General features: G+C 35.5%; 1 protein-coding gene across 3 annotated transcripts; it reads right to left on the bottom strand.

Annotated features, from left to right (window-relative positions):
- Positions 1-3825: 3825 nt before the first annotated feature.
- Positions 3826-49928, bottom strand: LOC126970964 (multidrug resistance protein homolog 49-like). Of its 3 annotated transcripts, none has more exons than XM_050817114.1 (24): positions 49746-49928; positions 35331-35495; positions 34126-34171; positions 32976-33169; positions 32104-32248; positions 31196-31296; positions 30156-30327; positions 29143-29267; positions 28138-28327; positions 26962-27183; positions 25721-25962; positions 24693-24780; positions 23989-24197; positions 18327-18487; positions 17091-17371; positions 16172-16323; positions 15036-15150; positions 12186-12435; positions 11503-11698; positions 10765-10927; positions 8752-8946; positions 8111-8320; positions 7539-7685; positions 3826-5564 (listed from the first exon to the last, which is right to left on the bottom strand). In XM_050817114.1, exons 2-24 carry the CDS (start codon positions 35477-35479, stop codon positions 5337-5339), a joined length of 3981 nt encoding a protein of 1326 aa, XP_050673071.1. In that variant the 5' UTR covers positions 35480-35495; positions 49746-49928; the 3' UTR covers positions 3826-5336. The 3 variants fall into 3 exon arrangements, with proteins under 3 accessions (XP_050673071.1, XP_050673072.1, XP_050673073.1); XM_050817115.1 differs by lacking the exon at positions 49746-49928 and adding an exon at positions 36574-36728; XM_050817116.1 differs by lacking the exons at positions 3826-5564; positions 7539-7685; positions 8111-8320; ... (4 more) ...; positions 15036-15150; positions 16172-16323 and having other exon boundaries at positions 17228-17371; positions 24000-24197.
- Between the last annotated feature and the right edge of the window lie 669 nt (positions 49929-50597).

The following is a 50597-nucleotide window of genomic DNA, read 5'->3' as shown; positions in this document are numbered from 1 at the left end:
TCGAATAAAACTTACGAAAGTGCACATTGGAAAAAATATTCACTTTGTTATGAAATAAGTTTTATAATGATGACCAACCAATCAAGTTGTATTAACTAACAAGTATTGTGTAATCACGCCACAACAACCGAATAATATTTCAACATACGCGTCGCTGCCAGGTGAATTCAATCCTTGCTTTTGGAACAAACGAGCATTTGCCCCAGCATATGGAACACCAGAGCTATCGCAGGAGCAATGTTCGCCTTTGAATTTGTTGTGCGCACGTCATATCAACGTGTGGTATCGCACCAGAATAGCACCATCCCATCTCCTTCCGTGGGTTTCGTAAGAGGCGACTAAGGGATACAAGGAACGGATATAGCGAAGGCCTTTGATCGTGTATGGAACAAGGCGCTCCTCTCAAAACTTAACTACTAATTAATTAAACCATCGTTTGGGCTTTCCGAGAATTCATGCAAGTAGACCACCTACAATGTATCATCTGCCTAATTATCAATGATATGTTGGTCGCCTCCAAACTATATTGCTATGCAGACGACAGCACGGGTGATTCCGTGCCCGTATAGACGGGCTATGCAGGTCTCTCTCCGAAAATCGTCGACTTGCGCCGAGAGAAACTAGTATCTTCCATCGAGTCCTTTCTTGAGAAGATCGCGGAGTGGGGTGAATTGGGGGTTAAATTGGGCAAACCCAATTTAACCCCCAGAAGACTCAAGTTTGTGCGTTTAGCACTAAAAAAACGTTTTTACCAATTCTGCGGTCATCTGGAAGCCTAATTGGCTTCGAAGAAGATGGGCGTCATAAACAGATTACGGCCATACTTCAAGCCCACCCACAGGTTAGGTAGGTACAGACCCGACATGGCTCTGTGAACGGCTAGATAACTTGGAGCTTCGTATAGACGTTCATTGTGTGCCTTCTACCGCATTTATCACGGGGAGTGTTGTGAAGAGCTGTTTTACCTGATTCCTGCCGACAAGCCACATTTAAAGATATCACCCCCACCATCTGGATGTGTGGCGTTCCTCCATAGTGCTGTTTTTAAGAAATTTTCTTCCACGTACTACAAAGCTGTGGAATGAGTTTCCTTGTGCGGTGTTTCCGGGACGATACAATATGGGTGGGTACCTTTAAAAAAAAGGGCGTACACCTTCCCTAAAGGCCGGCAATGCTCCTGTGATTCCTCTTGAGTTGCAAGAGAATATGGGCGGCGGTGATCACTTAACACCAGGTACGCTGATTAGTGTACAAAAAACCAACATTGGATAACTTAAATAATATGAAGATCGGTCGATCCGTTACTGATTCATAGAATAAGGACATATTATTACAGACCTAAAGTATAAATATGACTGACTGTGAATAAATATCACAATAAAATTAATACTTATAACAAAATAGACCGTAAAATTAAAATTATCACATATCAAATACGAAGCAAGATTTTGTAGATATAAAGACCTATTTACAAACTCGTCTCAAGGCTGCATTGCCATAAACAGAACTCGAAAGCAGAAAAACCGCAAGTGCTTAAGAAAATCAGCAGAACAGGTTTGGAAAAATATTACAAAGTCTGTCATAGCAGTATTACGTTGGTAAAGTTTAAATCAAACCATTTTATAATCGATTGTGTAAAATTCTATTACTACGAATATAATATATATATATACGAGTATAATATGATTTGACATATTTATTAATTAATCAAATCCCGCCGTGAATGTTATATTTAAGCCAAACTACAAAATAATTACTCATTTTTTTTTTATTGAGTAATAATTTTCATAGAACATATATTTATAGCCTAATCGCATTTTTGTTATTAATTCTAAGATATTGAAATAATATTTACTAACTAGATATCAAATGCTATGTGGGCTATACGCAGTGACTTGTTATAAACAAATGTACGTGGCCAATGTAGATAAACAATAGTGGCTATACCAAACCAATTTCATACAGGAACTTTGTCTACTAACTGAACAATATTTATGTTCATTAATTATTAATAATCACACCGAGGGTTCCGTACATATTATTAGTTACCTGTACTTATAAAAAAGGGAAAAGGTATTTTTATTCTTCGTCATATATCGAAAACTTTAGATCATAAAAATACTTAATAATTCGTTTTAAGCTTGTGCTTTCCGACGATATCTCACATGATACAGTTAATTGCAATTTGGATCGCAGTTCCTTGCATAAATATCTATTTTTATAATTTAAGTACTAATGTTCAATTTTCCCTATACTTATAGTATAAGACGGTATTACATGCTAAGCTTCATAGTTCTAGATCAACAACAAACATCCTATAAATTTTGATTCTCTTGAGAGGGTCGATATACGTTTTTGCGACATCTCGGTAGTAACGTATTTTAACTTAGAAGTTTGATTATTCACATCTAAACGATACTGTAGACTTGAGTATATCGTTTTTCGTAATTTCATCTAGATACCTCCATGCGTACCCGAGATAATGAGACGTGACAGACAGACAGACAGACGAACAAAAAAGTGATCCTATAATGGTGCCGTTTTCTCCTTTTGAAGTAGGGAACTCTAAAATAGTATTTATTGTTCCTATTATATTATCAGAGCCGAAGATTCGGAAGAAGATACAGCCTAAAATATAGGTCGGTACTAGTTCACTTTATAAATTAATTTGTTAATCATTACCCCCGTGATATAATTAAAACATGATACAAACACAATTGTGAATGTAACTTTCTATGAAGTGAGCAACACTTGTATCATAAGGCCACTTTCTACTAAATACAACTATTTTAACTGGGAAAACCTAGTAAACTATATGCACATGATCGTATTAGGTTCGGCCGAACCAACGGACGATGCCTGTCTACTCGCAAAATCGACAACGATATATTCGGAACTATACGATAATATTTCGAATATATCGCACCTACCCTACTGTAACAAATGTTCGTATTCCATATCGTTTATCGTAACAATATCATAACCACGGACTAATATTTTGATTTTTCTACGATGTTAGTTGTTACGTAGTTAATAAATTATGCGCAAACCTTGAAAAACTATTTTCACATATAATTATTTTAATAATATTTATTAAGTATGTATATTGTATGGCAAATATATCTTTACAACTTGAATACGATAATACGATAATAGCAGCGACAGCCTAGAAGGTGTCGTTGAGATTATCGTAAAAGTGACGTTTGATTTTTTGTCAAATTCGAATATATTCGTCTCTGAAATTTTCAACTAAGAGTAGGGTTAGGACCGATAATATCGAATAATGTTTCGTTCGTTCATCGTTTCGACATTGAATACAATGTAACTAAGAGTGGGATTCGACACGACTAATGCTACGATATATCGAATATTGATTTTAGGGGTACGCCCCCTGGTAGCAGACCCTGTTCGATGGTATGTCGCATTGTCCATCGCACAAAACTATTAATATTACCACTACCAATTCGTATGAGGCACCCACCGCACCGACCGATGGTCCAGCCGTACCCACTCCGACCATGTTCTCAGGGTATAACCGTCTGTAACTCGTCCCGCTACAACTTCAATACAGTCGCCACCACAAGCGCTATTGTATATCTCTCATAACTTTTTTTTTGTTATAAATGATGAATATTTTTTGCCACACGCAAAACTATTTTTATTAATTTGTACGCTTTTCTTAAACAGTTAAAAATGGTAGCATGCCGATAAAACCTTTGTAGGTAATTTATACATTAATTTATAAATTATATTGGTGACTATTCTAAATATATGAATAAAAAAGACGAATTATTCAGATAACGTGTGGATAAAACATAAACCACAAAAGTAACAAGCAACTTTATTTTCCAAAAAATACTAACAAAATACTATTAACATTCATATCATACACATATACAGAAAACTTTACTTAAATAAACAATTTTGGCCACAATTTCGAAAAGCATAAATACATAAATAAGAATGCTAATGTAAAGCGAAACGCTAGAGATAATATTTATCTAATACATTCTATCAAACACATTTAAATAATTTAAATAACATTAGAAAGGCACTGTATCAAATTATTTAGGCACTAGAAAGCATATATTTATAAGACTAGGTATGATTTAAATCATTTAGTGTTCGAGTGGGTGAGAGAAAATCACACACACTTAACGATTACACCTGTATATTATGTTTCATTTAAAGAAGACTCTGGGTCTCAAAAAAAAGATATGAGAATATACAATCATTATATTTAAAGCAAACAATCAAAAGATACAGGAACATTCATTTGTTAATTTGTCACTAAAGGACTTATTCTAATGGGTCTTTTTATAGGAATGTAGGATAGGTCGTCAGTGCTGGTAATACAGGGATTTAGCGTTGTTACAGTTTTTTCTGGAGGAGAACTACAACTATATTAAGTCTCAACTATATTAAGAACTGAGGTTCACCTGATGGTAGGCAATAGGCTGTCACGTTGTCCTTTACACTCATTAGCAACTACAGGGTGGGCTGCAGCCATTCTGTACACTATCACGCGGTCCTGGTCATATTTACCAATTTACATAATTCTACTTTGTAACTTAGTTATCAAATTTTTCTTTAGCCACGTTGGGCCCATTTTGGTACAGAAAAATCTAATGTGTTCGCGTCACCGACATGCTCATGAATGGCGCTAAATTAAAGAACCCGATAAATAATTAATAAATAAAAATATATATAAACACACATTTTGGATGGGTAAGATCTCGTGAGTTCGCGTCACCGAAATGCTTATAGCAGTATATCTGTATCTATACAGCTGACGTATGGTGCAACATTAGTGCTGTGTATATCATATAAGTGAAATTGAATGGATTTACATGTGTTTGTCATTTGGATGTGCATTATTGAAATAGTGGTTTTTGTTTGATTAATAATTATATTCTTGAAAATAAGTTTAAAATATAAAATATTATTAATAATTTCATTGTTTACAAGCATAATGAAATTTCAAATTTTAATACTAAAAGTTCTGAGTTTTCACTTCTGTCGGCAGTCTCACAATTTGTTTTAATCATTAACTACTTAACTTGTCGTCACTATAAATGTACTCCATCAAAATTGAGATAATCTTTGCATGTGTAGCATGGTGTGGATTATTCATACAACACTAAAATTGTATTTTTTACAAAGGTAGTGTGCAAGCGAGAAGTAAACAGAGACGACTGTCTCTGACGACAATATACAATCCCATTCTGTACGCGCACGGCTACTACCCATCTCTCTCTAACTCGTGTAAATTTATGTATCGGTCTGGCTCACACTTAAGGCACTAACATCCACAATTCTGTCTTTTCCGCGCCACTTCACTCTTCTTCAGCGTTTTCATCTTCCTCGACGAAGCCACACTGGAGCTCGTATAGTTTAGCGTAGATTCGTTTCATCGCTATAAGTTCTTGGTGTGTACCAATTTCGGCGACCACGCCTTTGTCTATGACACATATCATGTCTGCGTTTTGTATAGTGGCCAGACGATGTGCAATTATGAGACATGTTCTGCCTTCGCTCGCCCGGTCGAGTGCCTCTTGAACAATCTGAAATTAAGATAAAACCGGTTAAGAGCAATGACTTTTCGAAACGAGAATTCCGTTACAGATAACAGATAGAGGGGCAACGCTGTTGATATCAATAATCAATCATTGTTATAAAATCTTGTATGATTTGTTCAACTCTGTAAAGTAGATCCTTAGATGAAACTTCAACCTGAGAGTTGGACAAAGCATACAAGATTTTATGACGATACGTCATTCGAACCTTTAGCTCAGTTGGAAGAGCACTCGCACGGAACGCGAGCGGTCGTGGGTTCATAAAATTTTGTTTTAAAATTTTATTTTTGTATTAATCTCAAAAGTGAGGGTTATCACTTTAAAAACATAACAAATTGTTGGAACGAAGTTCCTTATCGCGCGTTGTGAAAGGGGGCTAGACGGAAAAAATTCTTACGAAAAGTTGTCACGACACTTTCCTATAGTAAGCTATATATAGCTGTAAGCTGTGCGGCGTGCGCATGTTTCTCTGTCTGTCTGTTATAAATGGTTATTAAATAATAATAATATTTTTTTATTATTATATTAATAATAATATTATTAATTTATTTAATATTAAATTATTAATTTAATTATTAATATATATATAAATATATATATATATATATATATTAATTTTTATAAGAAATGTTATAAAATAATATTATATAATATAATATTAATAATATCAATAATTTTCTTATAATAATTAATTTAATAAAATATATATAATATTTTAAATATATATATATATATATATTTTAAATTATAATTATTTATATTATATATTATAATTTAAAATATAAATTATATATATATATATATATATAAATAAAATAAATATATATAAAATTTTATTACAATTCCTTCACTAATTAATCGAAAGGAACTTCGTTCCATTCGGGTGTCCCTTGACACCTCTCAACTTTTTTAATAATGCTTTAGTGTCTGCAAATTTGTTTTTATACAATAACGTAAATTATCTTACTATATAAAAATTATTTTAAATTTAAAAATCCAGCTTCAGTGTTTAATTCATAATAACGTACTATACAACTAGTTTTAAAAAAGAAAATTTTTTTTTCATATTATGTGCCTACTTCATAGAACTAAATTTTTATTTGAAGTTTTAAGAAAATATAACATTTTTCGTTTGTGTCCTATAGTGATTATGTGTGAGTATTCTTATATAGCGAGTAGTTTTAGACATTAAATAATGCTCGCACAGATTACGCGCGTTATTAGATAAACTAGTGAAGACCCGCCCGTTTTCGCGTGTTGCCCGGGTATTCACGCGGTGCTTGTTAAAACTTAGAAAAATTGCTGACTTTCAATGTAAACAAACCAATTTGACCAAAATAGCTATTGTTGCAATGTTCTAGTGAACAAACCTCATTTTAAATGTAACTATGGGAAATGTTTAAAACTAAATATTATCTTTTGATCTCGAACACCTTAAAACCAACAAAGACAAAATCAACGATTTATATTTTTTTACTCTATACCTACTGTGGTTGATAAAGAATAAAATGTCCAACGTCGCCTTTGTGCTTCATACTAGAAAAACAAGGGTGTTTAGTGAAGACAGAATGTATCTGGCCCTCATATTACAGTGTCCTCCTGAACAGTTCAAGTGTATTTTTAAGACAGGTCACTCATATCTTTGTAATTGCACCATGCAAAATAGTGTAAGACACAACACACGCCATAGCTTGGTTGTGCGTGGAACAAAGTTCGTTGAAAACCGCACTGTGGAAGAACGCCACAAACCCTATCTGGTTTTGTGGCGTGGGGATGATATAGTAATTTGTGGCGTGTCGTGCGGAGGTGGAATTCAGCGGCAGTAATCAGGTGAAATAGCTCTTCGGAACACTCCCAACGCCAAGACATGAAAATACGAGCAGCTCATATTATATAAATAAATAAATAGCTGTTTTGATTTTCCTGGAAGTAAATAATAAATAAAAAATAAACCAAAGTTACTTTTTCACTGTGCGTGTCGAGTGCAGATGTCGCTTCATCGAGGAGTAAAACACGCGGGTTTCGTACAAGCGCACGAGCGATCGCAATACGCTGTTTCTGACCGCCCGACAACTGCGACGCGCGGGCGCCGATACGGGTTTCATAGCCCTGTAATGTTTGTAAAGAAAATAATTTTTAAAAGGGTTCTATTAACTTTATGATAAATTACATTTTGAACCGACTTCAAAAGGGAGGAGGTTCTCAATTCGATTGGTAGGTATTTTTTTATGTCTATACACCGATTACGATTATTAGTCCAACCAACAACTTTGATACTTTACATAATAAAATAGTATTAAATTATTGTAAAATAAAATGAAGTATCTGTTTGTTATTTCAAAAAATATTATCTATGTTAAAAATCCAATAAATATAATTGTTCTTCCTGTTAACCATCTAGAGAGCGTGATACCATTTTCCGTAACGGCAAATTTGCTGCATATAGATTATTTAGGACGGTTCTATTACAATAACAGCAAAAAAACTGTTTTGTGTGGTCGTTAGCCAGTAAATGAGGCTTAAAACAGACTTACAGTAGGCAGAGCGGCAATAAACGTGTGTACGTTCGCGGCCTTAGCAGCAGAGACGATCTCCTCGATGGGGACGGCGCGAGTGTTGTCACCGTACGCGATGTTCTCCGCGATGGTGCGGTCGAACAACACGGGCTCCTGCGACACGATCCCGAGGTTGCGACGCAGCGTCTCGAGTCGCATGTCGCCTGTCACGCTGTAGTCGTCCAAGTACTGCGACATAAAAGCGCAACATGTGTATTAGACCTATATTAATATTATTACAAATCTCTAAAATATATCTTAAGAATTATTGATTGTATTGAATATTTTAAAAGAGGTATAAAAAATCTGCGATACTATATAAACTATATATCTTATTTAAAAAGCCAAAATCAGCTATTTTGGCTTTATAACAAAAATTTAATGTACGGTATTGAAACCACGAATCAAACATAGTTAATTATACTTTGATTAGTCAAAAGCCTGTGAAAGTCAAAAAAATTTCGCATTCCTCCACTTAAGCTTCCATTGCTTTGGAAGTAATCAGCCACACCAACAAGCCATTATAATACATATTGTTCTCCACCATTCTCTGTATTTCTAAAATTAATTTGGTACCTAAAGTGAATATGAACCTCCGCCAAGACAAACGTAGTCCTTACCACATATCCATCATCAGGATCGTACAGGCGCTGCAGAAGTTGGATGAGTGTTGACTTCCCACAGCCACTTGGCCCCACGAGTGCCACGCGTTTCCCACTTGGTATCACTAGCGACAGCCCTCGCAGAACCTCAACTTCACGCCGCGTTGGGTATCTGAACTTGATATTCTTGTACTGAATCTTGCCTTTTGCTACCTACATTAAAAATAAAAATGATAAGTTATACCAAATATCGAATGAATCCCGTAGTTTACCAAACTCTTCCGGTTACTATTAAAGTATTTCAAGCCGCCATGGTAGAGAATTAGATAAATATGCCTGCCTGAGTCAAACAATAGGGATGGATAAAGGAAATCAGATTAATGGGAAAGATTGACGTCTCATGTAGTGTGCCTACTTAAAACTGGACTTTGCTGAACATAACAGCTAAAAAGAAAGCTAAGCTGTTTGACCAGGGCAGACCATTACACCGGTACGTATCTATGGAGCAGAAAACTGGGCCCTGACAAAGGAGAGTAATAACAAAATACAGGTTGTCCACGGTAAACTAGAAAAGAAAATCATAGATATTCCGCTGAGGAACCGCAAGACAAATACAAAAAACAAAACGCAAAATAAACAAGAAGGTCACCGATGCACTCAAAAAAGGGGCAAGTCTTAATTGGCAGTGGCAGTTAGGACAGGACACGCTTAGGGACAATCGAGAATAGCATTGAAGCGTTCTGTTCCAAATGTGAAAAAGTTACGTTCCAATTTAGGGAAATCGTATGATGCGTATCGAACGTCAATTATTGGGAGGGGTGTATTCTGCAAAAGTTTGACGTTTGGTTTAGTTAATATCTTTAAACATCATTTAATAGAGCATAGATAGCCCTTTTAAAAGTAGTAGAAATATTTTAGATTAAGTAAAAAAATTGTGTTTTTTTTTTTGAGTTTGTCGTTCAAATGTCACGATAAACAGATTCAGTTAATGTTCTAGCGAAATAATAGAAGAATTCGAGTCAAAGATTTTGATAGAACGTGAATATCACCGCAGGAATAGAGGCCTTGGGGCGAAAAGAGACCCAGAGGCAGACCACAGATTCGATGGAAGAATGACCTCAAGAAAACTGCAGGGACGACTAGATGAAAGTAGCGCAGGACCAGGTTAAATGGCGGAATCTGAAGGAGACTTACACCGAACTGGTTCAGAATTATATAGAGAGAGAGAGGGAGAGAAAGCGAGTTTTAGTCAATATCATGTATTTACCTTAAAACACGGTATTGAGATAATTCCAATATTTCCATATCTGAAAGACGATGCCATCCTCTTTCATCAACAGTAAAAGCATAGTTGCAAAAGTTACTCTATCTTGTTTTGTCTAACCAACTGATTTTATCCATGTTTGTTGGAGTTCTCAGGATAAAAATTGACAATTCTAGCAAGACGTTAACCTAATGATTGCAATCGTCACCATGAGACATAAGATGCTACGTCTCATTGGCCCAGTAATTTCACTAGCTACGGCGTCAACCGAACGATTCGAACCAAAACACGATAATGCTTGCGCCTTATTGCTTGAGGGAAGAAGATTGGGCCGCAGTGGTTGGTACTAGTGGCCCAGCCAGCATCCCGGATTAAAGAAGCTGAAATATCGGGACAATTTTTTTAAGGTTATGTTTCCCGTAGTTCCTCAAAGAGCGCGGTATAATATCACTTCAAAATTTTGCTAGTTTCTCTCGTTATTTTCCACAAATATCGTTACGCAGTTTTTTTATTTTTCCTGCAAAAACAAGTAATAGTAAATAGCTGCATCCTCTCAGCCTATTACTAAATATATTATGGGTTGGAGATGTAAGTTTTAATTGAGTTCTAATTGTGATAAATTATCGTTTGTCACAATTATTTTTGGCCACTTGGTGTTTCCATCCTTGATTCTTCTTTATAGCCTGTATGCATTGGCGGCCTATCTCTTTGTCAACAAGGAGAGATTTTAATAATTGTTATCATTATTTATACAAACTCAGACGCACAAAGTTCTCAGGAACGGAGGGTGCGTGTGAGCTTTCCACGAGAGGTTTTCTTGCCAATAATATCATGACTCGTCCGGCGGCCAACACAGCTGCACCGAAGTTCGGAGCGAACGCCAGAGCCTGACCCATCATCCAAGCACCGAAAATCAACGCCTCCGAAACCCTGAAAACATTTTCACAAATCACTTGAGACATTCCGTAATACCATGACCTGATCATATCATACTCAGAGCAAGGTTACAGTTTCAGCCATCACCGGCCTAACGAAACTGCCACACACGCGGCAATTTTAAGTTTTATACGTGCAGGGAAAGTGTGAATTCAGTGAAGAGCACGGTCAGACCAAGAGTAGTAATAAAAGTGATGAGGTATGTGTTATAATAGTGTACACACTTTAGAAGAGAAATAAGTACATACAGTAAATGTATAAATCCATTGAAATTAGCAAGTTTTAATAATTATTAATAATATAAGTAAAGATCATAATAATAACAATCAACAACGTCGAACGTTGCAGAAAAGTGTGACGATTTCTTTCTAGTTTCTGCCATAAGTATAGACAACGTATTTAATAAACTTTTAATGACCGAGTTGTCAGTTGTCAGTCAGTTCTGTGGCACCCAAAACAAAAACAACATGGCGCGTAACCAAAAACCGTGACGACATTGCTATAACATTTCTCTCATACGTCAAGAAGTTTCACTTCAAAGATAAATCCATCTAGAATGTTCTACTCACTTGATGACATTCTTGTAGGGCACTTCCTTGTTGGCAACGAGCACGCCTCCGTACCATAAGGAGAGCGCGTATCCAGCGACGGGTGCAGTTTGACCAAATGAGAACACGGCGCCGCGCCACCGTAAACTCTTACGGGCAGCAACGGCAGCGTTCCTACCAGCTTCGTGGTACCTATTCAAAATACCTTCTTCACCACCTGTAGAACAATTTAAAACAATATTGAATAAAACAAAACATTATAAAAAAAGCCGGCAACGCTTCTGTTATTCCTCTGGTGTTGCAAGAGAATGTTATTTAACACCAGGTTTACGCTCGTTTGTCGTCATCAAACTGAATTATTTCAAAAAAATTTAAATAATTCATTTTATCTTGTATCTATCTTCTTAATTTACACTGCAAGCAAATTTTCATATCTATTTATAATATGTATAGTATTTAGGTAAATATACAACTTATTGAGTGAGTAAGTAAGTAATTATACAGAGACTTTTTAAATGTTTGTCTGTCTGTATAGCTCAAGAACGGGTTGCGTGTATTTAGATCATGTGACATTAGACATGCTTACATTAACAAATCTTAACATATTCTTATGAAACCCTCTCTTGTTTCATTTAGCAGACCACTTACTGGGAAACAGAATAACAGCATTTTTAAGTACTCAATAAAAAAGTTCTAATACTTACAAAAGGCAGAAACTGTGCGTATATTAGTGATGGCCTCAGTCGCGATGGTGACGGCCCTGTTCGAAGCCTCTCGCACCGTGGCGATCCCCTCGGCGAGGACCCGGCTCTCCAGCACCACGCCAGCTATCACCAGCGGCACCGACACCAGCGACACCAGAGTCATCTGCCATGTGTAGTACAGAGACAGCAGGATGCCGATGGTGATTGTGGCAGTTGCCTGCATGAGAGCGCCGATTCGAGTCCCTGTTGCCTGTAAGATACAAGAGCATATTGAGTGAGGTGGAGAGATTTCTGCAACATACGGTGCAGTGGAAGTGTATGAGGGCGTCCCACGGGAATGCCACATGCAGGGGACCTAGTACTCTGTGAACGGCTGGATCACTTCACCATTACCTTCAAAAAAAGCGCGTACACATTCCTTAAAGGCCGGCAATGCTTCTGTGATTCCTCTGGTGTTGTAAGAGAATGTGATCATTTAACACCAAGTGACCCGTACGCTCATTTGGCCTCCATTTCCATAAAAAAAAGGGGAAACACTTTAATTATTATAGATTTAACATTTTACTGACTTTTTTAATTACAAAAAAAAAAAAAAAAACAATTTAAACTACAATCATACTTTTAAATAATTACCTGATTGAACCGGGAATCGAACATGATAATATCAGTTGTATATCCTTACGGCAACTTTTCATTGAATTTGAAAACAAATTTAACATCAAATGTTAAAAATCACGGTCTTCCTACGATTTATGTTAAAGCTGCAGGGTATTTTTTTTCTCGTGTCGCGGGTTCGATTCCCCATACAAATCTATGAACGCAGTTAAAACTGTTTTTTAAACTAAAAAAAGTCTTCTTGCAGTAAAATGTCACATCTACAATATTTAAGATACATAGCCGTGGGACACCTGTATAATAATACTGTGGTTAAAATCCGTCACTTCCTCTATAAATGTTTTTAAATGAAATTGTTTTACATTCGCGCGTAGCGTTGGTGTGACCAGCAATTCACTGCAGCGCGTTGCCCGTAAGAACCCTCTCTCCAGATTCATTGGGCTCCAAGATTAATGAAACAATAATCCACCTTTATTTATCAATCGCAATATGAACAAAGCCTGTATACTAACAGATTAGCAATTAAATTAACATACTCAATAGCTTTTGCCTGCTGAGTGCCCATGTTAGAAATAAAAGAAATAAGAAAATAAATAATTAGATATTTAACATAGTGTTGCGTAGCAACCCTTCGAAGTATATGACGAGAGTTGTCAAACTTCAAGACATTGTTAATTTCAACAGCTCCGTCAGCAATACTCGTAGCTCAGCGGAAAAGTGTTTACTTTAGACGCTGTAGACCCGGGTTCGATACACCTACCAGTGTATGGATTTTTTTGGGTTTTGTAAAGTTGAAGGAAATTTCTAGTAAGTTCAGGATCAAATCGAACAGAAAAAAAGGGATGGAAAATGTGTAAGCAGGATAAAAATAGTTAAAAGAATTTTCTAGTACAATTTAAATTTAAAGATGGAATGGGAGAATCATTTTGAAAATAGAACGGATCCGGGGGTATATAAGCCGTACTAAGCGTGGCCTACAGCAGTTCTAGTTCTGACTCGAAAGTGTAAAGAAGAAGAAGCAGAAGAAAAGAAGCAGTGAAAAGTGGAAGTGTTCCAAGAAGAAGAAGATAGAAGATACTTAGTGTTCGGTGCGGTGTGACGTGTTGAAGGTACCGCCGCCCACAAGAGGAACAGCGGCAGACCGGCGAAGCGCAAGTTCAGAAAAAGTGAACGCAAATAAGGACTCGTTCCTATAAGCGGAGTATTATTTCCAATCCCTGACCCACTCCCGTGCCAATAGTAACAATATTTTTAAAAAATACGGACTAGCCGATTAGATGTGATGTTGAATTGAAAGTAATTTAAATAATATGTCTGACTCACAATTATTTGAAACACTTCTCGTATTCGATTTATAAAACATTAACAGTATTTGGGATTGCCTTCTAAATATTAATACCAAGAGAACGAAATATTAGGTCATACGTACAAGAAAGAAAGAGGAGTAAGGAGGGTTAGTAACCTAGTTATTTAGTAATTATTATGGCAGGTACTCACGATATATATTTTATTAATTTGTAGCCGATATTTCGATACCATTGCATCAATAGTGATCGCGGATTGATTTGCGGGGGCCCCGAGGAACTCTTGACACATCGACACTAATATTACATCAATCTGTCCACCTGACGTCTAATTCGATTTGAATCACTAATTCACGACACACACTACTAACAACGTCCATACTTTCGGGTCTTTTCTTGCATTTGTACTGCAGTGAGACCACGGGATTCCATGTTTGCGCTAGTCTAAGACCATCCTCATAATAATATTATAGTTTACGACTTTTTTTATGAAAGTAAGAGACGAGACGAGCAGGACTTTCAGCTGATGGTAATTGATACGGCCTGCACATTACAATGTAGTGCCGCTCAGGATTCTTGAAAATCCCAAAAAATTCTGAGCGGCACTACAACTGCGCTCGTTGAGACATAAGATGTTAAGTTTCATTTGCCCTGCAATTACACTAGATACGGCGCCCTTCAGACCGAAACACAGTAATGCTTACACATTATTGCTTCACGGCAGAAATAGGCGCCGTTGTGGTACCCATAATCTAGCCGGCATCCTGTGCAAAGGAGCCTCCCACTTGTAAAACTATATATTCTATATTCTATTCCACCTCTATATTCTACTCCAGTTTTCAGTAATGACTTTTCTCGTTTTCGTCTCTCTTTCTAATAATTAATCATTCTGTTCTTTCTTATAATAAAAACATAATATGAAATACATTACCCCCTGGACAGCGGCTGCGTCTGCTGCGAGGCGCGAACACAACGCACCAATACCGTTCACAGGCCTGTCGAACCATCCTATCTCCTGCCGCAACATTGACTTGAACGCAGCAACCCTTTATAAGATTTTTTTTATATTTAATTCTACTTATATTACTGCATTTAAGGAATGATATGAGTGTTTTATACAATTCGTGCGTACAGCAATGATTGATGAGCAAAAATGAGAAGATGAAATATGAAGTGAAAATGTTGAGCAAGGTCGTCTTGAACTGGCATGATATTATAATACAAAATATTTTTCCTTGGTATTACATATAATTCTGTTTGAAAATTACAATGGAAGTGCCTACGCAGTTCGTTCTATAATTGCTTAAACTGAGTGAATGACTAAACGGTATTGAATGGCGGGATGCGGCCATGACGCACTCACATCAACTGTCATAGCGACGTTTGCATGGGTTCTGGAACGCATGCTACGGCTCGCGTACACGAAATCCGTCATCAACTGAAGTTTGGCCTACGACGGCCGAACTCGAAATAACGAATCTATCACTTGTAAAAGAAATAGAGTGCGTACACCAACACGATTGGCATCGTCCAATAACGACCACAAATGGCCGATCAACCGTTGAGTCAGAACTTGTTGGGATTTCTGGCCAGTCCATTATATTATAATGCACTTTGTGCGCTAGTCTGCCAGTGTCTACAGTGCAAATTAACTATATTTATTAAAATACATTCTAAAATATTCGAAGAACTAAATGGGTTGTAATTTTAATTCTGCAAAAAGCTGGTGGTATTTACTCAGTTGTTTTCTTTATATAAATATTTCAATATCCAATATGTCGCGAAGGTTTACGTCGACGAATTAAATTGCGATATGAGTTTATACATTAACAGCCAGTGATGATCGTAACCTCGAGGCATAAGAAGTTAAGTCTTAGTAGGACAGTAAAAATGAAAAGATCAATTTGAAAGGCACAGTAGTTTAATTATTAGTGTCACTAAAAATCATGCATCAATGAGACCAACACAATCACGGTATCTTTTACAATTTCATGTTTTCAATAATTCACAAAATGAACAATGAAATTTGTCACTAATCTGCAATAAAAAAAACTTCCATCAACTTACCGCAGTCTCGCAGTCAGTCTAACGCCCGTCAAATTGAACACAAATATTTGACAGAATATCCCAATTGCAGTGTAAACTCCCACAAGGAGAAACAAAATTGCTATTAAATTAGATTCTCCCCGCACGTAGTCGTCGTTGGGGCTTTCCAGCAACTGAAAGATTTATTGTAGCTTTATCTTATTAGTGAAGGTATTAAGCACATTTACTTTAGTAACTACTTTGATTAACACGAGTGTTACACATTTAAATAAAATACCATTTAAAGGATTAAAACGCGTGTAATTGTAACTGTATTTTTACATGATACGTAAAAGTTAAAAGTTACACTTTTATTATTATTTTGTTTAACCTGACGTTTAGTGTCCTTTGCAGAGCATGTTTTCAGGTGCGGTGTGTATAAACTGGACTGTGACTGTAGCCTGTCTTACATTGAGCAAACCAAATGAAACATCGCACGTTAATTTCATTGAACTATCTGAACGGTTTAAATCTCGTGCGATTTTTGATTGATTACCTAAACTGACCATGTTAGCCCGTATGCTGTAACACGTCACCGTTCCACCGACAGACGCTGGCATGACAGTTGTACTCGGCAACCTTCTGCGTCTAGTTGAAAGTTCTTCATCAAATGGAATTGTTCGGATTTGACTAAAATATACTTACTGCATAAAATTATTATTTTATAGCCTTTTCAGGTACTCTAACTAGTTTGACTTGACTTTGGTCAATTCAAAATATTTATTTCAACCTTTTGTGCCGTTAAACATTCTATTCTTTCTAGACCAGTCGATATTTTTCGGGAAAGGAGACTTAATTTTCGAGAAACATTTCCGAAAAATATTTGAAAGTTTACAAGAGTGCAATGGCCGAATTATTTCTGCAGTAATTTTCGAATTGCCGAATCCATAAAACAACTTACACCATAAGTTTCTCCAAAAAGTACAGCAAAACAGGGGAAGGATGATCCAACAGCAATGGCTGCTATTATACCAACTATCATCCACCACTTCTCTGGTGCACACAACTTCAATATCTGCCAAGTTGTCGGCTCAAAATCCTTCTCCGGCTCTGGCTCCATTTGAACGCTGTATTCAGATATCATATCCTTCTCATCATCAGAGTCGCTCTTAACGGAGTCTTCCGAAGCAAGTTTCTGAAGCCTCACCTTACGCAATTTTGTTTCTGTATTTGGGTTCTCAGCTGAAATTATGAAAGAATATATCAGTTTCAATCATACAGTCAACAAAATACAAGATAACATCTATTTTTGCAGCAAAATTAGATTTTGTGGCAGTCTCTCTCTCTGGGGTCAGTCCCTCATGTGTAAGTACCGTGGTCATGAGGGTTGCATCTGGAGCAAAAGAATTACCTCCACCGGATTTTGTCCAGCGCGTCTTTTACAATCGTGAACAATTTGGATGACGAATCTTTAATTAAGTCAGTCCATCTTGTTGGAGAACGACCGCGCGAGCATCTGCCTTCGGTATTTCCAACCATTATTATTTTATTCAAACATTCATCACCTCTGTGTATTTTGTGGCCAGATATGAATACGTTATCTGTATATCACATTTTAGTGGCAGTCCTATCTCATATAAACACTGCATGCACATCTGCCTAGTTCGACTGATCCAAATTATTATAGGTAGACCAATATGTTCTCATATTGTGTTCAGTTAAAATATTAGAATAAAATTTACATCTCGACCTCAGCTTACGCGAAAGACTGCTTCAATTAAATCTGCAGCTCATTTTTGATACGAATTACGCCACTTTCGTAAGTGAATAGCTAAAGTCAAGTTCTTTATTTGCAAGAAACATTCTTTAGGTAATGTGAATTAATAATTACGCAATTCAATTAAATTAGTAGATGTAAGAAACAAAAAACATAAGCCCCTTAGTATTTTAAAAATAAACCAATACTTAATGCACACATTGACATGTTTGTCACGCAAGCATGTCACAAAGCACGCATTTTCGAGCTATCGGGTCGTCTATAACGCCTCATTTGATAATATTCATGAATTGAGAACAAGCATTACTTTGTAGAAGCGTTAATAATTTAAATTTAAATCTATTTAATGATGGCATGAGACCACCGTTTAGTAGTCTGTTATAAAGTTATCACACAAGACATTATCTATCTGACACTTACGATCATCGCTAGCAGGGGTGGGAGCAATACTCGGTTCATTTTGTAGAACAAGCTGGTAGTAATGTCCCTTCAGTCGCAGTAGTTCTTCATGTGTACCTTCCTCTGCCACTTCTCCTTTATCGATGAATACAATCCGAGTCGCGTTTAGAACTGTTGCTAATCTACAATTATTAAAAAGAATGCTTGACTTCAATTACTTATAGCAGCCGCAGAGCAGATAGACTCAGCTCTGCGGCATATGCAGTTAGAAAGATAAGAGAGTACACGAATGTTACGACCGCTAGATTAGTGTACTTTAGTTATATTCACAGCATCATGACGTACGGTATATTACTATGGGGTCAAGCTGCTGACATTGATATAGTGTTTGCACTGCAAAAGAGAGCTGTTCGTGCTATATATCAGCTTGGTTATAGACAGTCTCTCAAAGAAAAATTTAAAGAAATAAATATTATGACTGTTTATTGTCAGTACATTTATGAAAATTTAATATATGTTCACAAAAATCGTCACCTCTTTGCTCTTAATAGTGATTTTCATTATTATAACACTAGAAATAAGGGATTGCTTGTAACTAATTCTAGTAGGCTTCATTAGATACATAATAGCTTTAAGCGTAAATGTATACACTTCTACAATAAAGTCCCAGCCACTGTTCAGGCATTATCTATAAATAAATTTAAATGTTTTATAAAAAAATGGCTCTGTCGTAAATCCTATTACTCCACTGCTGAATATCTAAATGATCGGAGAGCCTGGGACTAGATTGTGATTATTTTATAGCGATCGACAATATTGTATATTTTTATTGAAAAGAGCGCATAAAAAAAGAATGCTGGGAGAGTTTCTTGCGCCGCTTCTTCTCTCTCAGAGCGCCATTTGTTTCCGAAGCGGTAGTAGTATCTAGTAGTATAAGAAATGACATCAAAAAGAATTCTAATGGAATCAATTTTGAGAAAATAAATGCCTTTTATAAGCAGGATTTAGTGCTTGACCGACGGTGAGCGCCGATGTTGGTCGTGTGTACGAGTAGCATGTACGCGCTCACCGTGTTACGTTTAGTGCTCAGCCGCTGATACAGACGTGTAACGAAATCAAATCAAAACAATTTATTTAAAGTAGGTATAGACAATACACTTTTCCACGTCATAATTACAATAGAATAATTTAATACATTATCGTAAAAATATAAATGTAACTATAATAACAATATAAACGTCAATAATAAAAATATAAAATATAAATGTCATCGATGGTATTGTACATATAATACCTGTTACCTGTCATCTATTTATTTTGTTTTGTCACTAAATTACAATTAGTGTTCCAAATAATTTTGTCATTTAAATATTCTTCAATCTTATAATACGCATTTTGTGATAGTATGCGTTTAATAACAAACTTAAACTTACTTCCACTAAGACTTATAATATTATTTTCAGGTAATTTATTACAACATTTAATACATAGGCCCATAGAAGAATTATTAACTTTAGCTAATCTGTACTTTGGACATGCTAGTTTATATGTATTTCTCGTATTAAAATAATGTTTATTACAATTATTTCTATCAAAATTTTTAATATTTCTTCGAGCATACATAATATTTTCATATATATATATTGTCCAGGCATCGTCATTATATTAATTTTTTTGAGTAGTATCGCCATAGCACGTCAGCAGACCGCGCGACGTACGCCGGACTGACGATCTCAACCCACGATTCTCGTCAGCGCCACGTAACTGTACGCGCGTAGCAATTCATAAGCGCTGGACTGTGCACGTTCATATATTTTCATTATTATAGATAGCAACGCTTACCAACGTCAGTCGAGCACTAGATGAAGCTTTAATATTTTATTTAGTATCCGGATATCAAATTTTGCTTGATGTCTATTGATTTTCATATGAAAATTTATAACATAGTATTATCGTCAAGCAAATTTATTTTGAATAAAAAAAGTCTAAGTCTCCATATCTTTATTTACTCACTAACCACGATCTCAACTGTTCAAGTATTTGTATGCAAATTAAATACAAAAAAAATACCAGTCACCTTTACCTAATATAAAACTTGAAGATTACTGGAGAGAATTACTTACTAAGCTCGTGCAATACATTTTCAAGGTTGATTCAAATCTAAGACATAATAAAGTCCAGTAAAATACATATACTGAGACGTGGAAAATATGATATGTTTATTATAATATTCCCAGCAAAATATATCAAACCCGCATTTTAGGGAGCATAGTTTTAAGTTACATACTTACTCATACCGGGTGTGGTATAGTCATACCTTGGTATAAGTATGAATATACAAATACAAATACTTTATTTTCATTTTATTACACTCACTTTTATTACAAATTAAATTACAAAATTGACTATGTTTATTATAAACTATACTAGTTGATCATTTACATGTTTTTTTTTTGTTAATTGTAATAAAATTCAAAAATGGTTTTGCAGTGATATCAAAAGGGTTGGACCCCTGACCCGAAACTAGTTAAGACTGTATATCTTCATGGTTAGTGAAATTGAGGTTGTATATATATGAATCTTGAGTGGTGTGGTGAAAAGCAGTTCAATCCGGTTAGTATTAAACGTAGGTAATGATAATTTCCTTATTATTATTGAAAAACATACATATTTTGAAAATGTAAGATAAATACAATAACGAAAACATAGAGTTTGCTTGTTACTTAAAGTATCAGACTTTTCGTGCAGTATTTACATCATTTTAAGGGTTATTAGATATAAATTTGGATTTTTTTTCTATAGAGGAATCTACACCATATCATGTTACCAAACTGTATGATTTATAAAGTGATTTATAGAGTGAATATGATGCGATAGCTACTTGTGATAGTCGTTCACCATCATGTTCACGAAGCATCCTTACACAAACAATTAATTCAAGATCTAAAGACATTCAATATCATAATACATCTAATTTATGTTTATACAGTTTATTTTTATTTTTATGCGAGCAATTTTTTGTCAGTGTCTTTAGACCAACCATTATCGACAGGGTTCAGAATAATCATAATAATCAGATTTCATATTCATTTAGCGTTCCATACCTTTACCCAGTTAGTCATTGTAACGGGTTTTATTATTCTCTGAAAATATCAGAATGATGGGTTTGAATAAAATGTATCAATTGAAGACCATGCTGTGTGCGTAACTTTTGGCTTGCATACGGTGTGTACCCTAAACACAATATGGTCTGATTTGGTACGGCCGGACCATCGGACAGTCCGGTGGGCTCCTCGCACCTCTTGGTCCGGCGCCGTACTCGGTACCGTCGGGACGGAAATAATAATTTAGTTATTTTGTGCGATGCACAATGAAGCATACCATCGAATACGACCGGTACCAGGGGCATACTCCTAAAATCGATATTCGATTTATCGGTGGCATTAGACGTTTCGAATCCTACTTTTAGTTACATCGTATTCAATGTCGAAAAAAACGAAAATTTTTCGATATTATCGGTCCTAACCCTACTCTTAGTTAAAAATGTCAGAGACCAATATTCGAATTTGACAAATAATCAAACGTCACTTTTACGATAATCTCAGCGACACCTTCTAGGCTGTCGTTGCTATTATCGTTTCAAGTTGTATAGATATATTTGCCAAACAATATACATACTTAATAAATATTATTATAATAATTATAATATGTGATTTACAATTCAACAGGATTTTTTACTACCAAGTACATAATTTTTGAATATTTACATTTTGTGTGAATAATACCAAATTGGTGATGCATGGTCCTTAGCGCCTAAACTATGTTTTGACTTTTGACACTTAACAGCGACATGGCACAGATAAAGTTTAGTTTTTCAAGGTTTGCACATAATTCGGTCACTCTAACATCGTAAAAAAATCAAAATATTAGTCTATGGTTACGATAAACGATATGGAATACGAACATTTGTTAGAAGTAGGGTACGATATATTCGGAGTATTATTTTAATTTAATAAAACCTTTTGTAATTTGGTACTCTCGATTTTAATTAAATGATGAGAACAGTGATTGTATTTCTTTAGCATCATAATTTCTCTATACAAGTTTCCTCAGGATATGGAACCATATTATCTTCCATGCATAGATATTTGGAGTCTTCTATTTCCTCCCATGGTTTTACGGCAGGTCTGAACTTCAAACGATTCACCATTATGAATGGATACTTAGTAATTATTGTAAGGGTTTCATGTGTTTTGGACTCAAAAATGGGAATAGGAATTATTTTATAAAATATATAATTATATTCTATACATATTAAGAATATACTCACAATTTTTTAAGAATAAGGACAATAGCCTTGCATCACCATCGAAAATTGGAATGATGTTAATTAGTTATACTGGTATACCAACAATGTTTTCCATTTTAAAAGAAATAATAAGTTATTATTATGCAAAAAAAATCTATAAAATGATTTTAAAATCTGTTAAAAATTAGACGTTTGATTTAAAAAAATTTGACTTAAAACTAAACAAGCGTTATCATGGCGTTTTCCAATCCCTAATAACACAAAAAAAATACACATAAATAAAGAAAATGGCAGGAAATAGACAGGATTGGTGAAAAGTTTATGGATTTTGTAGTATTAATGTATGTCTTGCTGATACCCTTGGCTCTACTTAATAAATTTATTTGTTCGGAGGTCCCCGTTTAAACGTTGAAACGTACTTTGTAAAAAAATTTCGTGCCGAAAGAGTTTGATTTCAACACAAAAAAAAAATTCACAATTACAGGGATCCTACCGGCTGCGCCAATTAAGTTGTTGAGCCAAGGTTTATTTCAAACAAATATATTTATTTCAAAAATTACATCGCAAGTCTATTATACAATAATCTCTCTACTTACTAATTACAATCCATATATACTTATTTTATGCTTACAACTAAATATTCCCCACTCTATTCTTCTACTTAAAGTGCTGAGGTGGAATTGCACATAAAGCTAATTTGGGTAGGGCTGTCACTCTTAACTCGTCCGATAGCTCAGCCATAACAAATCTGAACTTGTGGTGTGTGTAACGGTTACTTGTAAACCGCCGTTAGGCACACCAGCCCAACGGGTATCGGTTTTACACTGAGTGTAATGTACAACATAACCTGTGGCTCATTATGCCGTGTCTGTAACGTGTATCTATATCCACGATCTGGCATGTGTGCGCGTGTAGTTATCGTATTATATTAGTATATTGCGTCTAAAGTATTTGCAACGCTAACTATGGGCCTTATGAGAAAGCTCATGGTCACTCAGAGGGCAATGGAGAGGGCTATGCTCGGAGTTTCCCTGTGAGATCGAATCAGAAATGGGGAAATCTGTAGAACCAAAGTTACCGACATAGTACAAATGATTGCGAAACTGAAGTGTCAGTGGGCAGGGCACATAGTTCGACGGACAGATGGCCGTTGAGGCAGTAAAGTCCTCGAATGGACACCACGTACTGGAAGACACAGTGTTGGTAGGCCCCGCACAAAATAGACCGACGATCTGGTCAAGATCGCCGGAATGCGTTGGACGAGGGCAGCGCAGGACCAATTGTCGTGGAAATCTTTGGGGAAGGCCTGTGTCCCGCTGTGTACGTTTGATAATGATGATGTATGGCATGTGATGTGCTGTGTGTACCGTGTACCTGTGGCTCACCATGACGGTGGTGCGGCCATGGGAGGCTGCGTCCAGAGCCCGCTGCACCTGGGCCTCACTGTGAGAGTCCAGGGCCGAGGTCGCCTCGTCCAGCAGCAGTATCTTCGGCCGCCGTACAAGCGCACGAGCAATAGCTATGCGCTGCTTTTGTCCTCCAGACAACTGCGCCCCTCTTTCACCTATCATTGTGTCGTAGCCCTAGAGGTTATATTGTAATGTGTAATAACTCTTGACAATTAATCTGTACGAGGATAAAATTAAAACGCGCGTTTTTTCGCCAAATGTGATACTGCCAAAAATTCTGCAGCTATTTCTCAAAAGCCACGAAACTAATTGAGTTATTTAGCTATTTTTGCGATGTTCTCCCGTGAGGTTGTCAGGCGTCGTAAGATTCTTCTTGAACTCCCCCCCTCAAGTCTTACTGGAGTCTTTTAAAATTGAATTTCTTTCGAAATTCTGAACAGAGATTGCTTACAATTTTACACTACATCTTGCGGGAAAAAATATCATGATATTTTTGCTGAGATCCCCCTCTCCCACGTGAGGTTAGGTGAGATTCGACTCAAACCCCTCGCCCCCCTTATGAGGAATCGCGTGGTTTTCAACGTCAAATAATGCATAACTAACAGACATTTTGAGCACTTTACAATCATGACTGAAATCATAATAGGCATGTGGTATTTGAATAATTACCTCTGGCAACTTTTTAATGAAACTATGGCAATACGCTTGTTTAGCTGCATTTATTATTTCCTCGTCTGTACAAGATGGGTTGCTCATACTGAAACAAAATTAACAAAAACCTTGTAAAAAAATTACATTTTTTTATATTATGCACTCAGGGAAATTACCGCGTCACTGATATCTTACATCTTTTAAACATTAACATTCGCGGTGCCCACAATAGAATATCTAAGTAATAGACGTAAGTATCTCTACTCTGTGGTAACATGGTTAAAATGTACCTGATTTTACTATTAACACCATCAAAGTTGAGCTTTAATGAGAAGATGTGACAGAATTGTCACCAGGATTTTATAAAATATTTAATTAAACAACATTAAAAAGGTTACCAAAATACATACACATTTCGATTTAATAAAAATGATAAGTTAAAAAATACAGTGGTGTGTTTTGGAGTACACTGTATACATATTTTCATTCTATATTCATAAAAATCGTTCTATATTAAAAAAAACACGTAATATATTTATGTAAATATAAAAATGCGTATAAATTACTCTGCATAACTTTGCTATTACTGATTGCACTCCCTATATCGAAATATACGATATGCATACAACATACAACACACACACACACAAACATACTATATAACCGCACTTGCCGGGATGTGTTGTCTCTTTTTGTCAAAATTCTACCGGACTATCAGATCATAATAGACCTAAAGAGATGCCCGGAGATGAGACGGTATCAGGAGAGCTACCAGCAACAGAATGTTTTTTGTCGGTAGGAGGTGTTCGTATGTTGACGGACATATGGGCTTTACCATCAAGGCCTAAATACGTAACGCGTATTTAACTCCACTCAAAAAAAAATCGAGAGTTACATACCCGAGCGTGAAAGACCAGTTATGTTAATACCCACAAAATAGAGTGGTAAAAAAGGTACATAACGACATTACGCGAGAATATAACGGTTTTAAACATATTCTGCCCATCTCGTCACTCTTATCATAAAAATATAATTGGAACAATTACCGAATATTTTCCTTAATACTTCCCGCGAACAAAACTGGCTCCTGACCAACCACTGCGATGTGATTCCTGTAATGTCTGACGTTCAAGTTTCGCAGGTCATTCCCGGACACTGTCACAGAGCCGCTGTCCGGGTCGTACATCCTCTGAATCAACTGCAGCACCGTAGACTTACCGCAACCACTAGACCCGACTAAAGCTACGGTTTCATTTTGTTTGATCACCAAGTTGATACCGTTAAGGACCTGAAAGTATGTATAAATTACAGTCTTATTGTTCATGCAAGCCTATCAACGAGTGATCGTATCAATGATAAGATAGTTCAGAAAGTGCCCTATGTACTACAAAACTGCTAGTAGTCCCGCTAGTAGTGTATTGGCAGGGATTGGGGTCAACAAAGTTGCCAAAGACGCTCTGGTCTCATACAAAATATGTAAAGATAGTTGATGCTTCACTTTTGTGCTTTACATTAATGACGATGACACTCTATTTTATTTAGTATTTTCTAGAAGTCCAAGGCTCAAGGGTGTCGTAAGACGCGACTTAGGTCATTTACCAGTGGCAGGCTTCTTTGCACAGGATGCCACAACAGCGCCTTTTTCTGGTGTGAAGAAGTAATGTAAACATTATTGTGTTTCGGTCTGAAGTTCGCAATAGCTAGTGAAATTACTGGGCTAATCTTAACATCTTAAGTCTCAAAGTGACGCGCGCAATTTTAGTGCCGCTCAGAACGTTTCGGTTTTTCAAGAATCCTGAACGGCACTGCATTGTAATGTGCAGGGCATATCAATTAAGTACCATCAGCTGACCATCTTGCTGGTCTTGCCCATTATTAAATAACGTCCAAGGAAATTCATTCTACAGTTTGCTTTTACATGGTCCTTGAAATACACACTGAGGAGGAACGTCACTCGTCCAGGCGGAAAGATGATATTTTCGTTTGTGGTGTGTGGTGCGTTGGTTGTATTCATCGGCAGGGAGCATCATTATCATCATCAGCCGTAATACGTGCACTGCTGGACAAAGGCTTCTCCCAAGCATCTCCACGACGATCGGTCCTGCAATGTCCTTATCCAACCTATTACAGCGATCTTGATCAGATTGTCAGTCCAACTTGTGGGAGGCCTGCCAACTTTCTTTTTTCCTCGGAACATCACCCGTTATAAATTTGATACAAGACATACATAAAGAGACGTCTCCGGGCGAATAGGGAAAATACTGGTCAAATCAAAATCCATACAAACCTGTACATCTGGTCTTGCTGGATACTTAAAGTAAACGTTCTTAAGCTGCAAATCTCCCGTCAATTCCGGCCGTGCCCCTTCAGTAGAGAGGCTGTCGATTTGCGGCTTTCGGTCCATTACAGCGAATATGGATCCAGCAGACGCTCGAGCATTGGCCATGGCTTCCAAATGTGGTGCTGTCAACCCCACGTTCTGTGCTCCTTGTAACACACTGAAGAATATCTGAAAGTCAGATAAATACCTACATATACTATATGCTTAATTAATATGGCGAGTATCTGTTTTACACCGAGTGTCATGTACAACATGATTAACCATTGACCGGCTACTCAGCTTCAAGAAACATGTAGACAATATCATAGATAGACATAGAGATGGCAAGGGGTGCCCGCGTTAAACTCCAGCCCATCCTGCGGTCCAAGCTGCCACTAGGAACAAAACTTATGATTTATAAAACTTACATACGGTCCAGACTGATCTTTGCACCAGCAGCTTGGTACTCGTTTCTCGCCACGAAGTACCGGGGTGTTGCGTGCCATAGTAGGGGCACCGCGTTACATAAGACACGCTACGATCGCCAAAGAACTCAAGATGAAAAATAAAGACGCCTACATACGAAGGATTACAATACTGATATGTTCCGGCAAGCAGATGCCGCCTCACACCTTTATCTGGTGGGAATTGCCCCGCTACACACAAGACCCTGAGGTGGGTACTTGAGAGACGTCATTGACGAAGTGGAAGCAGCAATCCAAGCAAGAGGCCGAAAACGACTAAGAACTGACAGACTACCTACTAGCAAGGACACAACGTAAAAACAAAGCAAAAAAATATCAAAAAAAAATATAACATTGTGAACCAAGCGAATAGTGCAGACATTCAAATCACGCAAAGACTCTCCTAACTTCTAGGGAGAAGAAGAGCCAGGGCTAAGGGCTCAGCCCTGACATACTCCTTCCACCCTCAGAAGATAACTCGACGAAAGCAGATACTCCATAGTGAGTGCCCCTTGCTCTCTCCCCAAGAGAAGGTCGTCTTCGATGAAGGCTTAGAGGGCCTAGGGCCTGGGACTTGCCCAAAGCCAACCTCAGGGGCACTTAGGTTTTACGAGTCCCACAAAACCAACGTAGACTTAGGCGGCGTTTTTACTTTGCTACGATTCTATTATATACTTACAATCATTAAAACAGCTGGCGTGTATGCAGGTACGGGGTCACGTCGGCAGTCCAAGATCAAACCAACTCCGTACCAGAACGACAAGGCATACGTAGCGTAAATGATGAACCACATGATACCGCTTCCTATGCCGGAGAAGACTCCCTTACGGATCCCCATGTTTTGGGCTGGCTCTAGTCTTTTAGAGTATCTGGAATGTTTAGATTTTCTATTAGACTCTGTAGCAACATTAAACAAACCTTCGAACAAAAATTTTATTTTATGTTGTATCTGATACGAGAAAATATTTTTCAAAACTAGATAATATTGCAAACAAAACAAACAAAAACCAACTACACATTCCTTAAAGGCCGGTAACGCTCTAGTCCCCCTTCCTCTGGTGTTGCAAGAGATTTTCAAAATGTTGAATCTTTTTTAATATTGCTTATTTAAATATTACATACAAAGACATTAAAAGAGAATAGCACCAATGATAATTCAGTCGCTTAGCCCCTTGAGCCATGTAGCGGTCAAGTGAACTCTACTAACAAAATAAGGTTTGATGCGCGTTCAGTCGGCATTCAAACACAGAACGTGCAACTTGAGACGAAAACGACAATAATATCAAATTATTCCGTTTTATGGTGTAAAAATGAAACTGTAGTTCAAACCAAAGCACACAGAACCATTAGTATAAGTACGATTGGCTTAGTTTACATAATAAATATAAATATATATGTGTATAATGCTACCAGATCTGTTTCTGGGCATTTACACAACACAATAATAATAGAACTTAGTCGTATAATATGCTACCAAACCGCTTTTCACTGCAAGCCATGTTATTGTGATAAATAAACGCAAAAGCCGGTTGCCGCAAAAATCGGTTGACGTGGACTTCATAGTAATAGTTTGTATTGTCGGTATATTCTCTTTAAATGTCTTTGATATACATAATTATATATAATATTAAAAGTTTTAAATAAAATATTAAAATTTTAGCTCAAAAACCAATGAATTAATTACCTGGCTATTTCTTTTTCTTCTCCACCAAATGCTGCCACAGTTCGAATAGCAGAGAGTACTTCTTCAGCAATAACTCCGGCGACGCTGTAAGCTTTCAGCTCTTGTGTTGTTAACGATGATTGAATCTGTATAGCAATACAAGTGATGAGTATAGGTGATGGCAGGATCTAAACATTATTTATAAATAATTTAAATGGGCAATAAAAGTTTAAGAGTCAGTGTGTAAATGGTGGCACTTTCCTCGTCAGAAATATTAATATGTCAACCCTGAGGACTGTTTAATCTTTAGTGTTAATCTATATATTAACGAAATATTGACCAGTTTCTATTGAAGTAAATATTGCGTGCCTTAAGCGCGACGCCTACAACCTAACAAGGCCCTAAAAATCTAAATTTCAACGTTAAAAATATAATAGTCACGGAAAAATTTGAACAAAGTTTGAAATATTTCTTTTTAATTTGCGTTTAGGATTGAATAATTGAAATCTGGCACTTCAAAACTTCTTGCCTCTCACGGCCACCGTTTGAAATAATTAAATTATTGAAATCTCAAAGGTTAGCATGACACACGTATTGTTTCATTAATTTTTATTGAAAAGAGCGCAAAAAGGAATGCTAGGAGAGTTTCTTGCGCCGCTTCTTCTCTCTCAGAGCGCCATTTGTTTCCGAAGCGGTAGAAGTATCTAGTAGCTATTAGAAATGACATCAAAAATAATTCTAAAGGAATCAATTTTGAGAAAGTAAATGCCTCTTATGCCTTTTAATTGCAAGCAAGAATATTTTAACATAAAACGTGATTTTATTGTGTTAATAATAATAATTAATATGATTGTTTACTATTCTGTATGCATGAATAATATGTGAAAAAATAAATTATGTAACAATTTTGCCCGCTCTTTAGAAGCTTATTCTCTGTACCGTTTTATTTACTCATGTGCTAGAGGGTTAAAGACGAAGACGGCCCTCGACACGCGTCCAGTGGTTGATGTCATACTGAAGCGACCCCTGCTCACCTTGGCTACAACAGCAGTGGTGGCTATGATAACAGGAGCACACGAGAGTATGACCAGCGTCAGCTCCCAACCGTACGCGAACGAGATGATCACAGCCGTCACGAATGACATTATCAGATACACCAGCATTGGCACTTTCTCGCTGATGCCCTCGCGATATTTTTCGACGTCACTGAAATTAAATTAAATCAAATCAAATCAAAATCGCTTTATTCATGCAGGTCAAGGAAATGACAATTATGAATGCCAAGTTTTCTTTTCTTTCAATATATACCACCACTTCGGAATAGGTTGAGCTTTAATGAGAAAAAGTGGCAAGAAAGTCATTCCGACTCTTATAAACCATTATCTACAGCGTCATTGTTTTACAAATCATTTTAATTACAACATACACGCCTTACTAGAGTAATTCAAAAACAGTAAATGTATATTAAAACATAAAAACAAGAGTTATTGAGTACCTACAGTTTGAGCGTCAATCCACACACCGTAAATAAATAAAGGTATTTTGCCAGCATTTGATTGGCGATTATAAAAAATATTATTAATTTTATTTTAAAAACATGAAGCAGAATTTCTGGTAACAGAATCTTGAAAATTATTTGCATGAATCGTGATTAAAACATTAAAATTGGTGGCATGCAAAAATTTTATTTTCAATATTAAATTTAATATTTTTTTGCGTTAATAACATATACCTTGAAACTATAATTCAATAATATCATATTATAAGTTGGGAGGTACCATTCTCAAATAAATACTTTCAAGTATTAACATTTTTGTCTGTAGAAATATTTTAAGCTATAGATGCATTTATCAATCATTATTTATTTATTTGTGCTTTTAAGTTTAAGGCAACTCTCTTTTATTTTTTGGTTAAAGGCTATAGTAAAACCTAAAGTCAAACAACGATGGAATTTACAATATTTGAAGCTCTTCTCATCATCATCATATCAGCAGGAAGACATCCACCGCTATGACGATCAGTCCTGTGAGAATAATTTAAAAATAATTAACGTCAAGTAAATCAATGTACTCACTCGGACACCTTTGTAGCGAAATTCATTGAGGTGTTAAGATCATACCACGTGATGTCCTGACGAATTACTGCCTTAAGGAACCTTTCCTTCAATCGTTCTATCTGTAAATTGTATACAATATTTATTGACCATATAGAGCATACACTGTCCAAATCTCTAAGAAAAAACATCAAACACATAAATTGTAAAAAAACCAAGTCTCGCAACTCATTTTTTCTCCCGTAACAAGTAATAGGTACAAAGTAAGTAAGGGTCTACTAAGGGTCTCTAACCCTACTTATGGGTCTTTCTGTCTTAGGGCCGTTCCCAATATACTATCAACAGATACAGATAAATAACTACCTTCTACTGTCAGTAATTAGCTGTCAATAATCTGAAGCTGTCCCAATATACCCGATAAGTCATTCTTATCGCCTTATATTGGGACGCGTGAATTGAAAGTTCCATACAAACTTCTATTGCTGGTAAGCTATACGTCGTCCCATTGACAGACAGCGTGTACGGATAAGGTGAGTTACCGTCGATAAGTTTATTGGGACAGAGAAGTCAACGATAGTTACGATTTTTATGTCAAGTAGGCCTGAGATAGACTGAATATTGGGAACGGCCGTTAAGCTATTACGTAATGTAATTGACTAAATTAAAATTAACTCTATGAGTTTGCATGCCTTGTGGGTTAGCGTAAGAGCACTTGTTAATTATAAGCCAACAACATATTATTTCCTTATCTTGCAAATAAAGATGATTTGATTTGATTTGATTTGTAATTAGCTAACCTAACAATATCTTATCGTGACACATCTTCATAACTCCTCCGATTTTTGGAGTTGGTTGTAAGTGTACAATCATAGATTGACTCAAAACACCAACAGAACTTAGTATTAAAAATATAAATAAAGAATACAAACCTGTTTGAGAGCAGTGTAATTGAACAAGTCAACACTGACAACTCCGAACACGAACTGCATCAGTGAGAATACAAAACAACAGAGACCAAAAGCTTGCGAGTCTTCTATCAAGGCTAACCGATTCTCCGATGCGCTTGCATTTTTCCTGAAAATTAATTAAAAATATAAATAAGAGATTTCCACTTAGGTACTGTACTTAAATATTTTTATAAATTCTTTTAAAAATTTGCATGGCGGCCATTTTTGAATTCGCCATCTTATTTTTTATTAAAGCCGCAATACCATAGACTTACAATTATATTTGTCAAAGTGTTCTAACAGCTATTCAAAATACTATGCAATATTGCCAAGCGTGGCTGACCGGTAACGACTTGTCAATCCAAATCAGTTATATAATAGATTTGCCTTCCCGCAATATTTTACCGAAAATTTCCGTTTTTCGACCAAATTGGGGACGTCTTGAGAAAAGGAGAGGTCCGAAGCACCCGCAACCGGCGAGCATGTATGAAAAGAGTAATGAATGTAGAGGAAGCGCGTGAGGTTTGTAAGTATAGAAGCAAATGGCATTCTATTGTCTCTGCCTACCCCGACGGGAACGAGGCTGTGTATGTATGTATTTCCGTTGGAGATGTTCTTCTCTCTCGCACACTATGTCGATACGCTAGTAATTGTGAGCACTTGTAATTCTAAGCGCAACACTTATACACCCTGTCAAAATATTTACTGTCTTGTTATTGATTCTTATGAGATTCAGCACAGTGATAGACGGACGGACAGTCTCACGGAGAAACAGCAGAGTCTTAGTAATAGCGTTCTGCTTGATTAATCTTTGTAATGTTTCGATATTTCGTTATTACTTTTGTAATACTTACAAAATCCTGCCGCCACCAAACATCGAGATGGCCCAAGTCTTTGTGGATGTTCCGTTCATGACCGTCCGGTCTATGAGAAGTGCCGTGAACTCGCCGTACCCAATCACACCAACTGGTACCATCAGGCCATTCAGCGATGCGAAGATGACACCCAGAAACAATAACAGCAGCTCCCATGTCGTCGCGAACCTAAACTGTAAATGTGTAACTGTTTTAATAAAATGACTTAACAGATTTCACCGCTCCAGTATACGAGGTAACTTTTTATTGGAAGAGGAGCGTTTATATGGAAGTGGAGGGTCACCTGATGTTAAGAGTCAACCGCCGCCCACATTCTCTTGCAACGCCAGCGGAATCACAGGAGCGTTGTATTTGGTCAGTATTTGGAAGTAGGTACCTAAGTCGTATCGTTCTGAAAATACCGTACATGGAAACTCATTCCACATATTGGTTGTAAGTGAAAGGAAGATCTTTGAAAACCGTGCTGTGAACGTTACACATCCAGGTGGCGAGGATGATATCGTAATTTGTGTCGTGTCGTGCGAAGGTGAAATCGCGATGCAGGAATCAGGTCAAAAAGCTTTCGGAACACTTCCCGTGATGAATGCGTTTAGCAGATGTTTAGCGCTGCAGCAAATTTCAGTTCTAAACTTGCCAAAATGGAACAAGACTTTTGCTTACACAAGCTTCTATAGAAACTACATTGTATATTTTACCTGAATGGGTAGAATTTCTCCGACGGGGTAACCAAATACTATCTATCTATCTACTATCGTTCAGCGGCATATCATTTCTGAAATACCATTAAGAGAGCCATAATATTCTCGTATTTACACTACACCAGCAATGCTATAAAAGCATATTGGAATTTTAAATATATTTATTACATTGCCATCCCAATTTTTATGCCAAGACGTGATAGCCATTTTTATATCAAAAAACCATACAGTCCTTAGATTAAGATTATAAACCATTATTAAATTACGCCTTCCCAGCATTTTCTACCAAATACTTGACGGATGACTTGACGCCAAAAGAAACTACTATCTTAAACCATTTGAATAAAAAAATCTCATTCAATTGTGCACCTATTGACACTTATATAATCTTAATAATCACAGTGCATAAAAAAACTAAACTAAAAACTTACAAGTCGAAACCAAGAAGTAGCTGGCGCTTGAAGATTTGGATCATCACTGAAAGAGTAAAAAAACGCAGTATTTACTAAATGATCGTGAAACATGAAATGGATTGGTAAGATTATGGATTGAATGGATGGCATGATGAAAGCATGAGATTGCTTTTTGTGTATTTTCGTACCGTTTTTTGGATGCCATTCCAAATGGCACCGGATTTGGAAGATCCTTGTGCAGCTAAACAAACATACCATCACTTAAATTGATATTAATTTTCTATATTTAAAAATTTAAGTACTAAAATCCTGATCATATTATCTTAAAAACTTAAATATTAACAGTTAATTCAAATCAATGTCCCAATGCATACTTTATTATTCCTGGAATATTTAGTGACCACACACAAACTGAAGAACTCGTGAATCTTTCAATACAAGCTTGATATTCCATTCAAAATCTCCATCATGATTCTCAAGAAGCATTCTTCCAATACCTTCCTCACAGAAAGGACGGTTTCCAAATCAGTTTATCATATCCAAAAATAAAATATCTTCTTGATCAGGAACAGTTTTACTTGGATTTCTAATGATGGAGATATTCTTTCATTTGGTGTGTTAGTTATTCGTTATTCTCCCATTTTGTAAAAAGCTGGTAAGAGCTGAACTCCAAAACTCATATATCGTTGGTAAAGCGGCTTTAGTACAGTTCAGGGCAGTGTGTGATGACCGCTGTTTATAGCTCACTGGTAAGATTGATGCTTTTCATGAAGCTTATTATATATTTTGCAGTGGGCTGGCCTCATTCAGAGAGGACGTGTAACGCCGCGTTATCTGCACTATTATATATAAATATACATGCTCTACAATCTCTGAGGCCTAGGATCTAGATCTGTTTCATTAATCTGCAGTACTCCGTTAAGGTCCTAAAGACCTAATTCAATAAATTTGCACATTAGCTCTTTAAATGTGTGCTCCAAAACTCAACTTAAACAATTATTCATTTGAACGGTAGTTTTGAAACATGACAGCTTATTTAATATTTTTTTAGTGTATCAATTACCTAGTTGCGATAATAACATCGTTGAACATTAATAATCTCAGTTACGGTATAGGCTAACAAGACAGTTAACAACTTTTTAAGAGTTTCTGTTTTAGATTTCGGAACTCTAAAGAGTACCAAAGTACGGAATACCAAATCTTTATTTGGACAGTATACTTACGGTTCGTTACGCGCCTTCTCAGCAAGGAAAGCAGACTGCTGAGCTAGCGAGCTGATAGTCAAGGAGTTGCTCCGAAAGCCAAGCGTCAAGGCTGGCCGTTGTGTTGAGTTATACCGGGACAAACTCTTCACAGAATCATCGCGTTTCATTCTCGAGTGAACAGTTCTGGAAATTTATTAAAAAGTTTTTAATACATCATCTGGATGTGTGGCGACCTGAGACCCGTACGCTCGTTTGTCCTCTCTTCAATAAAAAGAAAATACGATCGGAAGGAACAGCTTTAAGCTATGCACAGAAGTCTTTCTTCCTTCAAGCAACTTGTGCGAACAATATTTTGGTTAGAGGATGTATCAAAAATGCCTTTTATTGTTATTATATTTATCCTAATGTGGTCTTCAATTTTTTTTGGAAAAGGAAAGCAAACGCGCTTCATACGATATCTCATGGTAGGTGATCACTGCGGCCCTTTCTTGTAACACCAGAGGAATCACATGAGCGTTGTCGATCTTATGAAGTGTCCAATGGCGAGGGTCGAACCGGGGGCTCCGTGGTAAGAGACAACAGTTCAACTTAATGCGACACCGACGCTTTATATTTCTTCATATAGATTTTGAACTATGTTAATGATAATATATTTTATCAATAATAAATAACGCAATGTTTAAAGTTAAATTCGCCCCAACCGTCATAGAGTATAGAGGAGCAAAGGGTGCAAGAAAGAAGTACATATCTAACGGAGATACACCACATAGAGAAGGAAAGTGAATCTATTGTTACTTTGACCGATTTTGAATGACACATCGTAAAGAGTCAGCCACGCTTGGCATTAGCTCCTTAGTATTTTAAATATTACATCACTAGCTAACACACACATTGACAAATCAAAATTGGTCACGCATTGGTCGGGTTTTTCAAGAATCCTGAGTGGCAACGCAATGTTATGGGCGGGGCGTATCATGATTCAGGATTATTGAAAACTTAAAAATTTTGAGCGGCATAAAACAACAATTGCGCCCGTCACCTTGAGACATAAGATGTTAAGTCTCATTTGTCCAGTAATTTCATTAGCGCCCGACGCCCTTCAGACCGAAACACAGTAATGCTTACCCATGACACTGTGTATTAGACACTACAGAAATAGGCGCTGTTGTGGTAATACATAACCCATATTCTAGCCGGCATTCTGTGCAAAGCAGCCTCCCACTGGTTTAATTAAATTCAAATGAAATCAAGACTTACTTACCATGGACAAGCCAAGAACTGTTCAAAAACCGTAAATACAATCATACAAGTCATATCATCTACATTCCTATATGATTTTTTACGGTTACTTCTTTCCTATTCATTTAGCATTGCAATCAACGTTCTTAAGAATTTTCAAAATATAATCAAAACAAATTCATAATATTTAATAGTATATATTCTTATAGAACACTATAAGAATACATACACAAATTTATTGCATTGCAGTTTGTTAACTTTTTGTAACAACAAAAAAATTCAGGAAATTTCGATAAAAATTTCAATACACAACAAATTTTCTTCAATCAAAATACATAATCTTAAGATACGAATCAAATACTCGTGGTATTTTTTAATTTTCTGACATGGTGTTGACAAGAGTCACGGATTAGGTACTTATAAAGAAAATAACGGCCAAGTTCTATCAATGACGTTCTATTACATAATTATTATAGACAAATCACGTCGTATCAAAACAAAGCCGAAATATGCATTCCCGACTCGTGGTCACACCCGTTTGTCACACCAGTGTGACTACGAATATTTTTTTTTTCCTCGTCGTCACACCAAGGGTTTTACTACACCCTGTTGGTAATTGATATAAGTGATGTGTCAATTTCTATTCTCATGATCTCGACATTCTCGATAGTTTAGATAACGAATGACTATGGACGGAAAATGTTTTTTTCCTCGTCTTCACACCACGGGTTTTACTTACACCTTTTATATCTAACATTAGTGGTGTGATAAGTACAAATTGCCGAAATAGGCAAAATGTATAATTTTTGTACATAGGTACCTATATTAAATAACGTAGTATTTCCATAAAATGGCCTAAAAATATATAATTATTAGTAAGTTTCGTTTGCGCATTAATAACCAATTTATCTTTTTTAATTATCTCTTTTTCTTGGGCTTTTTTCAATGTTAATTCTATGTCCTCTATTAAGACACACAATTTTGTTAATTATTTTGTTTAGTATGTAGTGCCTGCATATAAAATTTTCATGTTTAAGCCAGTAATTCTTCATGTACGGTAAAAAAACTTTTACTTTGCCAACCGAGGCACTCAAATCTTTAGCTTAATTTTAATCCCATCCTAAATATCAATCAATAAGGTCCGTTTTCTAGAAGTCGACATATGCAAAGTCGAGTGGTAGTGATAGTCATTTGAGTACGGCATCAGAGTTACTCACAATCTTAACGTTACTTTTATTATTCTTAAGAGGTCTTAATTTATTGGGAAATGTGAAATTTGGGAAATTCCATAGAGTTTCTCAAATATGTACAAAGTAGAATATTTGAATAACTGCGCCATATAATGTGAAATGCTACAGCTCATAATATAAGGAAAGATAAAAGGCAAACAAAGACCTGGCTGACTGACAGACGAACTTCTTGGCTTAAGAACCTTCGCCAGAGGTTCAATATGAGTGCAAAATCACTGTTTAGGGCAACCGTGAACAAAATACAGTTGGCCTTAATGATTGCCAACCTTCGATATTATGCCATCTGAAGTAGAAAAAGAATAGCTATTGTGAAGACATTCTGACGGACAGACAGCGGACTCTTAGTAATAGGGATCCGTTTTTCACCATTTGGATACGGCATTCTAAAATGAAGACACCGCAGCAATAATAAATGTAGGATCACTAACAATCATAAATCGAGTCAGTCTGACACAAACGTCATAAACATAGAGACAATATGTTGTTCATTTAACTCAGCCTGCTGAAAACACACAACAGTTTTTGCTCAAAAGATCGATTATTACGACTCTTGTACATGAACCGAACACTGCATTGCGGTGCCAAACGCGCACTCCACTGTTTTAAAATGAACATTTCAAGTGACAATAAAAGTACTTACATATAAATAAATTAGAAGTGTAACTCTATTACGTCAAATATAGAGTGTATGTTTCAATAATAATGTTAACACGTTCATATAACGTGGTGCTACAATCATTTTAAATGAACCCACGGATAGAGAGACTGGAGCTACTACTCTACTATACTACTAGGGCTTATAGTTATTATAATGATAATAATTGAGTCAATAATAATAATCATAAAATCAATTATTCAAAGTATGGCAACAGAAAGTTTTTTGTCCTGATTTGCAGAGGCTAGGTCCTTCCAAAAGCTTACACTTGATACTAATCACTAAGAAAACTCACTAGAAACGAGTTAATTTCTTGCGTGTGTGTGTGTGTAAAATTTTGTTTTTATTCCATGTTATTGTCTCAAAATGGTTTTCGAGCACAAGATAAAATAAGTGTTTGTAACGTTTTCTGTGTTGTTGTATTTTTATGCTACTAGCGATGATTTTAAAGATTTACTTAGGGTAGATTTGCTTTTTTTTCTTATAATTTTTAATTTACTTAAGTTATTAAGTCAAATGCCGCATTAAATTCATATTGCGACTAAGCTGTTTTGTAGTTGGGATATGAAAATTGGGAATTGTATTATTTTCATTAGTTTTTACAACTTTTTGCATGAAATCGTAAAATTATTCCATAAGTATATTATTGACACACACTGATAAGTTTACTCTCTTCGTGTAATGTTGTTAATTAATTGGTATATTGTAAATCGTTTTCAGTAGTGTTCTGTGCACTCGTTGTAACTGTACGATAAACATTTTGCCAGCTCCCCAGTAATAATGCAATACTACGCAGTAGTTACTGACAGTAGTTACTGACTGACTTATATTTCGCCATTGTAACGCCACAGCAAAATAACAATTTTACAAATGAATTACTATTGAATAATATATATATATATAATTGCTATATATATAATGAATATAATTGCTGATTGAATTACTAACAAATTTATATTCAAGCGCAATCCTAAATAAATGATGATCTGATAATATTATTTTAATCAATTTCTGCTTTTGGCGTTTCAATAATCCATCCTTGGAATGTTTTGCGGATCTCCCTTTTCAAACCTTTGTATTTAGCTTGATATGGCCAAAGTCATAATTGCGTGTCACCTGAAATAATTAGATCATCTTCCCTACTAGCGTTGATTAACGCAGGAGACACGGCTAGGGGTGTCAATATCGCGTCTATCTACAAATATTTGATTGATCTTTTTGATCGTACATTAGCTAAACATCCGTATCTTTAAAATTACCTTTTTAATAATAAATCACAAACCGTTTTATTTATCATGACCACAGTACAGAAAAATACTTATAGTAATAACTAGCTAGTGAGTGGTGTGCTTCACTTCACCTACATAGATACATTTAAGATACAAACTTTCATATCAAACATTAAATTTATTTTATTCATAACGAAATTTGAAGAAGTTAAATCATTACTTTAATTTGTTAGTTTCTCCCTGTTCTCGTAACGAAATAATGTCACAATAGAACTGTTAAACTGTGTGACAAAAATTTATTTCATAGAATTATTACTAATACAGAAATAAAATTTGAAATTAAAAATATTAAAGGTCTCGAATCGAAATAAAAAAAAATTATATCTCTCAAGTTAGATCACACTTCATACAAATTTGATTAAAATCGGTTCAGTAGGATATCATCGCAGGCAAACAACGTGACGTACAACAACAATTTTGTATTATTATTTTATAACTCAGTACTGATAACCCTGATTGCTCTGCCGGCACTCACGTAGAGATCTACGTACGTAACTTCTTATGGGAGGCTAAACCACTTCGTAACGTAACGCGTTACGGCGCCAGTCTGTCTGACTTCCCTTTCTGTCACGCATACGGCAGCGGTAGACTGGCTCCTCCTCTCTCACTCTAATTACTCAATTGTTACTTTTACATGATTAAATAATTATACTAATTATGTACATACACGAAATTCTAATACAATACATATTCAAGAATTGTAACTAAGAATAAAATATATTTTATAATGAATAAAACATTTTATTTATAAATAACCTTTTTCTACGTTATTATTTTAATAAACATCAAATTTAAGCACTTAATAACCTAAACTTGAGAAACAAGTTAAACAATTTTAATATTAAATAGTTCGACGTAAGTTATCACTTCTGTCAGGCGTCCCGAGACGAGCTTATATGTTATCCTACTAATATTATAAATGTGAAAGTTTGTATGTCTGGATGTATGTTTGAACTTCTTTAACGCAAAATCTACTGAATAGATTTTGATGAAACTTTACAATAATATAGCTTACACACCTGAATAACAAATAGGCTATAATTTATAAAACTATTGTGTGAATTATACAAACTATAAAAGAAGTGTGATTGTTACTAATAAATACAACTAGCGCCATCTCTTATCAACTGGCAAGGAAAAGATCAATACAATTTATAATATGGCAAAACAACGTTTGCCGGGTCAGCTAGTAATGTAATAATCTCCAGCAGTGGACGTCTTCCGACTGAAGTGGTGATGAAATAATATTGTATGAAACCAATGTATGTATAGAACGTCATTGTATGATTCATAGATTATCTGTTATGTGCTACAAATATATTTTTCAAGAGTTTCCTATGACATAAAAGCTAAGTATGTACAAACCATTATATCTATTTTCAAAACAGATAATAGCCGTGTTATCTGTGTACATATTGTTATTTATATCTTAAAGAAATACGGTAACCACTTGTACTATTATCGGTCAAATATGAGACACTATTTGATGTTTTGAATTTTGTTAAATTAACAATAGTTAATCTGATGTATTATTTTATTGAAAGTTTCGAAAATAGGATTCAACTACTACGTACTAACTCAATTATTATATAAAAAAAAACCTTTTATTTAATTGTGTCTGTTTTTTTATGGTAGAGGAAGACAAACGAGCGTACGGGTATTCTAGTGTTAAGTGATCACCGCCGCCCACATTCTCTTGTAACACCTGAGGAAGCACAGGAGCGTCATCGGCCTTTAAGGAAGGTGTACGCGCTATTTTTGAAGGTACCCATATCGCATCGTCCCGGAAACAAACAAGGAAGCTCATTCCACAGCACTGTTGTACGTAGAAGAAAATTCCTTGAAAACTGCACTATGGAGGAACGTCACTCATCCAGGTGGTAGGGATGATATCCTGAGTCGTGTGAAGGTGTAGCTTGGTGGCAGGGATCCGGTCAAACAGCTCTTCGGAACACGTCTAGTGATAAATGCGGTAGGAGACACACAATGAAGCGACGTGCCTAAGCAACGGCACTGGGTCAAAGTCAAAGTCAAAGTCAAATAAACTTTATTCAATTAGGTTTATATTAAGCGCTTTTGAATCGTCACTATAAACATTTCTTTTAAATTACTGAATTTACCCTATGTTCGGAAAAAGTTGAGCTCGTGAGAAGAACATACAAGAAACCCAACGGCCACTCTTTTCAATCAAAAAAAGTATTTTACAATGGCTTTAATATATAAAACAAATTAGTTTGTAGAGGTCTTCGACAATTCGAGCAGGTGGTCAAATGGTTTGAGCTGATACTGACGTGAACCAGACCAGAGATGACAACAATACTATGTGTGTGGATGAGAAAAAAATATCGAAGAAGATATTATCAAATTGCATTTTTGAAGATTATAGAAGCCTTTGTCATCTAAATAATAAACTTTACACAAATAAAGCGCAAGGGTGAGTGATGAGTTTGCAAGTTCTGGTAACCATTCTCGTTGCACATGTTTCCAAAAGCTGACATCAACTACGACTGAACTAAATGATATTCAATTATCTAAAGCGCCAAACGAAAACTAGAGATGATAATGTATGTGCGGACAACCATAATGAATATTGCATTCATGTTCCTCTATAATCGTCATCGAGCAATCGCGTGACTAGCATATCTCACACCAAGACCGTAGACGTATTATTTTAGTTAATTTTAAATTAGCTCAGGGGCCTGCCAAAATTACCCGCCTCAATATAATAGGACACAGTTACAAGCCAACAGTGTACGCCAGTTATTAATGTCATACAACAACGATGTTTGAATCAGGTATTGTCTAACAGGTGCTGCTTACGTAACTAAATACGTCTTTCTTATATAATCATGACGTGTTCTATTCAGGCTTTCAAAGTCTGAAGCTTAGATAGTATATACGCCTAGATAGAGCCTCTTGCTGCTAGACAATCGATAAAAACAGGCCAGGTTTATTACTTTAGTGTGCGTGAAAAGCTATGTCTTATACACTTTGTGTTAGTGTGCGTGCATTGCTCATAATAGAGGCTGTCTCACCTCACGTTTTCGACGTTTTCACAGCTGTCACAGTCTATGTAGATGTATAAATAATCTAAAGTCGGAAGTTATACTACGCTACATGTAGCCTTGGTCTGAAAGGTGTTTAAAAATATTTTTAAGGGGAAATCTGCTAATAATTGACGTTATTAATACAATTGACAGTTAAATTTTTTATTCAATGTGTTATACATGAAATATATATATATATATCGAACTATATTTAAGTGTCATGATATTAAGCAAAAAAAAAAATATTATCAAAATCTTTATTTATTTGTTAAGTGAGGAATTTTCGAAATAAGATTTCATTGTAATAATAACATACACATGTAATAATGACGTATGGTATTTTACTATGGGGTCATGCTGCTGACATTGATATAGTGTTTGCACTTCAAAAGAGAGCTATTCGTGCTATATATCAGCTTGGTTAAAGACAGTCTCTCAAAGAAGAATTTAAAGAAATAAATATTATGACTGTTCAAAAAATTTAATAAACGTTCACAAATTCGTCACCTTTTTGCTCTTAATAGTGATTTTCATTATTATAACACTAGAAATAAGGGATTGCTTGTAACTAATTCTAGTAGGCTTCATCAGATACATAATAGCTTTAAGGGTAAATCTATACACTTCTATAATAATGTCCCAGCCACTGTTCAGGCATTATCTATAAATAAATTTAAATGTTTTATAAGAAAATGGCTCTGTCGTAAATCCTATTACTCCACTGCTGAATATCTAAATGATTGGACAGCCTGGGACTACATTGCGATTATTTTATAGCGATTGAAATGATTGTACAATATTGTATATTTTTATTGAAAAGAGCGCAAAAAAAGAATGCTGGGAGAGTTTCATGCGCCGCTTCTTCTCTCTCAGAGCGCCATTTGTTTCCGAAGCGGTAGTAGTATCTAGTAGTTGAAATGAAATGACATCAAAAAGAATTCTAAAGGAATCAATTTTGAGAAAATAAATGCCTTTTATGCCTTTTTACAGGTTCTTTTAGTTTATATTGAGTTCTTCCGGGAAGAAATTGATCGAAAATAATAACAATACCAACACATTATATTATATTGATTATTGAACCGTCAATAGTTTTTGCACCACATGTCCAGCAATGACTTGTACAAAGCTCTGACACCTTAAACGAAGCTATCACAATATTCTACAGCCCAGTCTATATATTATTACTCGCAGATGATGTAACAATAGTCACAGACGGGCCACTCACGTTAACCTAGCTCAGCCAAATCAGACATCAACCCCTTCGGGTATATGTGAGAATACATTAAATGCTAGGACACTACACTGTTTGCTGGTGGAAGCATCTAAGACCAGCCTGCGGGAGCACGTGTTCCAAAACAAGTCCACGTACACGTTGAACAGTAGCTCATCCCAGCGTCAACAATAGTAATACCATTGGGTATGCTCGTTTGTCCTATTCCATAATATAAGCTCATTGATAAGCAAATGAACACGAAAATATACATGAATAAAGTCAGCCGTCTGTACTTCGCTAACACCGATATGATTAAGCAACATTGTTTGCTCCATAAACTGCTAAAATATTCCGCATATTTCGTGTAAATTGTAATATTCGATCGTCAGTGCGCCGTATTGATGTCCCGTTGGCGCCACTTCGGCTTGATTCAAGCAACATAGCTTTTATGGGAATTTAACGCAACCCCATCGGCGTCCGAGTATGCTAAATTATTTGATAGTTATCGAATAGTTACTTAGTTATACTAATTCCTTATTACTATTACATTATTTAAGGATTAATATTAGTGTACCAAGGATACGGGCAGCATTTCCACGTTGGATAGCTAGGCTGATCCGTTGACCGAAATAGCTACCAGCACTTGGGTTTCCAGTAGCCTTATTGAAGCGCGTAGATAGTACTATGTACATTCTCCTCGCACCTGGGCCCTACCGGCCAAGTTTCTCGAAATCAAACGACACGAAGATGTGAGACTCACTCAGACCGTCTAATTTTTTAGAATCTCGCTACTGCAATACCAATTTATATACATATTCTACGTTTAAAAGCAACTCTTCGCGTTAAACTTGATTATCACTGCTAATTTTAAGGAAACTACTTTTGGCACAAGCGGTAGTATTTTTTGGGATTTGCAATACGAAATGTTTTATAGATTTGCCTACATTTTCGAGCAACTCTTCCTAACTCCTATAAATGCGGTAGAAGATGCAGAGAGAACCCACATCTCTACGCAACGCTAAAGAATCAAGTTGATTGGAAATGACTTCATCGACGATTATTGGAGCCGCACCGCGCCAGTTAGTAAGTGACACTAAATGGATAGAATCACCAATGCATAAAAAACAACATTTTAAAAGGACGGTCAGTCTTGAGACTTCGACAAGTAGGAGGGTTGTTAAGGAATATTATTATATATATTTTTAATTACAAATTGTTTTTAATTAACGTATTAATATAGTAATATTTTTTTTTCTTACGCTGTCTTGCATGAAAAAGAACTTATTTATATATATTATAGGTGGAAATAAAAGATACAAATTTTATAAAGTTTTATCTTTTATTGCATTTTTAACATTACTATCTTCATCAATTTTCACCCAAAAGCACAACAATTCTCAAATTTTTATCATCAGATTCAACAACTTGGGTTTACAGTTACTAAAATAAGGATAATGAAAATAAATAAATTTTAATTAAATATATATATATATATATATATATATATATATATTAAATGCCTGTTGTATAGTAAATATGTGATGGTAAAGAGATCTTATAGTACAAGAAAGGTACAAGGTCTGATCAAGTACTGCTTGATATACCTGTTATTACGTTATGGTCAATTAAAATTTAAAGATGGAAGAGAATCATTTTGAAAAAAGAACAGACCCGGGGGTATATAACTCGTACTATGCGTGGCCTACGGCAGTTCTAGTTCAGACTCTCAAAAAGTGAAAAGGAAAAGAAGAAAGGAAGAAGAACTAGTGAAAAGTATGAAAAGTGATTCAGTGAGGAGAAGATAGAAGAGAACGAGTGTTCGGTGCTGTGTGAACTGCTGAAGGCACCGCCTTCTGAAGAAGAACAGCGGCAGACCGGCGAAATAGTGAGTTCTTCCTTTAAGCTGTGTATTACTTTCCAATCCCTGACCCACTCTCGTATGTTAGTTAGACAATATTATGTTAGTATAATTTCATTAAGAAATCCTATTGTCCGATCTATGTAATATAATAGATATATTATACGGCCCCCATCCCAACGTGCCTACAGAAGTATTCACTTTATAATTACATAACAAACTCGTCTAGCGCAAGTGGGACTGGCCCACAATGGCCCAATACACACTCTGATAACATTTCAGTTGTGTTTGTCTACGCAGCAAGGATTAGCAATAGGGGTACCGCATTTTCAATTTTCAACTTTCAATAAGTGATTAATAATAATCAAATATAAGCAGAAAATATAATTAAAATATTCGTAGATACCTGTTTGAAAACTGACATTATAGTGATTGTTGAAACAAACGTTCATATTTAAAGATACAGTAAGATACAGGAATAAATGATAAAACTAAGCAAATGTTTCTTTAGGTAAAGTGTACAATGAATGGATAATATAGACGTTGTGGCGGTATAAAGTATGTTTTATGTTCAGTGAAAGTCCCTCGAATTTCGAGATATTCGACATTTTCACAGATTAAAAAAAAATACACTATTTTTGGTGGCAAATTCCAAATGAAGATAGTTTTTCAATCTGTTTTAAGGATAGTACCTATCTCTGGATAGATGCGCTCTCGAATATTAAACTATGATTTCTGGAGCGCATGCAGTGTTTTTTTTTAAACAAAGATCTAAGTTATCTAAGATAAATTACAAAAACGTTAACATAAAATCTAAAATTTTTAAGTAAAAGTAAAGTTAAATAAGCTAACTTATTATATAACCGATAGCTTACTAATAATCAGAGAAGTTATTTAGATGGTAAGATATGATACAGATAAGTCTAGATATAATATGTATAACTAGAACTATACTTCAATACAACTCTAAATGAAAGACAGACAAGGCAAGATCTATCATTCATGCTTCAATAATCCTATAGATATCGCTTTCTGGCACTCTTCCAGTATTTCTACGACAAAATAATATATGATATTGAACTTTTAGATAACTGTTCTGCTTCAATGAACTATTGCTCCCGCTGTTTTGGCCAACATAGTTTTGCTATCTCTATCTAAATCTAACGACCTTACAAATAAACTTTGAATCATTAGCAAAATGTATATTTTGCATATTCTTGGTTTATTCTCAGGAATAACTTTATACCAAGTTTATTTGTAAGGTAGTAATATTTTAATTAAATATTAAACTATTAAATTACTAAAAAAGTGAAAATATCTGCCAACCTAAAAAATATGCCACAGATCTGAAATGAAGATCTCAGATCATTGTTTTTCATCTCAATCATATGTTTGTAACATAATATTATGAATGAAAAAATTGATTAGCTATTGGGAAAAATTGTATGCGTACAAAGGTCCGCGATCATCACAGAAGCAGCTAATGAGCCGTACAGAGAGTTAAATTAGAAGTAAATCTTACTAGATTTACTATATATTGTCAACTGGATATGAGAAGAACAGGCTTATGTGTTCTCGTATCTTAATACTTAATACTTCTTTTAATACAGATTGCCTCATGATAGCAATGCCTTCTATGCATATAGACAAATCGCTTCATATAAAAACAAAGCCTTAATACGGAACATGCATAATATACTATACATTGCCGCATTAACTCCAGTTGTTTAAAATATTCTTGGTCAATAAGCAGCAATGTAAAACATTTATTCAGTTCAGGTTTGGCTTCGACAGTGGGACTTGACACATGACTAAGGAGAAAAGTGTGCTTACGTAGTCTTTAAGCACATTTTTGCCGTTCCGCTATCAGACTGTGAATGATATGTCCTTATATGTGTATAGAACCTCATCGTATAACCGTAATAATATATACTTTAAGCTTTTATAGGTCTTTTAAAAAGTATGTGTTGCAACACGAGAGGGAATAATGGCAAAAATGACATGTTATCCGATCGCAGTAGGCATACAGTGGTAGGTCCCGTCTGACGCCACAAGATTGTATTTGGTATAATTTTATAAAGAAGTTAAATTAAATGTTTTAAAATAAATCATTTATTTCAGGTATTTCACTTATAGATCTACAAACAAGGAATGATTTAAATTACATTACATAATCGAGTTTAATTTGATTTTAATTAAATTACAGATAAAAATATAATATTTGTCATGATTAAAATTAAAAAGAAAATAATTAAATTATTTAAATAAAATTAATAAAGGCCTATACAATTCATTGATGTTAAATTTAATTTCAGTATATAATTAAAAAAATATTATGTCAAATATTCTATATACTAAGTTGTCACAGGTCACAAATGTGATATTTACAACAGTTATACACAGCACTAATTATTGAATAACGTCTGTTTCTAATGCGGTCCGATCCATGAAGGAAGGCTCTTTTTCTTAATACATCATAATATAATTCGTCAACCCTATTCTCTTTAATAAATTCGCCACACATTCCTCTTCAGAAAACAAAATTCTTAAATATATACACTAGATGAGCCGACAGACGTAGTTCTGTTCACAATGAAAAATACTTATTATGACTAAAATTAACTACTCTTTCCCCTTTTTAGGGTACTGTACCTCAAAAGGAAAAAAACACTTTGCTGTCCGTCTGTCAAGACCTTAATAATCCTGATCTTATTAATGTTGGGAGCACGTGGTGGTATTTTGGTAATTAAAACAGTATACATTTTAGGTTTACAATCTCTTGAAGCCGTGAAAGAAAAAGTTTTAAGTTCACGTAAAATAATACGGCCGTTTATGCCACAAAAAACGTATATTTCGACACTCTCGAATGAATCAAAATTTACAGATACCCTAGATAATTTAACCGTTTTGATGCTGCTAGACAACCGATAAAAACGGGCCAGGTTTATTACTTTTGTATGCGTGACAAGGTACGTCTTATACTCGCGATTTGTTTGTCACTTTGTGTTAGTGTGCGTGTAATGCTCACAATAGAGGTTAACAGTCTAATAAATGATCTAAGTTAATAAACCGTATATAATTATTTAACTTACTTTTCAACACATTAAGCCACTTTCCGAAGTGGATTAATTTTTAATCTAGAATTATTTAACTTTGGATATTGATGTGGAAATTCAATGAGCATCGATAAATCAATAAAAATAAAAAACATTTTTTTAAATGATGTGTTATTCTGTTTGTCTCAGAAACGTCAAAGCCAATCAAAATAATACTCGAATCAATTAACAAACAAAAAAGTAAACTAAATTGACATATTATCTCTAAATCTGCGCACAAAAAATCACTCACATCAGTCTTTGAATAATAAACAGACCAGAGCTTTTTTAATTTTTTTTTAAAAAGATTAAGTTTAAAGATTTTATTAAAGGGTCAGATCACTGTAGCCCACAGTCTCGTGTAACATTAGAGGAATCACAGGACCATTGCCGACGTTATTAAGTGTAGAATAAACGTATAATATATATATATATATATTGAATATGAATTCAACAACCGAAAGCGCAGTGGTACGCTGTTGACGAGCACCGAAAGGGGGCACCGTAGTTAGAGCCTACGATTCTACCTTTTGCAGGTACCAAGGACGCTCCATATCCTGTTGGGACCCAAATAATAATACGAAACAGAATAAGGCCTTCCACCACCTTTACTAAAATCAGGAAGCCAGCAATGACTTCACTAGATCACCAATTTGTTGCAAGACTATATGGAATCAAAAATATCACATAAAAATAATCAGCTTAAAAACCTTAGTATCATCGACTGAAGAACCCCGATTGAAAAGATTAAATGAATATAAGTATAGAAAAAATAAATATACATTACCTAGTATTCTGTAGAAATTATTGTCCCGACAACACAATATCGTTGAGTGCTCAAAAGGAATATCTTTTATTACTTCCTTCATAAGGACGCTACTGGATTCCGAACGTGGTTGGCGCGAAAATTCACTTGACGCGGGTAATTTTCAAAATGGCGGTTACTAGGGCACGTCAACCCCGTACGAAAGTTGGCAGCTTACTGGGTGGGTTTTGGCAAAGGGCGAATTAAGCAATGCAGTGAATGTGTGATAATATTATACTTAAATATATATACTTGGAGTTCTATACATGAACTAGAGGCCGTGGAAATAATTGCTGCATTTATGGACTATTCTGGAAGAGTGCATTTCCTCTAAGTTCAAACTTATCAAAATAATTATTTCTTATAAAAAATTTTCGTTGTACTGTTGACTGCGTGACTCAAAGAATCTTATGTACAAGAAATTCTTGTACACAACTATAATATAATATTCATTTTGTGTATCTATATTGTGCGTATCTCAAAATCGGTTGGATTAGGACAAAATTTACTACACACTGTTTTTTGACGATCAACCAATTTCGCATCTAAAAAAAACGTTTTTCCGAGTTTTTACATCACACGGCTATCTAGTCCTAATGTATTTGTTTTACTTAATAGAACAAACAATGGAACATTTCGGGTTTCCAGTATTCTGAATTAATTCGCAAACCGATTTTACTGTCAGTATTGCCACCGTTGTAGGTAATATGATTCAGCTACTTACTCAAAGAAATATACGATTTTGATTTTGCTGTTATTATTGATCTGAGTTCCCCGAGGTATAAAAAGAATAGGGAAGTCCCAGACCCAAGGGGACAGGATGTCGGCTAGATT

Source organism: Leptidea sinapis, chromosome 22 (genome assembly GCF_905404315.1).
Source record: "Leptidea sinapis chromosome 22, ilLepSina1.1, whole genome shotgun sequence".
In the NCBI taxonomy this organism is placed as follows: Eukaryota; Metazoa; Arthropoda; class Insecta; order Lepidoptera; family Pieridae; genus Leptidea; species Leptidea sinapis.
This window is presented reverse-complemented; position numbering and strand designations above follow the sequence as displayed.

Excerpts from the sequence above, each read along its gene's own strand:
- LOC126970964 (XM_050817114.1), bottom strand. The coding sequence starts at position 35,479 with ATGAAACGCGATGATTCTGTGAAGAGTTTGTCCCGGTATAACTCAACA. Across the intron at positions 25,963-26,961 it reads CAGCAAGACCAGATGTACAG|GTCCTTAACGGTATCAACTT; the intron begins GTTTGTATGGAT and ends ACATACTTTCAG. Across the intron at positions 24,198-24,692 it reads TCATTAAAAAGTTGCCAGAG|GGCTACGACACAATGATAGG; the intron begins GTAATTATTCAA and ends TATAACCTCTAG.